The sequence below is a fragment of the Triplophysa dalaica genome, chromosome 5 (genome assembly GCF_015846415.1).
Source record: "Triplophysa dalaica isolate WHDGS20190420 chromosome 5, ASM1584641v1, whole genome shotgun sequence".
Lineage (NCBI taxonomy): Eukaryota > Metazoa > Chordata > Actinopteri > Cypriniformes > Nemacheilidae > Triplophysa > Triplophysa dalaica.
The window spans coordinates 4,165,311-4,223,684 of NC_079546.1; the positions used below are offsets into that span (position 1 = coordinate 4,165,311).

The window sequence follows — 58,374 nt, forward strand, 5'->3', positions numbered from 1 at the left end:
AAATTATAATGGGTTTAATTCGTTCCGTCTCTTTTCTGTTGCATAAAATCATGCAAACCATGTATTGTTGTGAATGCATTTAATTGGAAGATATATATCCTGTAAATATCTTTCCCAGTGTTATTCACACACAAAACTTGAATTGTGAAATTGCTCGTTTCTTCCAAAACACACACACGCGCGCGCGCACACACACTCCTCTTTCAGGGCAAAGCCTGAAGTGACAAATCCTCCCAATGCGCACTCCGTCTCCACCAGACTCTGACCAATGAGCGCATGATTGAAGGTAAGACTGGACAGCACGGGACCGTTTAAGGTACGCACACTCGCTGAGGATGTGTGATTAATAACTGAAGGAGATTTAGAGATGACAGATGACTACAAAAGTACAAACTGAAAGAAAAGAAACGAATAGTATAGAATCTTCGAGAATAAACGGTAAATGCACAATAATCCTGAGATATAAACGCAATCGATGGAAAGATAACAAAATTGAAAAATCTTGGTTTTGGAACCACAAGTTGTTGTGTGTTGCCTGTGTCCTTGTGGTCTTAAACGCGCTTTTTACGCTTGGGTATGTTCTACATTTTTTAGCGATTTTCAGGGATTAATGATTGTATTTGATTTTGTCTTTCAGTTTGTGATACCGTGGCTTATAAAGTTTTGCTGCATTTCAATTTACAGCGCCCTGTGAGGCCTGCGCGTGGACCCTGCAGTATTTCACCATGCTCGCGAGGGACGCGTCAGATGTGTGACCCGCTCCTCTCTGTCCACACCTGTCGGAGCGCGTGCGTCCTCTCCTTTCACTCTGTGTGAATCTACTGACATGTTAAAGGATTTATAACAGAGTCACAGGCACGATGAAGGAGAAATCAAAGACGGCAGCGAGGACTCGACGGGAAAAAGAAAACAGCGAGTTTTACGAGCTCGCCAAAATGTTGCCGTTACCGTCGGCCATCACGTCTCAGCTGGACAAAGCGTCAATCATTCGACTGACCAGCAGCTACCTGAAGATGCGCCTGGTGTTCCCGCAAGGTCTGGTCGCAACATTAGCACTCTTTTAACAATTAAACTGTCTGATGCATGAGCTGAACATTTTATTTTGTGATTCTGTCAAATTTGCGTGCCTCTCGTGGCAGTAGGCCAATAGATGTATGTATATATAGAGTTATATAGATATATATTTAGATAGATAGCATATGGCATTTTTGAGAGGAACGTGCGCGAGATCGTGTTGCTCTCAGGGCCGTTTTGTCCCGGTCACGGACGTGACTGCGCACTCGCCGCGCTCATTACACCGGGAGCGCGTGCAGAACGGCTGTCTGGACCCCATAAGAAAGAGTCGTTTAAGATAACATGAATTTCTAATTGATGCTCGAGCTGTTCGGTGAGTGGATATTCATAAATTTAATCATTGTTTTGAACAAGTTGAACAATCGGCATTCTGGAGAACTAAATTCTTAAGTAATGAAGCGGCTTAATTACAGACCAATCTGAAAAACCAGCGAACGTGAAATATAATTAAAGAAAATTACATTTTTAGTAGAAACGAAAACAATTTCAGGCATGATTTTAAATAACTCATAATATTATGATGTTTACATTTGTGAAAACGCATTTGATAAAAGACGCACAAAATAGTTGTAAATAGTTTAAATTAAATTACAACAACCTGCACTCGAAATTTTATTTGAGCTTTTCCTGCGATTTTCACGCATCTCATTTTCTTTATCCGAAGTCTCAAAATAAAGTGTTTTATTTAAATGTTTTCTAGAGTTATTTTATAATCATGTATTTATTGAACGTTTGAATATTGAATATTAAATAATTATAATACATTTAGTAGGCTAAGTAGCCTCTACAATATTTTACTAATAACTGAAATGCAATTTAATCGTATTTTTTCACACAGTGTTCATATTTAGGGCCTATATTAATTAACAATACAATGACAATAATAATAATAATTCTAATAATACGATAATGTATAATTTTATAATAAATTCTGTACACGTGCGAATAAAATTAGGTTGCTTAAATTCGATCCATATGAACCCAATCGCCATCTCAATGTGTGAACAATTTGACTAATAGATCAATTCATTCCGGGCGCGAGTCCAGACTTAATGTGTCTGATGTACATGTGCGCGTGCGTGTGTTTGATGTTACTGCACATGTGGATTCATATTCAGTATGTAAAACGCTTCAACATTAAAGCACTTTACTCACACAAATCTCTCATTCATCCGTCAAACACAGAGTACAAGATGTCAAACATTACTGATTTATGACTCGCATCTCATTCAAGTTTGGATTGAGGAGACAAAATTTTATTTAAAAAAAGTTTAGCTTAAAAGATGTGCGCTGATCGGAATAAAGAGAGCTTTTATTATGCAAATAAAAAAAGAAATAAAACTGTTGTGTAGTAGGCTATGAGAACAATATTAATGTTTATATAAGAGATGAAGATGAGTCTGTATCTGTTCGCTCTGCTCTGTTTGTAATTGATTTATTTGACTCGTCTTTTTATTAAAATGTCGGTCACGCATGATCCACGCGTGTTTGCTGTGGCTGATGTCCCTGATTTGCTTTTTCGACGGCGCTGTTTGTTCACGAGCTTAGATTCACTAGCAAACCATCGATATGATCACACACGAGCGCGCGCGCGGATTACCGTGTGTGTTGACTCGTGTTAACAGTGTTTAGACAAGCCAATACCTGGTAGAACAACGTTTAGAATATGAAGTAAATAATACGGTTTATAATCAATATATAAATCAATCACTGTTATAAACATCTATAAGGTCACAAAATATAGCATTAAATAAAGGCAATGATATGTGACATTATAAATGTTTATAACAGTGACTGATTTATTATAAACGTATTATTAAAGTTTGGATATACTCATATAGCTACGATTTATATTGTTCAGTTAATTATTATTATTTTGCATATTTATTATTAGCACAGAAAGCATTTAATAATCTATTTCCAAATGTTCCAAGTCGTCATGAAGATGTTTGTTGTTTCTGTAGGTTTGGGGGAGGGCTGGGGCCACACAGCACGAGGCAGATCTTTAGATAATAATACAACTCGTGAACTTGGATCTCATTTACTTCAGGTAATAATCAGCAAGATGCTCCAGGTAATATTACGATTTTATTATCTATTTAATTATTTATTTCAAATGTTTTACAAGTGATTTAAATAAGGAGATAGTACTGTTTTAAGCTTGTGCTGAAATAATTGTTCAAAGGTTTTAATAACTGTTTAATTCATTGCAGATTTGTGTTCTTTCTGTGCATTATTATTTGTTTGATATTGTGTTGCTCTGCAGACGTTGGATGGGTTTATCTTCGTGGTTGCAGCAGATGGAAAGATTATGTATATCTCTGAAACTGCATCAGTTCATCTGGGTCTATCACAGGTACACAACATACGAACATCTGCAGAGGCCGATTCATGCTGTCTTCCGTGATCTGTTTTAATGTCAATTGTTAAACACAGGTAGAGTTAACTGGAAACAGTATTTATGAATACGTTCATCCGGCCGACCATGATGAGATGGCTGCCGTCCTCACACCTCAACCCTCATATCACTCACACTTCATCCAAGGTGAGACATCCAAAAAAAATCAATCTTTATAATTATTATTTAACTATACTCATTTATCTTTATTTCTCCTTTTATATTATTGGTACAATAGGCTACAACTTTCGAAAGCTTCCAAAAAAATACTCAAATCAAAATTAATATTTGTCTACTCAAATTGATGTTTATTTCAGAGTATGAGATGGAGCGGTCGTTCTTCCTCAGAATGAAATGTGTGTTGGCGAAACGGAACGCAGGTCTGACAAGCGGAGGATATAAGGTCAATATTTTATAGTTGTGATGATAATGAAACATGTTCAAATAAACATGTTCAACACAAAGACACATGTGTTGATTGATAACTAAAGATGACATCATATCAGACATTGACAGTCATGTTGTTGACAGGTGATTCACTGCAGCGGTTACCTGAAGGTCAGACAGTTCACTCTGGACTCCACGCCATTTGATGGATGTTATCAGAACGTGGGTCTGGTGGCGGTGGGACACACGCTGCCCCCCAGCGCCGTCACTGAGATTAAACTGCACAGTAACATGTTCATGTTCCGGGCCAGCCTCGATATGAAGCTCATTTTCCTGGACTCGAGGTGAGCTCCTCGACGTGACCTCCTGATGAGAGAACAGAACACACACTTGAGTTGAGAGTGAAAATATCACACAAGCACACGCTCACACACACGCACGCTTATACACAAACAAACAAACAAAATCACTTTATTAATTAAAGAAATGCATGTATAAATATTTCAAACATTTGCTGAGGTGGTTGTTGGGTAACTGTTATGTGTGTTTGTCAGGGTTTCAGAGCTGACAGGATATGAACCACAGGACCTGATTGAGAAGACCCTGTATCATCATGTGCACAGCTGTGACAGCTTCCACCTGCGCTGTGCTCACCACCTGTGTGAGTCTACCTTAGATCACTACACAGACAGCACTACACATAGAGCACTATAAAGACAGCACTATACAGACAGCACAACATATAGAGCACTACACAGACTGACACAAAGGCTGTTGCTGTCTATGTAGTGTGTTTCTGATCAGTCAGTTTCTGATCAGTCAGCAGTTTGGAATCAACATCATACGATTTTCAATTAGGAAGAGTGTGATGTGCAGTATGGAAACTTGTTTTATTCTCTCTGTCTCTCTCTCTGTGTGTTCAGTGCTTGTTAAAGGTCAAGTGACCACTAAGTATTATCGTTTTTTGTCTAAACGTGGTGGATGGGTTTGGGTTCAGAGTTACGCTACGATCGTGCACAACAGCCGCTCATCAAGACCACACTGTATCGTCAGTGTCAACTACGTCCTCACGTGAGTCTCACACCTCCATTCAGAATAATAAATCATTCAGGGGTGAGATGGAGGAAAAATAAATAAAAAAGTTGTAATATATTTCTATCAGAATTGTGCAAAGATATTGAAATCATGCAATGTGACATTTTGTTTATTTATTCACTTTGTATTTTCTTTCGTTGGTTGTATTTGTTGTTCCAAATGTTCCTTTCATGGTATTTAAAGGAAGTCAGATCTAATGTTTTCCAGTCTTAACACTTTCTTGTTGACGTATATGATGTCTAAAGACCGGTCAAAAGAGATTATATTATGACCGGTGTTAAGAGCGAGATGTGTTCTGACAGACTAAAGACTGTTTTCAGACCTGTGAGATGTTTCTGATAAGAGCAGAATGAGGCTGTTTGCTCTGTGTCTCAGTGAAGGTTCAGTAGTTCAGCCGGAGGACAGACGTCTCATGAGTTAAAGGTCTAGAACACAAAACCGCAGGTGTGAAATCAATGTGAAACATTTCACAAGTGCTTCCTTTACGCTTTAGGATTCATGTTTAGGGTTCAAGGGTGAGCCATCGCTATCCAGGCTGTAAGAATGTTTGCTTATGTTTGATCACCCGTAGAAACTGATTAACTCAGCAGAAACCTTACCGTCATCTTAACGCACGTCTGTCTGTGTGTGTGTTTTCAGGGACACAGAATATAAGGGAATGGTGCTGTCTCTGGACCAGTTACATCCCAGTAAACCAGCATTCCTGTACGGTAACCAAAGTGACAGAGACGATAAACGAATGGACAAAACTACAGAGTCAAACACACAGAGTAAAATCCTGATTTCTCCTTATACACAGGTATCACAAGATATCTCTCTCCATTCTCACTACACACAAACACACTCAACAAAATCTATGAATACAGCTATTGTCTCGTGGTTTTTAGTTCTATAACTCAATTCATGTTCTGCATTTCCTCAGCAGTTCGCGGCGTTCCCCCCTGATCGCTCTGAATCCGATCACGACAGCCAATGGGGTAGCAGCCCGCTGACAGACTCCACCTCTCCACAGCGACTGGATCAGGGCGAGACGCCAGAAACTGCCTGTGCTTACAGACGCTTCGGTGAAAGCGGCTCGCTATGTTACAGTCTGTCTCAGGGTGACATGATGCACACCTGTCACACACACACACCTCCTCAAACGCTGTGTGACCCGTCTCCAGCCCGCTGTCAGGCCGGCCGTTACGTGTTGGGTGTGAGAGATCAGATCGGGCGAGAGAGCTGGTGGGAAAACACGCGTTCTGTGCCGTCACTTACAAAAGCAGCTCGACACAACGGAGGAGAGTTTGAGTGCAGAACGCTCCATCATCATTCTCACGGTGAGATGAAGAACATCTGTAACACAAAACTCACTGAGAACGAGAGAAAACAATCACAGCTTTCATACAAACATTAGTGTGAATGCTGCGATGTTTTCAAACACAAAGCTCATGTAGAAATACTTCAAGCAGACCACAAGACAATTCAAATAAAAAATAAATAAAGGAAAATTATGTGGAGGAAGAATTTCCCTACTGAACGATTATTTTAGATCAAAATGTCTTCAGACGTGTGACTGCTTTTGGTTAAATACTTCATATGATGTGAAGTACACATCATTATTTAATTTTTATGTTTAGGTTTCTTGTAGTTATTTAAAAATAACTTATGTAGATCTACTATAATTTTTATTTTTTTATGTGTTTTAGTTTCATTTTAGCTTAGTTTTTATTAATCTTCAGCTAATAATTTTAGTACCTCAACCTTCATTTGTTGTTCAAAAAATATTTGGCCTAAAAACTAGAATAAAAAAATAATAATAATATGTGCAACGACCTAAAAAAAAAAAAAAAAGATATGCACATACAATAAATCTAAAATTAACTTTAGCACCCAGCATTTACAACAAACAGAGATCAGATTGTGAGGTTTATTCTTACACACAAGGAATTTGTTGTGCTTTCAGTACTTTAGTACAAGACAGAATTGAAAATACATTTGTAAGTAATGTACATCAGAGAGTCATGATTCAAACACACGTGCATGTGTAATATTCTATAGTGACATGTGTCTCACCCTCAGCTCACTGGGACGATGAGCATATGGGCAGTTCTCCAGGAGGAGGGTCATCGGGAGATTCTGGAGACAGTTGCCATGACAACAGGCCATTTCACTCCAGCCCGCAGGAAACCGCCATCAGAGGAAAAGAGGAGTTGATTAAGGTGGAGGACAGTGAGATGGCCGGTTATTCCTCTGTTCTCTTCTCCCCTGTGCCTGGTGTGGTGAGGCGCACACCGGGGACCCTCATCCTGTGTCGAGATGCCTTGGTAACAGGTTCCCATGACGACAAGGATGGGAGTCCCGCGTCTCTCTCTGGACTGAGCAGCCCGGGTTCGGACAGACTGTCTCACCCCGCGAACGACTACCGCCAACCACCGTCCGTCTCACCTCACACAGGCATTCAGGGCAGCCCACTACTCTATCTCAGCCAGGACAGAGACACCGTCAGCGGGCATGGACGCTCGGCCTATCCCCTCACTGGAGGAGGTCTGGAGGCGTTGAGTAGAGCGGAAGGTTTGAGAGGTTTTCCAGCACATTACGACGTGAACTCACACGTACACTTACAAACAAACGGCACACACACACACAACAGCACATCAGTTATCATCACACACAGCAGCTGACCGCTGTTTCTACACACACACAGACTCAAACTCTAAACACTGGACTTATTTATGATGTGTTTGCTGTTGTGTTTTAAATCCGCAGCACCATGAAACCCGTCACTAATATTCAGCATGAATAAATAAAGCCTTTTTATGCAGTGCGACAACATTTTCTTTACAGTTTTGAGAATCTAAGTACATTCATCATTAAAAATCACAGATGTTGCACAGTAAAAAATAATAAAGAAAAAGTAAAAGATTATTCAGAGCGAGTCCTTTTCTTATTTACCTCATGCACGTCTCGATTTCTTCCCTGAATACCAGAATTACTTTCATGTTTGTATTAAATGTGTACAACTTCGTGTATGAGGATTTATCTCTGAGGTCTTGAACAGGATGATCTCATGCTAATGTGTCTCTACAGTTTACAACATTACTGCTGATGTCACATCCAGATGTTCAACATATTGAGGAATGACTGATGTGTGTGTGTGTGGGTGTGTGTGTGTGTATGTGTGCTGGCCTCCTGCCACAAATACCCCAGAGGCATTTACATGGTTTACAGATGCCAACAACAACTTCAAACCTTCACACACACACACACACACACAATCTCTTTATAAACTGGGCTTACAGGAACAGATTGTTTGTTTGTGAAACAGAGGGCTAAGAATATCAAAGAGACAAAGAGATCAGTAAGCACCCTAACAACCACATAGCATTACAACAACATTCTAGCATCATTGTGGCAGGTTTAGCACCAACAAAAACACAACTGTAATTTACCGTTGAACATTCTGAATAACGTCACAATTAACATCCAATCGGATAGCATCATCCCCTCTAAGCTCCACCCCTCAACATCCCCCCCCCGCCGTCTGACCCCCTGTGGGTTTCCCATATCTTCTGTTCTGGTGTTGTGTCAGTAAGTGTGATAATGTATTCTAGCTCAGGTCTGTCTCATGGGAAGATTAATAACTAATTACTACAGGTCACTCAACCAGATGGGCCTTCAGTGTGTGTGTGTGTGTGTGCGGCTTGGACGCGCCTCCTTAAACTCATGAATTCAGGAGTCTCAACTGAAATGTTTCACCAGTTCCAAAAATCTGTAGATCAACACACACACAGGGAGAGAGAGAGAGGGAGAGAGGGGGAGAGAGAGAGAGAGAGAGAGAGAGAGAGATGGATGGATGGATTGATTGATATTAGGGCTCTTTATCAAAAGCTATTCTGTTAAACACATAGGTAAAATCCAAGAATGAGATGTGTTTATTTACTCATTGCACACTTGCAGAACTGTAAAAGTAAGCAGGAGAAAAAACAAAGAACCATAACACTCTGATATATACCATAATACAAACAAACTGCATTTTTATAAAGGCCTCTCAGAAATACTTAATTCTGGGATATCAAACATGGTAACTTTGGCAAAACTAAAATTAAGATTATAAAAAATATCTTAAAAAGATTAAATCCTGCTAATCACACTGACATCTTTAAAACACAACTTTCTCATTATATAAAAATGCAATTATATATAATTTCTATAAGAACCAGATTAAAGCACTGACACTTTCCCTCATTACACATGCGCGCATACACACACACACACACACACACACACACACACACACACTGTGGAGACATAATAGAGACATTCCATGAGTGCGGAGCAGAACGGAGCTCAAACTGATGAACATTAACTTGATTAAACACACATCTAAAATCTGACCTGGTTCTCTCATCTCACCTTAACAGATACACAGGTGTGTGTATGAATGTTCCTTTGGCCTGTTTGATTTATGAGTGTTCAGAGTTCTGGAAGCCTTGACCTACAGCTGCAACTCAGATGTGCAAGAAATGCATGTAACACACAAAAAACTCATGCATTAGCTTATCTAACCCTAAACCACAGAGAGGGAGAGAGAGAGAGGTAGAGAGAGAGACTGACTGATTTACACCGATCTGAATATTTGAGAAAACAGCTAAAAAGCAACCATATCATGAATCATTGTTAGATCCCTGTTCTTTAAAAAAAATTGTGTGTGTGGGGGTTCCCATATGTTTTGTTTTTTGATGTTTCAGGCTTTGCATCCATTCAACTGTATTTAGAGGCAATTTATCCATCACAAGCTGCCAAACTACATGCCAACATGAAGATCAAGAGAAAACACAAGCAGATTGAACGCACACACACAAAGATTTACTGGCCTGTGCAGTCTATGGTGATATTTCATAATGAATTTGGTTTATTTGCGCAAATTTAGGTTTTGCATGTGGACACCATTTGATGCCCTCCATAAACCAAAGCAAAATCAGATCATATCCCAGAAATCTTTTCAACATCATCAATACAAGACAAAAACGAAGAATGTAAATAATGTAATGATGTTTTCATTCAAGGATTAGATTTCATCTTTCATTCAAGGATTAGAGTTCATCTTAAATTATTATAATTAAATTGACACCACAACAAAAGAAAGAACATCGTCAGGGCTCAATGAGATCAGAACCGATCAGAAATTAAACCTGAACTGTGTCTACGAACACACACACACACACACACACAGCAGAGTCGTTGTGATAATAAATGCAAATCTAATGTGAATACGATAAAATCCATTTTTAAGGCTTTTATCCAAAGAAACTAACATAGATTTAGATCATTATGTTTTTTTTCTTGAAAATCAAACCAACAGCCTTTGTGTTGATCTACAGGAATAAATAAAACACATACAAACAAACACATGCACGCACGCACGCACGCACGCACGCACACACACACACACACACACAGTCTGTTGAATAAGAACTAATAGCAATAAGAATCTGTCTGGACCGTGTTTGCGAGGAAAGAGCCCTTCTCTAACAAATAACAGACAGCGTTCATATTTTCCAGAACTACATCACAGCCGCTGATTTACAGTAAACCCCACAGCGGATGAAATAGTAACGGTACCAGCTATAAAATAAGTTATTTTTTATTATTTTTACCATCATCTTACTCTTAGTAAATATTCACAATAGTACCATGTATTTCATAATTTTCCTGTTTTATGATTATTTTTTTCTGTATTTATATACTATTTGCTTCTTGGCTCTATTCTTTCTTCTACAAGGTATTTCCTGAAAATACCTTAGCAATGATGAGACGTTGTAAAAAGTGCTATAATATAAAATTTGAATGGAATTGGTATTTTTATAAGTTATATGAATCATAAGCATAACTAGCCTGCCCTTAGATGGCAACAGCAGTACATTTGAACTATCAGTCATTTACTCTCATTACTATAAGTGTGAATGATTTGCAGGTTTCACAGATACAGAATCACCCAGACTGACAAAATACTTCTTTAAAACCAACTAATGTGAGAATAAAGAATCATCTGTGTGGAGTCACAGCGCCCCCTGCTGCTCAATGAACACTATAACACATGCGCGCTCGTGGGATGTAAATATCACTCCCTCCCTCTCTCTCTCTCTCTCTCTCTCTCTCTCTCTCAAGTTTAAACTCTACACTTAAGTAAAATGATATTCGTTAATACTCAATGCGACAGAAAACATGAACTAATAATGTCAATTATAGCATTTATTGATATGTGTTCCTGTTAGTTATTAGCAATATTGTTTTTAATGTTTGTTTACTGAGTATAAACTAAAGTTTGGAGGCACAACTTTTGATTGAAATGTATATTTATGAGTAAATTTATGAGTAATTAGTACATGCTTCACGAACAAGCATTAAAAAATGTAAAAGTGTTGGATGGACACAAATGGAACAAATGGAACATTATAGTGTTGAGTCAGTTAAATAAATAAATGACTTATGTCATATATCTTTAACATTACATGCGTTTAAATGTGCTCTTTATGCTCCTTAGCAGATTAATAACTCTACTTTACACACTCTCTCTCTCCCTATCCTTTTATGATATTATCCAACAAGTCACACTTCTCACACATTCTGTTGACACACACACTCACACTTTACCGTGGGAATGTGCTCAGTCAGTTTTACTACATTAAGACACAGTGGTCAGAGAACACATTCCACAACACAACACCAGTACAGCTTCACACACATAACACCCTGAGTCAACCTCACACCTTCTGACACACACACAGGTTTTATTCTGTGATATAGACGCACACAAAAAGTTATTTTTGTGTTTAACAAGCTTCCCTTTCTTCTACAGGTTCCCAAATACTCACACATAACATAAACACGTACCTCAAAGATAGACAGACAGACATTTATGAATTATGAACAGACACGTTCATATGAGTCCCATATGAAGCAGATCTTGAAGTGAACTAAAGTTCAGCGTGTGAGAATCAGGTTGGACTGTCTATACACACACACAAACACACTGACACAGAGTTCCCACATTCACACAACTTATAGTGTGAGATCAGACACTCTCTCCAGACACATACAAACATACAACATGTTGCACCTTCCACGAGAGACTAACCAAACAGAGTAAATAAAGGCTGTACCAGTGTTTATTAATATGTCATAATCTTCATTCTAATCAGATTTTACTGATCTATCATCAGTAAAAAATATGGTCTGATCTCTCAGAGCATCTGACTCTCTTTCTCTCTCTCTCTGAACTACAGCAAATCTATTCTTACTTTTACTATGAGATTACAGAGCCGTTCACACGTCTCCACATGAGTGCATGACCTGGTCAAAGTGTGAATCTGAACAGATTCTTAATGGACACAATCACAGCTCCAAATAACACCCTCACACACACCTCAACATGCACAGAGAGCTTTCCCACGATCACACATATCCATAAAAAAACATCAAACACAAGATTAAACAATAACTGCTCAATTTTGATGCAATTTGCACAGGATGAATGTGTACAGTTTAAAAATAAAATATTTGCATTGGTTTATTTCATACAGCGAGGTCCAAAACTCTGAGAGCACTAGGGAATATTTGAACATCAACCTCTCTTGACAGTAAACTAAAATCTGTTAGAAGTCACAGGGCTGGATTAAACCAAGTAAAGCAGTAAAATATGGATTTTACACATTCAGATGATGGGACACAACCCTGAATATCACATCTCCGCTAATATATTCACACAAAACATTCATTCTGGAACATTTAGGAAAAAATGTGTAGTAATGCAATGCAAGTCACTTTGGATAAAAGCGTGTGCCAAATGCATAAATGTAAATGTAAACAAATCCTAGAAAAAGATTAAAGGATAATAATTTTTGGGGGATTCTAGTATAATATTTAAAATAGAAATATATTCATTTGTACTGTATTTTAGTGTAGGATTGAATATATTACTGTGCCCATCACAATCCAATCACCGTAGTAAAAATTATTTATATTTTAATGTCTATACAACTGCAATTTTATATTTTGTTTATTAATCATGTTTGCAAAGTGACTGATTCATACATAACACCATATTTCAAATAAATACCAAAACCAGGACTTAATTTTCAATTATTTATTTCAAGGCAATAAGTTACAGTAAAAATAATTTATCATAAATACTAGACATAATTTACATTGAATTCGAATGTCTTTTATACATTTATATACACAACTATTTACACAAAACTGGTCAAAAGTGGTAGCAAGTTTTGGAGTCTATAAATAAAGTGTGTGGAGTAATGATGATGATGATCAGTTGAGTTCTTTCTCATCTTCTTCATCACTAACAAGATCTTCTTCATCTTCGCTGTCTGAATCCTCATACAGACAGATTGTGGCCTGAACTGGATAGTTCTGGAGGAGAATTTCTGCATCCCGGTACAAATAATCGAAACACTGAGATTTGGGCCAAAATAACCTGCAGAGACAAGAGTTAAAGTCAGGTTAAAGACTGCAGAAAAAATACATACAATATTACCTTTAATAAAATAACAAATATAAACCAAGATTTAAAAAAAGGACTAAAGGTCTACTTACTTCACAGGGTGTGTCATCACAGAGATGTTACAGTGTTTATCTGTTGAAGTTGGTTTTTCATACGGCTGTTGAGGAAAGAAAATATGTCAATATTAGATATTATATTATTACATTCTTAAATAGATAACGGTGTCAGAATATCCATTAAAAACATTTATTTGAGTTCTAAACGTACCGAAAGAGTTGCCGTTTTGCGTCCTTGGCGCGCTTGACGCGTCCAGGGTCTCCAGGGCTCCGTCGCGTCCTGTGCGTTTGCTATATAGTTTAATCCGCTCGGGAAAGTGATTCGCTCCATAGTGTCTGTCAAATGATCAAGTTGAGCCGAAGAAGTAAAAATCCGTGTTCGTGTTTCTGATCGAGTGATGCTCAGACTGAAGCATCCAGCCTTTATATACGCGCACGAGCGCGCTCGTGCCAAACGGCGTCTGACACGCGTGTGATAGTGGAGGTGCGAGGTCACACTGCCTCAAACAACAGATGGTGAGCTGACACATTTCACTTCAACTCTGTTGAACTGGGTGGAGTGGTTCGTGTTCAGTCTTTCCACATGAACACGATGTAGCATTCCCAGCCGAACTGATGGACTTTATTCAAGGACTAATGTTTATGAATGTTTTTTTTCTTCAAAAAACACCACAAGAGCCGAATAAAACAAACAAACACATGCACTAATATATACACATTTGCAGTCCAAACCTTACCGTTATACCATAGAGTGTGACAATAAAACCTTGTAAGTCTTTGCTTACAGGCCAATTTAAAACACTTTCCATTATGTTCACTAAAAAGCCAGAATGTTTTTTAGAAAAGACAATAAACACCTTTAATACCAATTAAACGTCTACTACAAATAAGTTTTAAACAATCTGCAAAGCAACATTAACAACTGAAATGGCCATTAGTGGTATTCCAAACCTGCATATATGCTAATGTTCAACTTTAGCTAACAACTTCAAAATACATCAATACAATACACTTCAAAGGTTCCTTAAAATTTTGCAAACATAATATCATTAAAAACGGTACCTTGTACTTTTCATCAGCCAGGAGCTAAAAGTACTACGGAAAGAAACATTTACAGATGTCAGCATCTACAAAACAGGGAAGAACCTCATACGTCTCCCCAGGTGTCATTAATTAGAAGTGATGCATTATAACGAAAGCGCACAATTGGACGTACACAGTGCCACTACACTTTCTCAGATTGCAAAATAAAAGAGTGTACGAGTTGGTGAGAAACTCAAACACTCTTATAAATAAACAAATACAATGCCCACTTTACGTATTAATGGAAATCGTATTTCAACCAGAACATAATGCAATAGTTATTTTATCACATTTTGTTCAAGTTTAGTGAAATTCTTTTCTCAATTAGCCTATTCAATGGCAACACCGTCCTCTTTGGCTGAAGGTGGAGGTACAGGCCCATTTCCGCTTTTAGGGGATTTAAAGGCCATTTACACACAAAATGCGCAATTTACTTTTATTGTTGATAACATTTTACAAATATTTTATATAATCAAATGATTAGGTTATTTTATTATCTATCATTATCAGAGGATGCGGGTTTTATTATTGAATATGTAAATTCAATATTCAAAGTTAGGGTTAGTTGCATATTTATAAATAGCAAACCTCTTACGATGTTTAATATCAAAGTCTATAAACAGCAAGAAAAAAAAAACAGCTGGACCCTCTTCTTTTATCCATCTCTCTCCATATAGGCTAAATGTTATGTTATGAAGCATGTGTATTATGAATATACTTCTTGTTGAAAATTAAGGTATATATATATACTTATTGCAAAATCCAAGTTATTTACAAATATTACATTACAAATTAAAATACATACTTTTTATAGAATAATCGTTAATTCTTTATTACTATTCATAATTTAATGTTGGTTTGTACATCTAAATCAATACCTTAATGTTACAGAAGATATAAAAACATAGCCTTCATAAGCCCACTTATGAATATTTATAACATTCCCAGATAAATTCACATAGCCTATGTTTGCACAACATCCCTTATGCATATGGTATTTGACCAATACAATAAATAGCCTATAAAATGATACAACACATTTGGTGTGTGTTTAATTGCTTTGTCTATCTTTTTGTGAAAAACGTGTATTTGTGTGCACGTATTTGCCACTTAAATATAAGCAGATAAAACATGAATTGGTCAGAAAATGTTGTGACGTGAGCAGCACTGATCCAGAGGTGCAAACCAGCAACCATTTGTTTCCAAACACAAACACAAACCTGACGCGTGCCGATTTGTGAGCCTCGCGCTCCTGCTGTGACGCGTGTCGTGCCGAATGACCCGAAAGTTTAAAGTTCAGAGTCCTGCGGGGGAAGTAAAACACCCAAATAATAAAGCTGTGTGTGTTAGATTTGATAAGATGCGGCTCAGGCAGATAAGCGTTTAAGTCACACTAAGATGATGATGTCATACACAGATCGCTCTGCGCAGCCCAGCTGATGTCTGCCTTCTGGAGCTTAATAAATAATTCACCACGTTCACTAATATCCAAATATCCAAATACATCATATCTTTATATTTCACTGTATTGCTTTACTGTCATTCATTATGTGATTTTTTTTGTGTTTTTTCAATATTGCCCCTGAACATTCGGGCCTGCCAATCATATAAGAAGCTCGCAGTAACTGTTCTAAAGGGTAAGAACTCGTTTTTATTAATAATAATATTTTTTAATTGACATGTCATAAGTAGGTGAAACGTCCTCGTAAATAGAAAACAGGCCTATTTAGTATTAATGTCAGCATTCAACCACTAGAGGTCACTGTGCAGATGGTATTGTTTAGTTTTCACCAATAAACAAAATCTATTATGCATTTTTCCTCACCAAAATTTGATATGGCATTTATTCTCATTGTGTGTGAAGCATGTTGCTGGTTAAATTCAAGAGCGCTGTGTTGTTTGCACAGAAACACATCAAAGCATATTTAGAAATCAACATGATGTTCTCAGCTGAGCCCTCGCCATCGTCCTCTCTAACACACACTCACATAATCTGCTCATAATTAGAGCGAGAGAGAGATGGTGAAGAATGAAATACTAGCAGACAAAGAGCCCCTAGAGCAAAAAGAAATCATGAATAATTTCTAAATAAACTCAAACAGCAGAACAAACTGAGAAATGAACTTGACAGCTTGACACTGTATACTGTCATGAAGAAACATGGTCATGTGTTCTCTCTCTCTCTCTCTCTCTCTCTCTCTCTCCAGGATGGTGGGTGTTTGTGATTTCGTGACTTACGTGCAGCAATGAGAGAGAGAGAGAGAGAGAAAGAGCACAAAGACACAAACACTATTAGCCGTCAGATGCTACAGGTTTCTTGTTGGTTCTCCAAACTCTCAGGAGCTTCATCAACTTCAGGATCTGCACTGATGAAGGGAAAATGCTCTTCTGAGATTCCTCCCGACATGATGCTTTAATGAAACATGACGGCACATGTGAATCACTCGACCGGTGATTATGAATGGCGTTATGAGTATTATGATGATGAAGAGTCTGTGTTCTTCGAGGGCCTGAAAGCAAACAGATGTGAGTATGTGTTGATTTTCCTCTTCTGTATGTGACCTGGATGTCATAAAGAATAAAAACACTTTAAATCAGTGTCATTTTACAACACATCACACATTCTAAATCATGATTCTTTCATCAGACTCTGTAGTGATCGGTTTCTGGGTCGGTCTGGCGGTGTTTGTCATCTTCATGTTCTTCGTCTTGACTCTTCTGACAAAAACAGGGGCACCACATCTAGAGTGAGTAAACAAACACACACCTTTTAATGTCGTTTCTTTTAATTCTTTATTTGTCAAATGAATAAATTGCAAATAAAATGAGACACAAATTAATTAATTGATAACAAACAGTTTTGTTCTGTATGCATGTGATACAACATACTGTTTGTGTTCTTCAAAGATGTGTCTCCATAGAAACAGGAAGCCTTCACCAATCAATGAGTGATGTGAATTGGTTTGTAATCTCATTTTCAAATGAGGAAATTACATTAAATTATGCCAGATCAACATACATTATTGTTTAATATTCAAACACAACCCCGTCCCAAATTTATTCACACATAGTCACATAGAGGGATTTAAACAAGGACTTGAAGACAGAAATGTGTCTTGAACACATAAGAAAGAAAATATAACAAAAATATTTCTCTAAGACAGCAATGAGATTCAGTAGAGAACAAATTCGTGTCAAAGTTTCACACTGATCCTCCATCTTTTTTTAACAAAACAAATAGAATCTTCATGTTTCTCATCAGAATTCCTGATCCCGGTGAAAAGCATCATGGTCCAGATGACAGTGTGCTGGAAGATGGCTGTCCACAGACGTTCCTTCTTTCTCCACTGCTCGAAGAATCACCTTCCCTCTTTCATTTTTACATTCACGAAGAGGACCAAACCACAGAGGACACTGCGATTGGCAGAGAGAGGTGTGGTGGGCGGGACACCACTGAATGTATAGGACTCATAACAGAGGGTCAGAGTGGAAACAGAGATGACCACTTCCTCTCCAACTTCAACTTTCCAAGCTTTGTCCAATCCGAGCACAGCTCCAGCCTGGACAACGATGGCCTGCTGCTGTGTGACCTGCCAGTCATTACAGACAGCCAATCACCTGTCATTAACAGTTAGCGTGTCATCAGTTCTAGATAAAGTGAACATGAGCTGTAAACTGTTTCTCATTTTAAATTGTGTAGATTGAGAAGAATCTCATATTGTAAAATTGCTTGCATGTGAGATTAAATATTTTCTTCAGGTGTGTGTTCAAAGGACTTTTTGATATCAAATATGTCTATGATCTAAATCTAGGAACTACATTTTATAAAGATCCATGGTTATTATGTCAATAAATCTTGCAACACAATATAGTAAGATCTTCAATCTTTATTTGATTATGCTCTTTCATTGTACATTAAATGTAATTGTCAGCTAATAAAAGGGTCATGTTAAACCTAACAACACAGGTACTCTGTTTATTTGTTCAGTGAAGTACAGTCAACTCTAAATCTGATGTTGAGATTGTTAACATGCCATACAGTAAAAAAACCTGCAGGCATCACAGCTGGTTCTTCAATCTTTCTGTTAGTGACAAAAGGAAACTCTGCCATCAACTCCGCTAATAATTAAGAAAAAACATGCACTGGCTTCTGTGCAAAGCATTGTGGGTAAGCAAACTCAGGAGTTTTCCACAAGGCCAATTTGAATCTAATGACTCAGGCAGTAAGAGCACATTATACTTCTAAACAGAAGACGGAGGGGAATGGTTGTCATGGAGAGCGAGTGTACAAAACGTTATTCTAGAAAAGAACAGTGAAGCAAATTGCATGTGTACTACTTTAAATAGCTGACACCATTTATCACTATTACACTCTTATATATAGATGTAGGCTATTCATTCAACATCTAAAACATCTTCCAAACATTTTTATTAAAAGTGAACCAACCATCGCTTTATCGATTACCATTTGATATAACCACAGTTTTACTATTAATACATTGGATAATACGATTAATGTAGCAAAACCCTAGTTATTTTCTGATTACCATGTCTTTTCTAAATTGTAGCACTGTAAAACCATGGTTTATTTTCATGTGTGAAGTTTTAGCAATTATTATAAAACTCTACTTAATACATGTATATCCATGTACTGTTAACTGTAAAATAATAATTTAATTTATTGTAAAAATATAGATAGCTTTCACTTTTACGAGCTGACTGGGCATCTTGCCCGGCCCTACCAATATGGCAGCACCCTGGCTGTTGTGGTGCATTGTGGGATTTATTTATCGAAACTTTAGCGCATTAGAAAGATTTTGCAAATGAGAGAATGCAGGTAAAACAGGGTTAGTATAGACAAATATTTTACATGTTAAAATGACGCGTGTATCTTGTAATTTATCAAACACACCGTGACACACAACACCAGCATACTTAATATATATTGGCTACATATAAATGTATGGCACATAACATTACATAAATGAAGCCTAAATTAGATTAGATTAGATTAGATTCAACTTTATTGTCAGTACACATATACAAGTACAGTGTAACGAAATGTAGTTTAGGTCTAAACAGAAGTGCAATTAGCAAGTGCAGGATATACAGTGAGAATAAATACAGAATACAATATTAGGAAAATACTATACAATGGCCATGTACTATGAAAATATGACAGTCAGTAGGTACTATGAACAATATAAACAGAAGGCTATATACTGTGAACATTAATGTACAGGTGGTTATGAACAGATAACAACATAGACTATACAATAGTGCAAGTGACTTGAGTGTGCATTAGTTACAGACATTAGCTATTAAAGGTACTGTGCAGTACATGAGTTAATGCAGTTATTGAAGTTATAGTGCAATACATGAGTAGATGCAGTTATACGTAAATAAAGGTTAAAGTTGTTATAAAAACAAACATACATGCAAACAAAGTGAAAAGTGCTTATAAAAAAATACGTTTTATATGTGTTATATAATACTAACTTAATAACAACGTGTAATAGGCTATAAAGAAATAAACACTTGTTCTTCAACAGAAGTGACGTGGTTTGGCCAGCAGGTGGAGTCTATGTAGTTTTCGCAAAACTCAAAACAGTTTCTCATCTGAAACCCAAAATAACTTAAATGACTCCTTCAACACATATGATCCAACAACTATTAAACAACAAACCGCACTGTACACTTTTAATTACAGAAGCAGAGTTCCTAACTTTAATACACACTTGTTTAGTAACTAGTCAAACAGCAAGAAATCATGTCGGATGAAGGCAGTCACGTGGAAGAGTGTGTTGGTGATGATTTGAGCTGTAGAATGATGTTGGCACATGAGGGGTTCTGCCCCTGCCATCTGGATTCCATTTCAGAAACTGAATCTGTGCGGTTAAACTGAGTCATGGGAGACATTATAAAACACTGCAGAAGCATACTGCCTCAAAATACAGCAAACTCAAACCCCGCAACACAGAAACTCAATATATGTGCATGTGTTACATGTGACTGTACACATATTATTTCACATTTACACTGATTCTGCATCTGACTCTATGTGTGTCTTTATGTTGATCCATCACTTTTACAGCATGGGACGCAGATGTGAAGCATACATAGAAGTTTAGTTTATATCCACTGCCGCCATAGCGACCGTTACATCACAGTCAGTGGCCAGAGGAAAATTTTCTGCTCTGTTCTTTTGTAACTGATTAACTTGTAAATACACACAAATATTATCAAATGCATGTTAGACATTATGCAGAATAAATAAAAACAAAAGTGGAGCATCTTCATACTTTAATTTGATTCACAAACTTATTTAACAGCTCTTTGAATGTTAAAGTTCAATTTCAAACCTCTTTATTATCACTTGGTTTCATTAATGTACATCTCATTGAAAAGCTGCAATAATATCACAAGTATTCTCCTACATTTTATTTTTCTCTTATGTATTTTTTTGTAGTGGAAAATCGTTGAAAAGCGTTGGATAAATAAATGTTATTGTTGTGGTAAGACGTTAGGGCCTTTAGTGAGTAAACAACTGCATACGTGGCCTTCAAGGTTTTTAACTGTCAAACTTCAGCAATCTTCCGAGGAAGATTCCCAAATATGCTGTTGATGGACTTTAGGTGAAGAAACCTGTTGGACAAACCTTTTCAACTAATAACATGGCTCCAGAGCTCACAGAGAATATTTTTTTATGCATGCGGTTTACACATGCAAATGCCTCTGGTGAAATAACATAATACATTCCCAAACACATTAAGTTCCCTTGAAGTCCAACCTGTCTAGTAAAACATCGAGCCATAGCATGTTCTCTCACACACGTGACACAGCTCTGTGTGTTGTTGAAAGTCTAACTGTGGGTGTGACAAGTACCATGCATCAATAATTTACTCTCTCTCTGTCAGTTTTTGTGCGTGTGTGTGTGTGTTTGTGTGTGTGTGTGTGTGTGTTTGTTTGTGTGTGTGTGTGTCACACAGCAGACACTACACAGTTCTGTGCTCGCTGTCTGTCCACCTGTCCATTCACAAAAGAATGAGATACAAAAACTGACCTGCACAGGTAACATTAAGACGAATATCTTTACATGTTTCTTTGGAATGAATGTGTGTGTTTTTCTAAACATGTTTTTTGTGTGTCTCTCACAGATTCAGCTGACCTCAGAACAGCGTGTCCAACACTGATGTCCTTTCATTTATTAAGCTCTGCATCTCTGGATCATGGTAAGCAGGCATATTTGAAATGCTTCATTAGCCAGAATCAGGTCATACAACAGTCTGAACAGGTCTGAACGTGAACATTAATGATGTGGGTGTGATGTTTGAAGTAAAGCGGGAGAATAATTAGTGCAGAAGCATTTGAACCTTCACTTTCCATTTACGAGGACACAAGCGTGTGCTTGACATGATCCAGTGACTGTGAGTCTCTTTTTGCTTTTGTTTTTTAGACAAATAACTACTAATGCATGTGAAATACTAACAATTTTCATTCAGTCTTTAAAGTAAAGTGGAGGATTTAATCTCAAAATAACCATAAAGCAACTCATGAAGTGTTTTTAAGCAAATGTAGTCTCTGATATGAGAAGTTTCTTTGCTCAACTAAAGACGATTGTGTTTCAATATAAATGTTTTTACAAATAAAAAGTGCTCAAATGTATAACCACACACAAAAATGCTTGGGACAAACATGGGTACATTGGCTTTTTATTAAAACCAACATATGGGTTTGTCCATCTTTTTCTCTGCAACCCAACATTTTAAAGTGTTTTTTTATACATTTTATAACGTTCTTTAATTTATTATGTGTGATAAACAATAGTAAAAGTATATGGTGTTCAGAGGGAAGCAGCACCGTTCCTGTTTTTGCAGTAAATTCACTGTTGGATGTCGGAGACGCGTTTGGTTCAGTTCTGGTTCTGAATGTTCTCTTGTTCATTGTTCTGCTGGATTCGGTTCATCTGATCTGACCATACTGAGAAACTCAATCCTCTTTATAAGCGACGCTTCTCAGTGCGTCACAGACGGCGCGTTTCTGCTCTCTAGCGCCTCAGAAATAATTCACGCTCGGGGCGCGCGTGTCAGATCTCTTTCGTTGATCTGGATTATCACTGATCTGGATTTTTATTAATCTGGAGTTTCGTTGTGAGGGTCGATCTGGATCCCTTAAAGTCTCTCGCTGTCGGAACTAAAGACGCGTTTCTCTGGGCGTTGAGCGCGTCGCCGCAGGTACAAAAGTTTCTCGTGAAGACCCTCGAAACTCTATTAAGATGTAAATAGAACCACTTTAAATGAATTAATCTGTGTTTCTGGAACTCTTTCAAAACGTTCGGGCTTAATGTTTATGTTAATATGCTGGAAGTGAAATAAGAGAAGTGAAGATCAAGAGAGAGTGAATAGAGATGCAGAAGCGAATGTTTCAGTTTATTGACGCATGTAACGTCATCCTTCATATTTATGTTATGAAACACCTATTATGACTAGTTTTTAAATTGTAGCTCTGATGACTTCACAGTAAAAAATAACAAATAATAAAATTATGAAAAAAATACATCAGTGTGGTAAGATAAAATGTTTGTGCAAACTTTTGACTGCTGTGATGTGTCTTTCTGCATTCTTGACAATGATTTATATAGGTGTATGAAATAATAGTCTGTGGAAAAGATTTATCAGCAAAATAATTTGAGAATTGAGGAGAAACGTTCATAGATTTGATGTGTCTTTGGCACGGGAAACTGGTATGAACAAAACCTAAAAGCAGCAAACACATTGCATCTGAAATCAGTTTTATCGTTTTTTTCAAGTAATGCAATTGAATGAAGTTTAAAGAATGAGAAATAATAAAAAAATAATATGTGAGCATATTAGCTGTTTGTACACTGACATTTTCGTCTCTCCGTTGTTCAGAAAGCATTGTGTATGATTCATTGCTAAACCATGCTGGTGTGTATGAATCATCAGGATCTCCAGCTCAAGGAAACTGGAAAACTCTCAAACGGAAACAGATTCTCTGTTAAACATCACTCACTTCATTATTATTGAAACATTGGCATTAGCACAAACATTGTTTTGCATTCTCACAAGTGGTCCTTGGATCCCACAGTGTTTAATAAACATGAGCTGTGTGTGTTTGTAGGCGGAGAGCCCACAGGAACGGAGTCCAGGGGTCTTCAGTCGCATTGGGAGCTGGCTGTCGTGGGGTTGGGGCAGCCCACCGCCCAGTGGAGATGAACCCTCGCCCGAGACACAGCAGCACAGCCGAGAGGAGGACTGCAGTGAAACAGAGAGCGAGTGTTCAGCTGTAAAGGTCACAGATCACACCCCTGTCCAAGCAGAGAGAAGCTCCTCCCTGAGCCGGAATGCCAAACATTTGAGTTCTGCTGCGGGGAGAGGCTCGAGGGGTCTCACCTCTCACGTGTACCTGGAGGAAGACAGCGATTCTGATTTATATACTAGCACAGAACCACACGTCACTTTCTCACCTCAGGTGACCTCTGACCTCACTAACCAACAGGAGTCGGACCAAATGGGGCGGAGAAGATCAGGAAAAAAAAGGAGGAGCTCTCAAGGAGATGGGGGCGGGACTAAGACCAAGTCACCAACCACAAGTCAGCCCAGCAGCCCTGCAATAACCAGTTTGGCAAGAAGCCCAGAGCCGGCATGGGCTGAGTCAGCGTTTGAGGAGGCGCCAAAACCCGTTCCTGAATTCCCCCGAGGAGAACTGCCAAACTCACCTGAAGCAGGTAGAGACGACGATATTACAGAATGGACAGAAGCACACATTAATGACACCTCCGGACCTTTGAGCTCACAGGACGCCCACGCTGTCACAGATTCAGACATGGATGAAGAAACGGTCGTCAGACTCACAGAAACTCCGGAATCCAAACGCAGAAGTCTCAAAGTGTCTCACAGTGAGAAGTTTTTCGCTAAGAGGGTTGTGGTTACGTCTAAACCCCACACAGAGGAACAACATGAAAGGTTTAATGAAGCCGAAGACACGACGGACCATGAACAGACAAACGTTGAAGACAGGGCAAGGTAAATCTACCAGTTTAACCTGTTTATAGCACATGCTTAAGCAAACGTTTCAGAGACTTTCTTTCAAGTGTGCTTTGGTTTAAACTCAAATCCATCAAATGAGGTTACATGTGCTTTACTGAAACTAAGAGATAAGATGAAATCAGTGTTGTGAAATCTGAACTCTAGGTTCTAGGTCACGATCACATAGTTAACATTCCTCTGAGCTGTAAAGTCATACGGGAAAAGACATGAATGTCCCTGAGCTGGTTTCAATAGTCTTTTCATCAAAGCTTTACAGTGTTTACAGAGATACGGCAGTTCTCATCATGTCAGTCTCCTGTAATGCTTGGAAAAGACTGAAAACCTGTAAAAACATAACTCAATTCTTACACAAAAGTATAATCGAAATGATTACCTAGAAGTCTCTCTTTAAAAGCTCACAAGTCTTAATGCACAGTATTAACTGAAAACTTTGCTTCAGATCATTATCATACTAAACCAAAAGGCCCCGCGAAACAGCTTGGTTACAGTGCATTTTATAACAGCTAAAGGGGTTGTGTAACGATGCTAAGCGGAGCTAAGCTATAATGAAATGTACTTGTAACACACTGCTTCGTGGGGCTTGTTGATTTTATAAAACGGTCATTCCATATGCTTAGCAAGGTATCATAAAATAAAGTAAATAAAGCGATATTTAGGCAATTTAATGCGCTCAGTCGGGGTTATTTTATAAGGATTTAGAACTCGGCTAAACCAATCAGAATCAAGGATTTATAAAATGAAAATACAAAAGGCATAATGTTAAAGTTCTAAGATGAGCCGTGATAAATTGTCCTTGGAAGCATTTGATGAGAAATTTAAGATGTTTAAGTTTGAGATGTTTGATTGTTTAAGTTGATTTTTTGCACAATTTGAGACAATTTTTAATTTTTGGGTGTAAATATAATTAGTTTTTCTAACTGATATGAATAGATATGTATAGTGATTGCTCTGCTAAAGTCACTTGTGTTTGTTGTTTCCCAGCTATGTAGATAACTGGTCAGATGGCCAAAGGAAAGTGAAAAGCACTCCTCGTGTAGGCGGAATCTCGGACAAGATCAGTTTGTTTGAAAGCCAAGCGAGCAACCCGTTTAAGAGTAACTTCACAAACCTGAGACGTGGGGATATTTCTCCAGCTCAAAATGTGTCGAGACAAAGACAGTTTACAGAACCTACCAGCTCCAAATCCGATTCCGTTCCTTCAAACCTGTCGGTTAAAGACCGTGCTGTGAATTTCAGTGCGGACCGGAGAAGAGACATGACGTTTACAGTACCGTCGACCACAGCGGGAATATCTGCTCAAACGTGGAACGGTGGACAATTAAAAACAGCTGGTCATACTGAAACATCTCTGTCTACGAAAACGTTTGACAAATCTGCAGCAAAGGCAGGTACCAGCGGAGAGAAACCTGAGGTTAAACCCAATCCTCCATTAAACACAGATCAAACAGACTCCAAATCCCACAATGCAACAGAGAACGCGTCAAATGATGAGATTAAAGAGGTTTTATCACTGGCTGATCGGAGCCAGCAGACAAAATCACCCACCCGGACGGCTTCAAGATCTAAAAAACGATTAAACAAAGAAGTGGCTCAACCGCTCAGCCCCACCAGCAAGAACAAACGGGAAGTTGGTCAAGATAAACATGAAGTGAGACACACAGAAAGAAGTTCAGTGCCTGATATGCCCTCAAAACATCTTACAGGTACAAAAACCACAGATCAATATTCTGATAAATTACCAACTAACAGCTCTCGTATTCCAAAAGAAAAACCAGAAGACTTGGTAAGAGCAAAAACTCGAACGGTCGCAAATCGTTACAAAGAGATGGATGAGAAGGTTGTGAGCCCCACATCTGAAACATCACAACCTTCACCTGCTTCTGCATACCAAACCACGATCAGCTCCAATGAGGACCAGACAGAACCAAAACACTCAGAAAAAGAAGAGAGGAGAACAAACGAGAGCTCAGAAAGAGAGAGTCTGAAGAACAGAGACACGATTGTGAAACCAGATCCATCTGTGACAAATGAAGAGAAACCACCAGCCCCAGAGGACCTGAAGGAGGCCAGCCCTAAATACCCCTTTGAGCCGGCGAATAGCAGCTCTGGGAAGGATGTTGTGCGGAACGGAAACAACAAGACGGATTTTAAAGTGTTACCTGAGAAAGACACAGCTACAGCAAGAGAAACCTCTGTATGTGTCCCAAAATCAGATGAAAGTAAAGACAACCTGACAGAAACACTCAAAAACAATAACACATCTAAGCCAGAAATGAAAACAAAGATGATCAAACTAAAGAACACCTCATCCATCTCAACCAGGCAGAGTAAAAGAACAGAAACAACAGAAAATTACATTTCTATTGAACTGACCAATGAGAGCAGTGAAAACACATTTCCCCCAATAAAATCTAATAATGAGAATCTTTCTTTGAGTTCAGCCAATGAGAAGGTCACTCCATCATCTCACAGAGCCAGTAAATTCTCCACAGAGCTGACTGATGAGACCACCAAGAAACCAACATCAACAGATGAGACAACATCAAGTTTACCAACATCAGCACATGAAAAGAGCGCGCTTCCTCCAGCCTCAACAGAAGAAACGAGCACACCAACACCCCCATTAACTGACAATCAGACCACACCCCCGCCAGCATCAACAGAAAAGAAGACCACACCTCCACCAGAATCATCTATTGAAAAGACCACAGCTCAACCAACATCATCCTCAGACACAACTGTCACATCTTCACTGGGCTCCTCTAATAAAAAAAACACATCTCCAACAGCATTGTCAGTAGAAAAGATCACACCTCTTCCAACATTGTCAGAAGAAAAGACCACAACCCCACCAGAATCATTTAATGAAAAGACCACACCCCCAGCATCAACAGACAAAACCGCCACAACTCCACCATCATTAACTGTTGAAAAGACCACTCCCCCAGCAGCAGTATCAACAAGGAAGACCACATTTCCACCAAAACCAACTGTTGAGATAACCACACCTTCACCAGCAGCGGAAGTAAAGAAGACCGCATCTCCAGCATCATCATCAAATGAAAAGACCACGCCCCCACCAGCATCATCTGAAAAGAAGACCACAATTCCACCAGCATCAACTGTTGAGAAGACTACTACCCCACTAACATCATCTGAAAAGAAGATCACGCCCCCACTAACATTATCTGAAAAGAAGACCACACATCCACCAGCATCTTCAAATGAAAAGACCACACCTCCAGCAGCATCATCAATTGAAAGGACCTCGTCCCCACCAATATCATCTAATGAAAAGACCACGCCCCCACCAGCATTCATTCTTGAGAAGACCACTCCCCCAGCATCATCATCTAATGAAATCACTACGCCTCCAGCAACATCATCAATTGAAAAGAACACACACCCACCAGAATCAACTGTTCAGAAGACCACTCCCCCAGTAGCATCATCTAATGAAAAGACCACACCTCCAGCAGCATCCTCAAATGTAAAGACAACACATCCAGCAGCAGCATCAAATGAAAAGACCACGCCCCCTCCAGCATTAACTTTTGAGATAACCACACCTCCACCAACATCATCAGAAAAGACCACACCAGCATCAACTGTTGAGAAGACCACGCCCCCAGCAGCATCATCTAATGAACAGACCACATCTCTATTATCATCAACTGTTGGGAAGACCACACGCACAGCATCAACAGCAGCCTCAACTGAAAAGAAGTCCACACCTCCAACAGTCTTGTCAGATGAAAAGACCATACCTCCTCAGAAATCCTTGTCTCCCGTCAATGTAATGAATCCTCAATCTTCAGGTCCGGCCACCAGAAAGAAGGAGTTTCTACGGAAGCCGATGTTCCTCCCTCAGATCCCGTCATCACCCCACCGTGACTCTCTCAACAGAGACTCTTTGTCCAGCTGGCTGGATGTAGAACGTCCTGTCAGGAAAAAACAGCTCACTCCAGACCCCAAACCCAAGCTGAGCTCCTCCGCCAGTGAATCCAGTCTGCTGGAAGCTTCCAGAGATTTCGATCCCAATGACTTTATCTCTAAAGTGAAGAGACAAGCGATGCCCTTCACTCTCCCTCAGCGCAGACACAAAAAGCATCGTCTGCACACCCCTCCATTCGCCATGCCTCCCATCAGAGAGGACCGCAACGAAAAACCCTTTGACGTCGAAGAGTTCCAGCATGGCCTTAGGAGACGGAGAGAGTTCACACTGGGTCTGATCCCAAGCAAAACCTCAGAGGAGGACAAATCCAAAAGAGTTAACCCAGAGAGAGAGAGCATCCTGACCAGATCCGTCCTCTTCAGGAGAGCAAAGATGGAGGAGATGGAGGAAGAAAAAGAGAACGAATCAGACAAGAGTAAACCTGAAGCGGGTATGGTGAGGTCTCGCCTGGAGAGGTGCTCTATTCTCACCAGTCTAAGCCACCCCACAAAAACACGACGGAGGGATTTTTTGAGCCCGACTGAAAGTCCCACAGATGTGTTGTTATCTACCAGTGATGCTCCTGAATCTCCTTCAACAACTCTAGAGTCACCCAAACCGGACACAAGCTGTACCCAAACCGATAATGGGATTCATTTAAAACCCACTGACCCGACACCAAACCTCAAACTCTCTTCAGCTGACCCGATCATCACCATAGCAACCAAACCTCCCATCAGCCTGCAGACTGGTTTCCAGCTTAATCTACAATCAGATAATTATGGACCTGCCATTACACCTGACCCCAGAATGACCTCAGCGGATGCTGCCGTCACCATAGCAACCAAACCACCGCCTCCCAACAGTGTGCCGACCTGTTCCCAGCTTAATCTACAATCAGATAATAGTGGACCTGCCATTACACATGACCCCAGAATGACCACAGCGGATGGTGCCGTCACCATAGCAACCAAACCACCCCCTCCCACTAGCGTGCCGACTGGTTTCCAGCTTAATCTACAATCAGATAATAATGGACCTGCTGTTACACATGACCCCAGAATGTCCTCAGCGGATGCTGCCGTCACCATAGCGACCAAACCCCCACCTCCCAGCAGCGTGCCCACTGGTTTCCAGCTTAATCTACAATCAGATAATAATGGACCTGCCGTTACACATGACCCCAGAATCACCTCAGCGGATGCTGCCGTCACCATAGCAACCAAACCACCACCTCCCAGCAGCGTGCCCACTGGTTTCCAGCATAATCTACAATCAGATAATAAGGAATCTGACGTTACACATGACCCCAGAATCACCTCAGCGGATGCTGCCATCAACATAGCAACCAAACCACCACCTCCCAGCATGCAGGCCGGTTTCCAGGTAAAACTACAACCTGCCGTGAAACCGGAACCCACTGTTGCCATGGGAACGGAGGACTCCCCTCCACCGTTTCCTTCCTTTGATGACATCAGGTTTCCTGGCTACCTGGAGAAGATTCTGCCAAAGGGGCCTGAAGCATCGGTGAGATGTTCATCATTCATATACATCGAACTGATTCTCAACCGCAGACATGTTTACTGATCGTGTGTGTGTGTACGTGTGTGTGTGTGGTTAGGTACCTAGAGAAAGTGCATCTGGTCCGGTTGGTTTGAACAAGGCTGTCGACGTTCAGATGAGTGACAACAGTGTTCCTGTGGCACCTCCTGCAGACGTACGTGTGTGTCTGTGTGATGTTCGAGCACGTCTGTTTGTGTAGGAGAAAGTAACCCTAAACATTGACGAACACTCACCTGTGTTATGATGATGATGATCCGCTTTTATTTCTCTCTCAGATTCCAGAAGCTCGTGGTTTCCATCGACGCCCTGGAAAGGTTAGCAAACATTTCAGAGTCACATGACCCAATGACGAAAGAGTTTTTTTGTCTTTTGTCGGCTTTAAACATGTGGGCAGACTGAATTTGTGTGACTGAAAGTGTGAATGTGTTTTTGTGTTGTTCAGATTGTGATATATCAGCAGCATCAGTTCAGCGGTCAGAGCTTTGACTTCTACAGAGATGAAGAGGATGTTACACACCTACAGCTCTCCAGTGTCATATCACTGAAAGTGCTCAGAGGCTGGTAAGACACACACCAAAGTGAGCGCACCTACACACACACACACACACACACACACACTGGTTATGTGTCATGTGTGTTTGTGGTGTTTTTAGTTGGATACTGTATGAGAAAGCAGGATTTGTGGGGCGGTGCATCGCTCTTGAGGAGGAAGAGATTGTGGAATTACCCAATGAATGGGGAGAAGAGGCAGGACGAACATCTGTTCCGTTTGTCATTGGCTCACTTCGACTGGCTCTCAGAGTAAATGCTTCTGCTCATTCTTCAACTCTACATGCTGTTAATGAATTCAGACATGTGCAGCTGACGTGTGTGTGTATCTGTGTACACGTGTGTTTGTGTAGGACTACACTCCACCCCGGATCGAGTTGTTCTCTGAGGCTGATGGTCGGGGCAGAAGCTCAGAGTTCATGGATGACACAAATGAACTGGGAGCATTCGGTCTGCCACAGAACACCGGCTCCATCAAAGTCCACAGTGGACTGTGAGTACACACAAACAGAGCACAGTCACGTGTGTGTGTGTGTGTCCACTCACATATTCTGTGAAACACATGTGATGTGATGAAAAGTTTCATTGTTTTGGAGGGTCAGTGTGAAAACATGACCGATCAGAGATGATGATGATTCATGTGCGTGTGATTCAGAGCCATGAGTCGCACACACACACACACACACACACACACACACGCACACACACACCCACACACACACACACACACACTGACAAACACACACACACACAGTTCTGCGTTATATGGTTCAAAGTCCTTGAAAAGGGTCCGAACATTTCAATGTCACTTCAATTTGTCTGATGGTCATTGTGTTAAATATAAAAATATGAAAGTGAGATAGCAGATGAATACTGTTAAAGATTTTCTTGTTTTGATATTTTCTAATCTGATCATATTCAGACATGTTTGCATGAGATTAAAGTGTCCATAGGCTGAATTCACAAAACATGTGTGACTCAGAAATATTTTGTATTTCTGAAAAAGAAAATCTTATTTATTATTTATTAAAGAAAAAAACAGTTTTGTCAAACAGAACATTTGTCTTAAGAACACTTTTGTGAAATGGGCCTCAGATACTTGTCAAGACAGAATCACTGGATTAAAGCAGCAGAATTATTTCTGAAGGATGAGTGTGATCCGAAAGACAAAACTGAAAGACTTTGACGTTCCAGAATACACAGAACTGAAAAACAATAACACAGGATATTTATTTTTAAAGCTGTTTTGATGACAGTCTCTGTGTGTGTGTGTGTGTGTAGATGGCAGGTGTTCAGTGATGCTGGGTTCCAGGGTTTTATGGCGGTGTTGGAGAGCGGAGAGTATCCGTGTCCAGAGTCCTGGGGTTTCACGGTGCCGGCGGTGGGTTCTCTGAGAGCTCTGCGTATGGTGAGAGATGACATCACACTTCAACATCATTCATCATAAAAACACGTGTTTACCTGTGATGTGTGTTCATGTTGTGTTTCAGGGGACCGTGAAGGTCCAACACCCAAACGCTGTGAAGGTACAACATCACGGATTTACTAAAACATAAACAAATGCTTCATGACATTCATCACTTAAATGAATGCTCTTTGTGTGTGTGTCTTAGGCTGTGTTGTATGAGAAAGCGGGTCTGCAGGGTGGTTGTGTGGAGGTTCAGGGAGACGTGTTTTCATTCAGAGGGACAGACGGAGAGCCGGAAGGTCACGGATTGAGCTCTGTGGCGTCTCTGAAGATCCTCAGAGGCCTGTGAGACACAAACTCTCCTCTGATGACACAAAATAAAACCACTCAATCAGATCAGAGCGTGTCAATGTGACAATGATGTTGATGTTTTCAGATGGGTGGGATATGATGAGGCCGGGTTTGAGGGGCAGCAGTTTGTCCTGGAGGAGGGAGAATATTTGGACTGGAGGGACTGGGGCGGTATGGGTCAGAATCTTCGGTCTCTGCGGCCCGTTCTTACGGTGAGTCTTCACGAAACCTCTGGTGTACTTCAGTCAGTTTTTATGTTCTGTGATGTGACAATAGCAGGAAATAGCTGCATCAGAACCAGTGCCAGAAGCTTTGCCAAAATCTACAAAAGCTTTCTAATTTAAGACTGTACACGAGGTGATGGAAATGTTCATGTGGTGTTTTTGCAGGATTTCTTGTCTCCTCACATGAAGATGTTCAGGGATTTGGATTTCTTTGAGCGAGGTGCTAATGTTGATGTGATGGAGCTGCTGGATAACACAGCAAACACAGAATACGGCCCACAGACACAATCCATCGATGTTCTGTCTGGAGCGTACGTCTGCATTTTCTTTATAGAGAACAAACATCAAATCAAAATATCTCTTTCTCTGTGTGTGTGTGTGTGTGTGTGTGTTTGACAGTTCAGTATTGGGTGTTTGTCTAAAGATTAATTCCATTCTGTTGGTGGATCCAAACAAATAATTATAGTCACACCTTCATACCTGTCAGCAATTAATTAACTGTTGCTCTGGTCATGTTACACACGCATGCGCGAACGGCGTGTCTACACCGGACGCAACAGGCGTGACACAACATGACCAAAGATATTAGAAACGCATCAGAACCCATTTTAATTTAAGATTTTGTCCACATTGGATGCAGTGCGATGCAACAAACCCATTAGAACATACCGTGTGTCGTGTCCCGCTGCGTCCGGGGTAGACACACATGCATAATCACAAGTGTGTGTCCTGCCATTACAAAGAACAATCATCCAGTGTGTGTGTGTGTGTGTTTGTGTGCTCATGTGTGTTTTATGAATTCTTCAAAATTTAATCATAAACAGGCCTGTATCTGTTTAGGCGGTGCCCACAACACACTCACGCACACAAAATTCCACACAAGGAATAACAAGGAACCACATGAAAGAAAAATGATTGAATTGTCAGTTATAAATGAAACGTTTGTATGTGCCCATTATATATTTGATTCTACGTCAGGTCAGATGTTGTTTTTGCTTGATCGAATCGACCTGACGTCTGATTTTAATATTTGAATTCTACAAATTTCCTTGTTCTGAACAACTGCCCGAGGGGTCTGTGTGTGTGTGACAGGTTTGTACATGTGTGTGAGCAGCTGTAGTTCTGTGAGTTGTAATTATTTTGCCGTTTTGAATGTGATGTTGGTGGAATGTGAATGAAACATTCATGAGCTCAGAACTGAAGCATTCATTCTTCTGACAGTGTTTACATGATCGTGTTACACAAAAACAATTAATTATTTCATCATCTCTTTTCAATGTTTTCATCAGTGAGATTAAAGGCACAGTTAGAGTGTAGAGTTCAGCATGTGTGTGTTTGTGTGTGTGGTAGATGGATTGTGTTTGACGAGCCTGGGTTCTGCGGTCGACACTATGTTCTGGAGAAAGGTCTGTACAGCAGCCCGGAGGACTGGGGCTCATCCAACAGCAGAATTCTCTCTGTCATACCCATCATGCTGGTGGGAAACACTTTCTGCTCTAACTTGAGTTTGAATAAACATGAAAAGATGTTTCAGTCAGCTGTGATGTGTTGACTTTGATCTTGTGTTGTGTTACAGGAAAATCAGAATTCCTCTCACTTTAAGGTGTGTGAAAGAAATCTTTCATTTTATTTTCATAGTGACTAATAGGAGAACTGCAAAAGTGATGCTGAAGGCTGTGATGATGTACTTTCTCAGTTAATTTACAGAAAATGTATTTTCATAGTCCAAGGTCATCATGATGATGTGTTAATTTGTGTGTGTGTGCGTGTTCAGATTCAGTTGTTTTCAGAGCCTGAGTTCAGTGGTACGTCGGTATTGGTGGAGGACACATTACCCACAATGCCTCAGGGCTTCATCATGTCCTCCTGTAGAGTTCACGCTGGAAGGTTCACTCATTTACTCCTGCTCTGTCTCTGAGCTCTCTGTATTTTATATTCTTATATATTTAATGTATTGTGTGTGTGTGTTGTAGCTGGCTGGCTTTCGGGTGTGAGAGTTTTTCCGGGTCACAGTGTGTTCTAGAGGATGGTGATTATCCGGATCTGAGGATGATGGGATTCACACAACCTAAAACATCAGTTCTGTCTCTCCAACCTGTTGGACATGTGAGTCTTTACCAGTTCACCTGATGAAAACACATGATATGCCTTCATTCTTACATAAATCTGTGTGTGTGTGTGTGTGTGTGTGTCTCTCTCATCCTGCAGGAGTTTTCTCTGCCGTCTGTAGTTCTGTTTGAGCGTTCTGGATTCAGAGGCAGAAGACTTGTGCTGAAGTCCAGCTCAGTAAATCTTCAGCTCACAGAGAGCTGCACCAGAGTCTCATCTATACTGGTGGAGGGTGGCATGTAAGACACACACACACAAACACACACACAAACACACACACACTAGAGTAAATAGTCAGAATGATGGAGATTTACAGTTCTGGGTCACAGTTCAGTTTAATTATGAACATGCTGCGTCCCAGTTTGCCTACTTTTACTATGCACAATTTTTTGTTATTGAAAAGTATATACATCTTAGTGTATAGCAAAACAATATGCCGCACTGGGACATACTAATAGGAAACGGAAGTGGCCGTTGTTGCCTAGACAACTCACTTCAAAATACAGCTCTTCTTTCTATTGAAGTATTTATTCATTCATTGTTTCAAATGGAATGTTAGCTCTATAGTTATATTTAATAATTTAGTGGCGCATCAGTTGTTTAATTTCATTAATGCAGTGGAGCGTCACTAAACTCCGCACACTCGCGGTGAGTTGTGGGTAATATCGGCCGTTAGAGTGTGCATCATTCTGCACTTCCAATTCCTACCGGAAGTAGTAGACCTTCCGGGAATCTTTGGAATACTCTTTTCAACTTAATACGATTGGGACATCCTCGTTTTATTTTCGAATACTATTTAGGACGGATAGTATGTGAATTGGGAGTGTGCTGGTCCATGGCAACATTGACTCTATTGTTTACACACATACACACGCAGAGTCAGCAGGTTTATTCACCGAGTGGAAATATTTTAGTGGAGTGTTACATTCATCACAGTCGTGTGAAATGTTCTGTTCCACGTGAGCTGCTTAGCTGGATAGAGCTTCAGACATCATACCCAGAATGCACTGCAACATGCTCAGTGACAAGTTAAGTGGTGTAGACATGAGGGCGGCTCATGAGGTCTGGAGCACAGCTTCTCTCTGAACACACAGTTTTTCCATAAGCAGCACAGTCTTTCCATAAAGGAGCATCTGGCTGGAGAAAGCGGTTTAATTTAGTCTGCGGTGACCACAAACTCTAAACATACCGGCAGGACTGAATAAATACAGTTTGTGAGCGTCTACAGAGTGGAGATACACAACTTGATCCAATTTCAAACGTGTGTAACCCGTTTGAATAATGTGTGTGTTGATTGACAGCTGGGTTCTGTATGAGTCAAACAACTTCAGAGGTTCTCAGTTCCTGCTGAAGCCGGGCGAGGTTCCTGAGTGGCAAAAAATGTCCAACTGGTCAAGAATTGGATCACTCCGGCCGCTTATTCAGGTAAGATCCAGCCACTGCAGGGCATCAAAGATAAAGAGTAATATTTACCATAAACACAGTTTCTCACAGTATGTGTGTGTTTGTGTGTCACACGTGTAGAAACAAGCCCACTTCCGTTTACGGAACAAGGAGGCGGGGTTAATGATGTCTTTGGTCGGGTCACTGGGAGAATTGATGCGTATCCAGGCAACAGAGGAGATGGGCGGTGTGGAGCAGGTCTGGATGTATCAGGATGGACACTTGCAATCCAAAGTAAATATTCATCCTGTATCTGATTCATTTGTAAAATAGTGTTGTGTAACCAGGCATGCTGCTGAATGGCGCCATCGCATGGTTAAACTTAATCGGATCTTTCTGTGTGTTAGTTGTTGGCCGGTTGTTTTGTGGATGCGAGTTCTAATATGCTGATGGCTGGCAGCAGAGCGGTTCCATCTTCAGATCCAGATAAACCTCATCAGCTGTGGAACATCAATTCTGACGGACTCATCCGGAACAACGCAGCACCAAACCTCGTCCTAGAGGTCAAAGGTCAGAGAGTCCTAAACACATTTCACTTAGACGTCAAAGTAATTTTGTGTGCTAAATGACTTTATATTGTATGTCATCCTTAATATTTCTTTAACAGTCATCTGTATGGCTAAATCACTGTAAAATATATTATAAATTATACTATACACTGAAATATATTATATTCAATATTCTTCTGGTGAAGGGATGATTTATGACTTGTTTGTTTGCAGGCAGGACAGTTATTGAACTATCCTGAAATAATAAGAGAACTATCTACTGCCATCTAGTGGAATTACATTAAACACACACTTAAATCTTCAAAATAATAATATAGCACCATAATAAAAAAATACATAATATTTTTTTAAGTACAAGAATATATCATTATATTATGCAGATTTTTGATACAAGGAATGAATGTAGCACAACGTACCTAACATGACCTTATTGTTTAATAACACTTAACTTTACCATGACATATACATATAAAATAAATACATATATAAAATGATTAACTATTTATAAAGATTAATTTTGTTTTGGATTATTATATTATCACCCACTAAGAAACAACTAACAAAGTACAACAGCTTTACCCATCTTAAAGTCCCGGTGAAATTAAAAATGACAATGCCTATTTTTGCATTAAATATTGCAGTGTTTATTATAAATAGCTTACCAATGTTGGTCATTCTCTTTTTAAAATTCATGTGGCCTCATAATCTTCAATTAAAACCGGGAAATGCACTTCCGTCCTGTAATGACTGTCCATCTTCAAAGAGGTATGTTAGATTGCTTGGGCGGAGCATCCTTTAACTCCTCCCCTTCAACTGTCACTCTGCTAATATATCCAATTCAAAATGCCACAGATGCTTTTATGCATCAAATCGTAGAGAAAGGCGAAAGCCACGCCCACTATTCTCTCATTAGAAATTTCACTCGGAAATGCCTCAAAGTACAGAAGTAAAAACGACCGCAACTTCCGGTTAACAGGGACTTTAACATAGAGATTAAGCAAATAATGCGTTCTGTCTCTGTTTTTGCAGGAGGTCAACAGTTTGACAGAAACCAGATTATCATCAACGAATTCCATCCAAACAAACTGAATCAAAGATGGTCCCTGGAGCTTCTCTGAGCTCTGGTGCGGAGCTGCGCCCGAGGGACTATGAACTGTGTTTATTATGGAACTCTTATTCTCCAGAGATGTAAAAAAACACAACAGCATTAAGATGATATTCCACCGGACATCTGTGCGTTTATACAGTCCAAGCTGCCTCAAACCAGATATTACAGAACCAAATACTTGAACAGTCTTTCTTTATTTACTTTTTGTTTTGTATCCATACAATTCATAAACACTCCTGTATGGTATCTGACGTGTTTTCCTTATCTGTATAAAGTGTTTGTCAAAAGTATAAAGTGAAATGTCTCAGAGTTCATTACTCAAATCAGTGACTCGCGTGATCACGCCTCTACTGATTGGTCAGTGGGGATTCAGTGTTTGCTGATTGGCTGTCTGGGGAAATCATGTGTTCTTTGTCCACTGACAGTGAAATGTGGACGCTTGCGTGTTTTGGGTGTCTGTATATTTAATGTGAGACAGTTTCTCAGAAGCGAGCACTAACACACAGTGACCATTAAATAGATACAGTACAGTTGATCAGAATTACAAATATAAATGTTTCATTAAAAATAATATTAATAATCCTTATTGATTGACTGTCACACAAATATTCATAATTTACTCAACCCAAACTCACGTGACCTTCTATCCTCTGTGAAACACATGTTTATAACGACTCCCAAACGTTCTTCTGATTTTAAAGCAAACACTGATGTTTTATATTTTCTTCCAAAGGGTCAGCATCATACACCATAGACAAAGTGAAAAAAAAATACGTTTAGACACTTGTCAAATTGACAACTTCTTAAACCAAATATTGATACACAGAACGTCACATATAAATTGAAAACGAACCCTAAAATAAACATACAAACATAATAAACATACCGTGTGCATCATCCACTCAGAAATTCAGGAGACATTAGTTCTTAATCTAAAGAGAAAAGCATGGATTTAATAAAGTCAAAAGGTCTCAACACGTGACATTAAATTCGCTGACCTGTAGGTGTGACTTTTACCAAAATTATTATGGCTTAACACTACATCACCAAACACATGTTTCGGAATATATATTACAAAATACATTCACCACAAAATTCTTTCGTAAAGTAACTGAAATTTCAACACAGAAAACTTTTATTCAGTTACAGCTACATTGTTGTTAAGTGTTTCATAATAGATGAAGTGCGTTCATATGTCTGTGAGTTTTGACATGAGAGCGATTAAATGTGGAGGAACTGATAAAATTATTTTAATGCACGACGTGGAGGGCAAGAACCACTATGCCTCTGGGTGCCTCTGCGAAGTGCATTAAAATCCATTAAAATCCTTTAAGGCACGGCTAGCCGTTGATTATGTCGTTTACACCATGGTCATTTGCAAACTAAATAATATGTTAAAGCTGTGGTTGATGACTGAGCTGTGGTTTGATCAGACAGGTGAAAATGGCAGGTAATTTCGCCAGTTAATTTCATACACTGATCAAACTGACTGGAACCATAGATATTAAAAGATGCCTCATTCAAGCGCTTCAGGCACGTAGACGCGTCCGCCATCTTGGATCGGTCGATTCACAGTTTACTAGAATGAAACATTTTAATCCCCGAAAATTGGGATAGCCAAGAATAACACACATTAAACAATATTACCCACACACTTAGTTTAAAACATTTTAAACGTTGAAATTGTATTAATTATTTCGGTATGTATTACACGAATTTAAGGCGCCGGCCCTGAATCAGCTTGCTCTTGGGGGTTAACGGACCGACTTGGCTGGGTTGCCAGATTTGAGAAACACAACCCTTTATCATGAGCCTAACATCCCTGTTCCCACTCCTAATAACAGTATTTAACATTCATTAATCGTAAAATTTACCAAATCCGTCCACTCCTAAGCAGTGGATAAAACAAACCGCAGCAACAGTTACAAAGTAACACAATTCCACGGGAAAACTACAGCTCGCACTATTCCAATATGGCGGACAACCTACATATAGCGGCCTATAGAAACGGATGCTAATGCGGCATCTGACCACCTGCTCATTATACGGTTTAAGGCACTCCTTCCAGCCAATCAGAATCGAGTATTCAAAAAGACCATGGTTCAATTTTGTTTGAATTGATATTTTCTCATCACTTTTCTCCTCATCTGTAGCTTTATTACTTATCTGCAGTAGGCTAATTGTATTATTTAGTGTGTAAATCCCACATTGTAGGGACTCATAGTTATCTAGTTAAATCGGAGCTAATATCATGAATGAACACACACACAGAAAGAGAGAGGCTTAATGTGAGTGTTTGTGTGGAGTGTGAAAGTGCTGATGTAGGAACACGAGAGTCAAATGCAGACGAGTCAGTCAGCGTCTGCTGCTGTCAGCCATCAATGCATCAACTTCCTGTCACTGTGGTAACCATCCGGCCGCCTGGGCACATGGGCAAATGCCGATCAGGGCCGCAGTAAAGCTTCTAGACAATGTGCAGAGGGATTAGACACAACGAGAGGCTTCGCTGGATTTATCCACACAGACGTGAATCATTACAGAAACCAGAGGATTGTCTCTTTTTCTCTCTCTCCCTGTGTGTGCTTTTACAGTAAAACTCATGTTCCTCAAACACCCCTGCTTCCCCAATGCAATAAAGCAACTTCATGTTAAATATTTAAAATAATGATAATAGCGACACATTATAAAAAAGTTAGAAGTTAAATGTCTTTGTTACATCAAAAAGGTGAACAGATGTGCTTCATAACTTCCCACAGTTCTCACATCTGATCCAACAAAACGTCACACCTGTGAAGAGTGCTGAGTGTGTTTCTTTCCGTCTGTCTGTGTTCATCACATCACATGAGAAGCCCTCTGACACCCCTCACTCGGACCACATCCACAACACGTCTATCTTTTACAGTAATTCCACCCCAGAATGCATGGCATTCAAGATTCCAAGAAATGTTGTTTACGGTATAAAGTATGCTGTATGTTGTAGAGTATGCCTTAGAATAATGCTTATTTATGCACCGGTCTCCATAGCAACCAGGTGATGAGTCACACCACAGGTACAAACACACTCAAACTGCTGCTTCATAATCAAACTGTTGGCCAGCTGCTCTGAATCATGGGAGGAGGTGGTGGTCACATCAGCCAAACACAGAAACATAACCGCTGCCTTTAATGTGTAGTATTTAAATGCTGATGATCGGTCGATATGTTGAGATATAACGTACATCAAGCCTATAATTAACACAAAATAAATCCTGTTAGGTTGATCAGAACCCCAAATGTACAGACACACCTCTGTTGTCATTTACTCTTTCAGTGATGTCCAAACTGAGCCTGCTTGACATCATTTAGGACATTTTCTCCTCATTTCTCCTTGTAACTTAAAAATTGGATTCTTTGTGTCCCTAAGACATTTTTTGTTTTGATCAGAATTATTTTTTATTTGTTTAAATATGTATAGGCTCAAAACACTTAATCATAACCTTCTCATGAATGTTTTAAACATTTTCTTTATTTTATTCTTCTTTAAATGATTTTGAAAAAAAGAAAAAACATGATTTTAATGCGAATTTAAGATTATTTATGATTTATCAGTTACTGGTCCAATAAAAAAATCCCCCTGAACGCTTCTCTAATGTCAAACTATATTCTTGAAGATGTGGTGATTCTTCAGGGTGTTTGCGATCTGCTATTAGGTTGCAATACTAGCTTTTATGATTTCAGTAAAGCATTCCATTACCAAAAACACAAATCATAATTTACAACATTTATATTTCATACTGTGCAACGCCTAGCAGTTTATGAAGTTTTTGATACACAAAATGACCTTTAAATGTGTCTCTTTTATACACAGGTCTGATTTCAGACATTTAAATCCATTTATAGAGTAACCATGTTACAATGTCCTTAAAATGACATTTCATGCAGTGTGTAATGTTGCTCTGTGTAAAAAGAAAGCAGTCTGCCAAATTGTAAAGCCGAAATTGAATAATTATTGGTTTGGGAAAAAAGGAGACGATTCTGAATCACGCGAACGAGTCGTCTGTCCTTCGAGTTTCAATTACCGGTCGGATTTGCGTCACTACGTGTAATGCCCGCCTACATCCCATTTACGACAAAGGCGGCAGAGCCATCACAGCAGACTAAACCATCTGACCAATCAGATCAGAGTAGGCTGAGACAGCGGAAGGGATTAGACAGATGAATCGCCAAACTAATCATTTGAAAGTCAGTCAAGAAGTAAGGTTATACTAGTCATAATAATTCTAACATAAATAAGAATTAAAATTTCATAAACCAAAGTAGGACCTTAAAACCCACACAATATTCATTTCTATCTAGACGTTTCATTAAAATGATATGCAGGACAAAAGATGAACAATGTGAGTTATGTTCAAATGTACACCCCAGTGAATTAACTGTGTGTTTAATTGATGGTTGAATTTAAAGATGGTACAGTTTACTGTGCGGAGTGCATCAGACTGATTCTCTCAGTTCACAATCATCAATATTTTATTATTTAACAATACAACAACAACAACAACAACAACAACAACAAATGCTGAATGTCAGATATTCTCTAAAAGCACTCTGTTTTAGTCGTTTTGTGGTCAGAAACACATGTTTTTTCCTCTGCTGATGGAGTTTGGCTCTGATTCTGTCAGATCCACCCACATGGGAAGCTTCAATCATTCACACAATTAATGAGGACATATTTTGATTAATAAAAATAATATAAACCATTTAAATGATGTGTTTAATGGTTACTCAGTGTTCAATGAGAAAGACCCGAGAGTTTGGACATCTGCTTCATGTGGAAACAACAGCAGAGGAAGAGTGACAGGAAGTTTCAAACATTTCATCACCTGTAATGTGTGTGTGTGCGTGCTTGCCTGCGTGCGTGTGTGAGAGAGAGAGAGAAAGAGATTGATTGCCATTGTATTACTGAAAAGCTTGTAGAAACAAAAGGCTCTTTATCGGTTACTCTGTATTGTCTGTGTTCAGATCTGTTGTTCACTATTTGTTGAGTGTTTGTTTGTGGATTAAATTCGGATCATCCTCTCTGTGATAATCTGAATGACAAAAAACACAGATAAAGCTCCCAACACAACTCTGTCAGTTTATATTTGATACTGTATATATATATATATTTAACCACATCTGATATGTAAAACATGTGTAGATTTTGAATAAACAAATTTGGATTAATAAAAATTTAGCTTTTTTGTGACCATTTATATATTGGTAAAATAAAAGGAGATCAGTGTATAGTGGTGGGAGTTGTTGATAAATAATTGTAGTCACATAAGACACAATAAAAAACTCAAAATGGCTATAAAACTGACCTAATTTTCTTTGTACAACAGATATCCGATTTCATTTTTTTGGTCACTGTAAAGACTCGCTGGACACACACACACACATTAGAGGCTTTGTTTGTGTAGCAACCAGACATGTTTGTGAGACAGAAACTCATCTCTCATCAGATAACAGACACAAGAACCCTTTTCCAGGTTCATACAATAGCTGCCTCGCTTTCTCGCACACACACAATAGGTGCTCAGTTTAAGAGTGTTCAGAAGATCTCGGTCACAATGATGCATCTGTGCTTTAATCACTTCTGTAAACTTACATATCATATAGAACAGCTTGTTTATGCTCGGGTGTGTGGGTTGCATTGTGCCGTTGTCCTGTAACTGTACCTACAGCCCCAACCTGAATAATTAAAATAATCAATCATTTAACACTTCTGCTTTGTCAACAGGTGAGAGAGAATTTGATAAGTTTAACGTTAGTGAAAACATTTACTTCCCTAGAGTTCATCAGTAAACATTTCTAAAAACAAAACTTTTTGGTAGCTCTTATCAAAAAACCGCTTGCTCTGCCTCTTAAATAGCTTTCTGCTTCTGATGACATAAAACCAAACCCTATTAACCATTTCACTTATGTCTAGACTCGTTACATTAAAGTTAATAGTAATTTGACATTTTCATACATCCAGGTGGAAAAGTCTGTTCTAAAACTATACTCCGTGACTTAAATTTCTATACAGAATTTTATGGAATAGAGTTAGTCATTAAACAGTTGAGGTCCATAAGCAACAGCTTGTTTTGTATGATGGACAGAAATAGAGCAGTGTTAGTCATGCGTTTACACTAGTGTTCTTATGCAGGAGAACAGGCTTTAATCTCACAAATCTCTCCAAACAGATTAATTAACTACATTTATTCTTGTTTTACATTTTACAAACATTAAAACATTTCAATTTGTACAAAATAGAGAAACATTATTATACGATGTCCATCTTATGTCAGTGAATGATTAACATTTGTATGCATAACTGAAGAGGGGCAAAGAAATTAAACATCCACCAGCAACGTGAACAAAAGCGTCAAGTGACAAAAGTGAATTAAGGACAGTGTTGATTAAAAGAGGTGAGCTTTACTTTGGATATATTTGCATGTATCTTGCACCACCCGGCCATGAACTTTAAATCAAACTATTTCCATATAACCATGTGTCAGCAGACGTGCGCTGTGAAAGAATGCTCAGTCCAGGGCGAGAGTCATCATATGGCTCTACAGCCTCATCAGAAATGCATAAAGGGTAATATCAGGAAATTGAAAAGGGTCTGCAAGGTATTCTCTAATCCACCCCCTAAAATGGAGGAAGACTTCCACCACAGCGATATGAGGTGAAGTACTCCAGTGATCTCAATCCAAACAGGAGCTTTGGTGCAGTAGGAAGGAACTATGATATTTTGGTACATTGAAGAACATGTTAAGATGTAGTTATGACATAAGCATGGCTCAGCACCAGTGATGTAGGAGAACGGTTGTCATGGCTACCGCGAAGAGCAGGGAGAACGTGTTGGCCTGCGTCTGGACACCGGCTCCGGTTGGAGCTGTGGTGGCGTTACCCGGACCGCCGGACACAGCTGTTGCAACGGTTATGTTCCCGTTAGTGGTCTGATTCATCGACTGAGTGGTGTTATTTGGAGAGAGGGTGCTCTGGGACAAAACCTGTGGAACATTAAAAAAGAAAGTTAATTATCACACGAGTCTATGCAAACGACTGCAGATTAAGCCCGTGAGTCAACAAAGACGCGCATTGAAAGGCGCAAAGAACTGTGATGCAAATAGCCAGAAGGTATCAATTCCCTCACCCTCCCCACGACATTTGTATTACCGCATCTCAGTTGGGTTCATCATTGTACTTGACCCACATTACCACAATTCACATGTAATGATCTACCACTTCCATATGGTCTTTCAAAGTGCGTGCGCAAAAGTTGTGCGCGTTTGCCGTGTGTTCGCTCTGTGCCAAATAAACATTTCGCACTTTCTATACTGATAAACCCATAAAAAAACATGTAGAATTAGAAATACATGTAGTATTTTTAGATTACTTAAAGCACAGGACACACGAATCAAATCGTAAGCTCTAAAGCCAAATGCGTAAACATCCCATAGCTCAATTAACGGTTTCTAGAACATTTTTTGTTCCAACGATTCACAACAGTGTTTCCGATAGAATTATTAAATATGTCACCTAAAATTCGCGTCTCCCACGATCCAAACAAAGACTCGCCGGTGTTTCGGGTTCTCACGCAGGAAAGGACACAAGGGTTCCCCGTATCGCATTTCTGCGACTCAGAACAATGTAAAGAAACTCAAGCCTCCGGACGGACATTGATACACTTTAAATTATTCATTCTCCAAAGCCACTAACATGGTAGCCGAGATGTTGTCCAAATCGGAATATATGGGCAAATGTCCTCCGAATACGAATGAGAAACTCTTGTTGTACATATTTAATTAACATGACTGGCATAAATTCACATTTATTTTAGGCGTGCGCACAAGGGATGCTGGCAGGCAGCCCAGAGGCTAACCAGCCAATCGGACAACCCTGTTTACCCCGGCTTGTCCAATCATATTTTAGTACGATTACTCATCTGAACTGCATTATTGGCAATCAGAGGTGCATACCATCATCATGAATACTTATGAAATACAGACAACGACGAAAACTTGAAACATTTTTAACTTTTAGTTAGTTTCCTTTATTTTTATTTAATGTAATGCCTCTTTTAAACTTTGCCATAAATGGTAATGTGTAACCGAGGGGGCACAATTAAAAAATTTAAGGGTGCAATGCCCCAATTCGTGGAGCGCAGTGATGTTTTGGCAAAAGCTCAGGTCGGTTTAAAATTACCATGACGTAAGCTTCTCTTAAATGTAAAATCTAATTTGTACTTTTCAGTCAAGTGCATTTAATGTCCATTACCATGATTCCACCCTAAAATGATTTCACAAATTTCACAGGTAGCCTAAATAACCCAACGCACTTTAACATCGCACCTTTAAATCAAGTTAATCTGAATACCCCAACTGCACGAAAAAAACGATGAAATACGACACAGAATACATCTTAAAGTTTAAACATCTTGTTTTGAAGTAGGCCCACCTGAGTAATGAAGCAGAAAGCGCAGAGAATCACCGCGAGCTGAATTGGACTGATCTGAGCCATGATCCCGATGAAGATGACTGTGGTGGTGACGAATGAAGAAGATGATGTTGATGATGACAAGAGACGGTTTAATTCATTTGAAGAGAGCCGATGACTGCTGATCCACCTTTTATACTGGGGTGTGAATGACGTCACATGCCCCGCCCCTTGCCTTTAAGAGTCCACATTTTAAGACTCTTTTGTGGAAATCAAGCTTCAAAATCAGAAGGGAAAACATGGTATTGTAAAGAATTATTGACGAATGACAACATTAGTGGAATCAAAAACATAAAGGAAGACATTTATATTCAAAAGAAAGTTGGGAGTAGTTAGGAACAGGAAAGAAGAAACAGTTATGACCAGGTTAAGAAAAGTACACAGTAAACTGAACAGTACGATGCATATTATAGGAAAGCATTCAACAGGACGACGTTAGCATTGCCAGGTACCAGAGGTACCAGAAAGGACAGAGATGATAAATTATTTGGTAAAAGCGGGTTTAGTGGGACAATAATTTAGGGACATATCGGCCTACTGGAATGTGGTGGAAGTGTAAAAGGCAGACAATACATATTCTGGTCCCTAGCAAAACCCGGATTTAAATGGCAAGAATATCACTTGACTACATAGAGAAGATGATGATCACCAGGAGATGGCAGTAGTGCACCACAATCGATACAAGCTGCCGATGAAAACAAAGAGGAAGAATCATTTTCTGAAAGTTTTTGGAGATAAGTGTTTGGAGAGCAATTGTAGATAGGCTAGATTGTAGATAGGCTAATTAGAAAATACAATCATCACATGTGGCTATTATTTATAATCTGTAAAGCTTTATTTACTCGTATGCATGTCAGTTGTTGTTTAATTAAGAAAGAAAACTTAAAGTTCGAAATAATTTTCAGCTCCTGCGCTGTCTCCAGATTTGAATTGAGCGACATCTAGTGGACGAGTGTGGTAACTATGATCTAATCTGGACCCCGCGACAGACATTACTGTTCTCATTTCGAGTCATAATAACGTTATGAAAAATAGTAGTCATTCAGAGTAAGCTGAAATATAATCTGATACTCATGCAGTGCCATGGAATCTGTATCACTGGAGTTTCTAGTATTAGAGACTGCTCCATCTCCCTCTAGTGGTCAAAATAAACACGTCATCTATTGTATTGCGTCAGTGAAAATGAATGAATATATCTTGTTATTTTAATCAACAGCAACCTCGTGTTAGTAAAGAAAGTTTTTTTATATGCAGAAACATTCGTTTTAAAGTGTTTTAGATCTACAGAGCAAAGAAGAAACAATTCACAGGTGCGCGAGCGGAGGTGACTTTCGTTGTACCACCAGATGTGTTGAGAGAGGGAGGGAGGGGGTCTTTCAGGGCCGCTGTGCTTTTGCCAGCGGGTATCAGGTGACCCCCGCAGGGCACGAAATCTGAACTGTGCGTCCCTGAACTCGAGTTCTCGGCTTACACGAGCGCGCAGCGCGTTTATTCTTCGAAACACTGAAGTCAGTGTGTGTACTATATGTGTTCGTCTATAGAGAATAGACGAGAGGAGATTTTTATTTCCTTACATATGAAACATGTACCTGTAGATGATCCCTATAATAATAATAAATTATAGAAACAATAGCTGGCAGTTATATTTTTACCCTCTTTAAGGCCGAGCCATAAAAAAACTAACTCACATGCATTCTAACCAGCACTTAAGATTCCTCAAAGTCTCATTTTTGCATTCTCACATCAGAAGATGACACGCGCATATCAGATCACCCCGCGCTCTGTTAAGCCTCGGTACTCGCATTCCAGCCGAAATGGACCCGGGTCAGCCTGTGGGAGGAGGAGGTGTTGAGTTTCACCTCCTCCCCTGGATCTCCTCCGCACTCACTTCTGCGCGCTCATTGTTCCAGCGCCGCGTCGACCGCTCGCTCGGGATGGGCGTCAGATTCCCGTGACAGGCGCGTCTGACAGCAGCCGCTTCACCCGAATCATGCCCGAGATGGAAAAAGGGCGAGCGCCCGAAAACAAGCGCAGCAGGAAACCTGCGCATCCAGTCAAGAGAGACGTCAACAACGACATGAAGGTAAGATCGTATTTTAAGAGCTTTTTACGTTCGGGCTGGGTTTACAAATCTAGTGAGTTGACTACATAGACACCACGTTTAACTAGATTGAAATGTGTTTGGTGGTTAGTGTTGGCCTGGTACTGGTCTAACTGGTGGACCAGGAAATCACTGCAAACGTAACAAGTGAAATTATTGATCTCGTCTTGGCTGGTTAAGAATGGGAGCTCGTTAATCTGATTGATGCCATGCTGTCTAGTTATGCGCAGACATGTTAAATATACTATAAAAGAATGAAATAGTTTTATATTCATTTCCAAAATGTAGTTTAGAATTTACTAGGCCTATATGACAAAAGTACATGTTCAGATTGGACATTTCCATTATTTACACTGTGCTGTCTAAAATAAATCACAGTATCTTATTTGCAAATAGTATTTTGGTTATTCTGATCACTCTTACGAAAATCAACCATGAATTTACTACAAGTAAGAGAATATCAACATGGTTAATACCCTTGTGTAAAATTGTGTTTGGTGATCAGCCACAGAACATTACTTCTACTATAAGAAAACAATTCGCATTTGGACACAACCAGGTCTTCGGAGCTCTCTGCGCGCCCGCGCACTAAATGTGATATACGCATGCTGTACTGTATCTCTCCACAGACAGATTGACCTTATTAAATCTCTGGCGTTTATACAAGCTGACAGACTAAGGCCTATTTCACAAGGTCTCTTTTTGATATTCGATATGGAAATGTGATATGTTTATAAATGGCTGCCCATGTTGACATCCAATATTCCGTTTATAGATTCTCTCTCCAGAGCGCAGAGGAGCTCGGAGGGGTTTCTCTCACTTTTCCCTCTCTATTCCGGCTCGTTTTGTGGGAGCGATTCTGGATCTCAGCAAATGATATCCATCGGGGGGTGTAGAGTTACAATTTAACTAATTTGAATCCAAACACATGAAATCGTAGCCGGGCCTGATGCAAGCGGGCCGGGGCTGAAGAAGGGGTCGCGGCGGGTTTGTTGCCTTTGGCTGCCGCACGCTCGCTGCGGTTTGGGACTGACCTGTCACTTTCGCTGAACAGATGTTTGCCTGAACTGCCAAGAAGAAACAAAAACAACATTGTTGAACGGGAGAGAGGAAGGTAAAGGACCGTCTGCTGCTAATGAGAAACCAGCGCAATCCATCTGATGGGAACGAGAGAGGCGCGCGGGCGCTGATGTCATTCGTTTTTAGGGCGATCGCTCGCTCGCTCCGTGATTCTGGGAATCTGTGACTGCGCACTGGTGTTGGGTGTCCTGTGATTTCGGCTAACTGCAGATCGTGTAACAGCAGGTCCTGATCTCATGGAGACACCAGAGAGCTCTTTAGCGTCTTGATTTGAGAAATACGCTGGGAAAGTTTTCATCAGATCCGTTTACAGAATAACAGTCTGATTGCTACAAACTCTTGAAATCGAGACGTAGATTATGACAGATGAGTTTAACCGTCATGTTTATACAATGTTCCCCCTATAACTGACTCGGGGGATATTCTTTCAAAGCTCAGGAGATGCGATTTGAGTAGTTCTCGGTTGTGTTTTTATTTCATTGTATACGTTTGAGACTTCAAATATTCAATGAAGAGTATATGGAGGTGTGAAATAAATAGACTGTAGAGGTAAATTTGAATAGAAATGTTTGAGTTCTTATTGAGATCTTCAATAATATTGACTATTTGTTTGTGTGTTTTAGAACTTTGCTGAGAACACCATGAATGAGCTGCTGGGCTGGTACGGCTACGATCATGTGGACCTGCGACACTCTGATGCGCCTGACACCCGCCAACGATCAAAACACAACCAAATATCTGTAGTTAAAGGTATCATCAAACATGCACACACGCAAACACACACACATGTTCTTTTCCTGTGTATGTGTCAATCAACACAGAAAATTGTTTTTTGCAGAGAACTCATTGCCAAAGGCAAATGCTGAGGAGAGGAACGTGCCATTATCTTCATCAGAGCCTGTGAGGAATAGTGAGAGGGAGCCGGTGGTCACGCCCATCTCATCATCATCATCATCTGTCTCTCCACGAATCAGAGAGCAACACAACATGAATGTCGTTGTGCCATTAATCAAACCTTCTGCTGGTGTGTACCACACACACATTCAAACACCTTTAAACACTTTAAAGCGGGCGTTACACACAGGGTTTCTGCCAATCTCATATTAATCTTGAGTTCCTATAGAGTATTATTGCATACTTCGTATCTTCGAAGAGTATTTAGTTTGATCACATTTATAAAAGATTGATACAGCTTTGCAATTGTTTCCGAAGACATACGGCACGGAGGGAGGCTGAACCAAAGCACGTGCGCACCCATTGCTTTTATTCACAGCATGTCTGGCATCTTTAAGTGCTGGGAGGGCTCCATATATCAGTTTCAAACGATCTCCAAATCCAGCGTTATATCCACAGTTTATATAACATTCATCACCCAACAAACAGTGAACAAACAAACACGTGAAGTTCGCGAACATATATGCTCTCTCTCTATCCTGAACACAAGTGAAGTCTGCACATGCTCCTTCTCCTGCTCTCCTGTGGCCGTGCCGTGTGCTTTTCCGGGAGCATTGTCCAATAAGGGACTAAGAAAAGTTGTTACAAAATAGTTTTAAATGTTCGAAAAAAAACTTTCCGAAACCTGTACGACTGCTGGGGAAATGTATCGAGCACAGAAATACTACGTAATACTTTTTTTCACAAGTTGACCATGTTAAGCAAGAGAAGACTGCACGTTTAACAATGTAAAGAAGTCAGAATGCATGAAACACTGTTGAACGGCCCCTTTAAGATGCTGTATTTAATTTGATGAATGTGTTGAAATGTTTTTGTCTGATAGTGGAAGATGTACAGAATGTTCAGATCGTGTGTGTGTGGTGTCAGAAGGAGGGAATGAAGCGTTATTCTCTGCTCATGGGTTCAGAACTCAAGAGTTTCTGCAGTGAGAAATGTTTCGCTGCCTGTCGCCGGGCGTACTTCAAACGCAACAAGGTAAAATCCACAACTACTCATATCCAACATGATCAAATGTTTACTTCAGTGACAGAAAAAATATATGTGATCAACCGAACATTTTACGAGTTCCTATGAGGTTTCTCTTTCACAGCTCAGGAGATCTTAGTTCGCAGTTGGTCTTCTTTCTTGAAATTGCTTAAAAGACAATTGAATGAGAGCATAATTGTTGAAACACATGAAGAGTCTGGAGGTGTAAACTGAATGTAGAAATAATCTGGATTTGATGAGAAATGTTTGAGTTGATATTGAGATCTTCAATAATATTAACTTTTGTTTGTAGAGTTGACAAATATGAGCTCAGTTTGACACATTTTTAAACCTCTTCTGAAAATAAGGAGAAATATCAGAGACACACTTTAGACTTAAACAAAAGTTTCCATTTGCTCTCTATTTTATGTCATTGATCAATAATTTTATTAGTAATTGAGTTATTAAAGAGATCTCATCTGTGATCTTTATAGGAATTGAATTTGTTCAGGTTACAGATTCACATGTGTACCAAGAAAAAGTGCTCTATAAATATCCTTCACCTTTGTAGTTTACCTCCAGGTGTAAATTACCTTTTGAATCTTGGATTGTAAATATGGTTTTAGTGGACCCACTGTCAGTGAAAATCACAAAATCAATTGATCGTTTTCACCTCAGCATCTTGTCTACATTTATCCGTGTGTTCTACACACACACACACACACACACACACACACACACACACACAAACACAAATGAATGGTGATGGACAGATCAGTTTTCAGGCCGCTCTGTTTATGTTGAGTGAGCCGCACATTCCCACAACAGAGAGAACGAGTGAAGTTTGAAACACAGAGGATAGTTTATCCGGCTGAGAGCGAGTGAGAGCCGCAGACGAGTTTTAGCCTGTCTGAGAGGAAGAGAGACTGCTTTCATTTCACACTGCATACTTTACCTACCCAGGAATCCTCTTACACACACAAACACACACATTTGGAATTATTAGTTTACTTACAAATGTGTAAATGTCTGAAGACAGTAAACAAACTATCACACTTGTCAGTGTGATAGCTGTCAAACAAACACTTGCTTTATTTTGATGTTTGTAAACATGACTCTTGAACAAATGTAAACAATTTTAAACTTGCAGATGGAGTTGACATACATTTCTGTGTGTTTGTGTTCCCTTAAGGCTCGAGATGAAGATCGCCATGGCGACCAGTCACCGCCTCCCGGCCAGACCCTGGACACGCCCTCAAGACTTCTGCTGAAGATGAACAACAACACTCGGGTAAACACACACAAACACACACACACACATACGTGTTATATTGTGAGTCGTATCTATCCAGTGATGTCACAGTGTGTTTGTGTGTTGGTTGTGTTCAGGTGTGTGATTGGTGTAAACACATCCGTCACACTACGGAATATCTGGACTTTGGTTCTGGAGAGGAGCGACTGCAGTTCTGCAGCACAAAATGTCTGAATCAGTACAAAATGGACGTGTTTTACAAGGAAGCGCGCGCAGCTCTCAACGGTTCTGCTTCTGCTTCCAGCGGGGCTTATGACGACGAGGAGAACCATCAGAAAGCTGGAGGAGGAGAGAACCAGAAACTTCTGACCCCAGAGTCCTGGGAGAGCTCTCCGCCCAAAACGCCCACATCAGTGTCTGTGCTAAACACTCCGTCTTCAACGTCTTCATCACTGAGAACGCCCGTCTCCACGAGCCAGTCCCGGGAGCGGTCGTGTGTCCAGACAAACACGTCACCCTCCGTCGCTTTGGACCAGCCACGCCCACCTCCTATTACCCTCCCTTTTGTCCGGCCACCCCTGCATGCCCGGGTTGTGCGGAGCCCAATCCCTCATCCACCCCGTAACCTGCCACGCCCCGCCAGCCCCATCCAGCGACCTCCTCACCCGGCTTCTTTTGCTCCGCTCCACCCGCCCCCTCTGCTTCAGTCCTTCCCCGGCCAGTACGTGCCCTTCCACCCCGCCTACCCTCCCCACCTGCCCCCGCCGTGGCCGCAGCCCATGATGCTGGTTCCCTACCCCGTCATCGTGCCAATCCCGGTGCCAATTCCCATTCCCATCCCGTTACCTCGCTCGGGTCACGTTGGTGTCATACGAAGCCCGCAGGGGCGAGAAGAGAAAGATTGGGGTGACCGCACGCCCGATCCGGGTCACTCCAGCTCTGAGGAGTCAGAGGTTCAGCACAGAATAAAGACTGAACAAACTCCTTCCCCTCTTGCCCTCTCCTTACCCTCGACGTCTATCGGGTCGTCGGAGCGGCAGGTAATTCAGTGTCTTCACAGACACCCGGTCAAAGAGGAGCTTCAGAACGGCACCACCTTACCTGACACGCCCGAAACCCGGGCGCTCACCACACACATCTCACACGTTCTACGCAAAGCACTTAAACATAGTGCCGGCAACGCGCCACCGGTGGTCACACCCTCAGCCTCATTGGACAATAAAACCGTCACTCCGGCATCTCTGTATTCGTTGGCCCATTCCACCGCCATTCAGATCACCTCCGTTTCGTTGGACAGTACGCACAGAATTGGCCCGGCCTCTGATGGGACAGCAGGCTCCGCCCAGATTCCCTCACCTCTGTCTGATTCAGAGGATGTGAAGGAGAACAGTTATTTAGGTGGCTCAACCAATCCCTGGTCAGCGGTGAGGACAGACTCCCGAAGCGACCAATCTAAAGAGAGCATGGGGGCAGAGGATGCTTCTCAAGATGTCGAGCACACGTACGCTCGATCTGTACCTCCCAAACTACGAGAGAAAAATGCTCACGTGAATGCTCAGACGAGCACACAAACGCACCTACACACACAGACATACAACTTGCTTCCTCAGAGCTCAGAGACCAGCGGAAGAGACGATCCAGAACCTGCCGTCAAGAGGAGATGTTTGAGAATCAGAGATCAGAATAAATGAACCTGGTACGACATGCACACACACACACACACTTCATAGATGGGTTTGTGTAGAAAGATTTTGGATCAAATGAGATTTTCATGTGTCTCAGATAAATACCTTCAGTTCTTTCACACTATACAACTTATTCTGGATGTCTCTCTCAGTGTTGTGTGTGTCTTAGTGTGTTTTTGGGTTATCCCACAGAATGGCGCCAGAGGGAAACTCAATCTCTGTCGCAGCTCTAAAGTTGCACGAGCAGTAAAAGAGCAGAATGGTTTATACTGCAGAAACCAGAGACGCTCGCAAAAAAACACACAATCCTGCCTGTGTGTGTGTTTGTGTGTGTGAGCACCTGCATGTGTGTGTGTGTACTGGTCCAGATGTTGTTTCTGGAGGGTCCGCTGTGTCTCATGTTTCAGTCAAAACGATGAGGTTTTAATAGATACGAGCTCAAACTGTGAAGATCTGAAGATGTGTGTGTTCAAAACATCCGGTTTCATATATTTGTCTAGTTTGGGTGTGTGTCATAAATCTACAACCCTTATTGTTTTAAGTTCTGCCCTTTCATAAGATTTGTCGATTTTACTGAAAGATGTTTTGTACTTCACGTGAAAGATTGAGAGGATCTCACGATGACTGAACAGCACTGAGGTTGAATGGAGAAGAAACGGAGATTGATCGTTCGTGTCTTTTTCTGTCGTGTGCTAAACATCTGAGCCAAAGCTGATGAATGAAAAAGTGCTGATGAGGAATAATCACAAACGCTTGTGGATGGAAAGCTTCTTTGTTTTTAAAGGCAATAATAGCAGATCTTTCAGCTCAATTAGAAGGTGACTGATCCAGGATCAGATGTCCATTATGCACACGCTGATCTCGGACACAAATAGGTCCAGAATTCCTCTTTTGACGCATTTTGATTATCATTTCAGAACAAACATCTGTTGTATCACTTCAGAGTTTGCAGTAGGTGAATGTGTTAATATCGTGTGTTATTCTAGAGGTTTTATTGCTGTAAAGTGATCTGAGCACTCAGGGATTTACTGAACGTTTGAAACTCAAACTCTCACTGGAGACGGAGCCAGACCTCACATCCTCTTCAATCTCTCTCTGCTGTTCATCAACGTTTCTTTCCTCTTGCTTTATTCCTGAAGGTTTATTCTTATATTTATGGGTGAAGCTGTCAGCATCATGTCCAGGTCATGTGTTACTGTTACACTTTCAGAAGACCTTCAGTGTTTGTCAGGTTTAGTTCTGGTGAAAAATTACCTGCTGTCTCTCTGTTTTAGGTTTCAGAGTTTATGGGTTGAAAATCTAGCGTGTGAACGTGCAAAGGACACATACAGCCTCAAACATCGCCCTCTGGTGACCCTGTGCCAGCAGACGTACAGAAGGTCACATCCAGCGTTGAGCGGCAGGGCTCAACTCCAGAACGTCATGAGGACCATCAGTAGACACGCTGAGATCAGACGTGTGTGATCCGGTTACACTCTGACTGTGTGTGTGTGTTTTGCCGAGCTTCTACAAAGCCAGCCATTGTTCACCACTGCCAGCCCATCCTTACCGCCTGTGTGCATGTGTGTGTGAGTTCAGCTGCGGTGTTCGGTTACCTGACACACTGGCGCTTTGGCCACAGGGCATTTTTAGATTTCATCTGAAGAGTGCCAAAAGTGCAGAAACACACACGTACACGGTACACACACACACACACACAGATTATTCTGCTATATCAGGTCCTCTGAGAGCTGAGACACAGAGAGAGAGAGAGAGAGAGAGAGTATTAGTGTTTGTGGCCCACACCGAACAACCTCTGAATTTTTATCTGCTATAGTTTTTCTGACACAGTGCTCAGAATCTCATATTTTTACCCCAAAATACTACAGAATATCATGCTATTACCATTATGGTTGTGTCAAAAATCCCATTCTGTAACCGCACTAAAAACTGTACTTAAAGCACTTCGAATGGAGTCGCAAAATATCAGATATAATGAAATTCCACACATTTGTATCAGTATTATAAAGACCAAAGAACACTTGTGTTAATGTCCAGCAGAGAGCATCATTGACATGCAAACATATCACTTGAGCTGTGAGGGATTTCAAAGGCTCACACTTTAACTTTTTCGTTTAAATGCCTTAATATTTCACATCCATGGATACAGCCACTGGATACGTCAATGCATTATAAAGAATGCCAAAACAATGACAATACAGTAATTGTTATGTCTTCATAACACGTTTATATGCTTTTATGTTGCCAGTAAAGCAGTTTCAGTGAACGTTTTATGTATATTTTTATGGTGTCTATTGTGACTTTTACACGTGATGTAAAACATGTTGGCAAGTGTGCTATAGATTCACTTAATTGTGTTTGCTTTGACGTCAGAATGTGACGTAAGCACTCAGAATAACCTGTTCACTGACTGTCTATGTGATTTTGTCAATCTTTATTAGATTTCTTCATAATAAAAACTTCATATAATACAAATTTGAAAACCTGACCTTATGTGATGTGCTTTTGTAATTATATTAAATTATTCATTATACATTTTTCTAGCACTTTATTTTCAGTTACTTTTATTGCCTCGAGGTTAACATATTTCACTTTGTCGTTAAAACGCAACATTTTTCATTTAGTTTAAGATTACATGTGATTGGCTAATATTTGCGCTGTTAGCTGTATCTCATTGGTTCACACGTCTGTCTTTTAACTCGCGCGTCACAGTCGCGGGAGCGCGTGCGGCGCGCACAGTGGCAGCTGTCATCGGTGCGCAAGAAGAACGGGAGAAAAAACATCAAAAGTCTTGAGAAACGGTACGTGTCGCTTATTCTCTGAATAAACTTTTTTCTGTCTCTAATGTTTGTTCAGATAAATCATTGAGCGAAATGATTATGTTTACTATATTTAATATTTTTTCGTGAAAATTATTTTGATAGCATTAAATATTCTGATAAACATGATGTTTGAAGATAAGCATTAAAACTAAATAGTGTTGACAAATGGGATCAGATATTAAACAAGAGAATGAGAGAAAAGGAGATATTGTGTTGCGGAGAGAGACATAAACACACACATAAACAGACACACCACCATCAGACATATACCACATTATCATCATTGTGTGTTTATGGTGTTGTGTCTATTTTAATGTTTTAAAAGAAGTTTGTTTGTGTGTCATACACAAGCATGATACATGTGACAATGAAGATTCAATGCTGTTGTGCATAGATGTAATGATTTCTACCTAAATAAACATTCTCACATGCAGGTAAAGAGACACTGTGACTGTCAGATTAAAGATCATCTATGATGTGTTCAGTCTCTCATCACAGTAGATGACACACACACACCTATCTGACAGAAATGCTTTCCTCTCGTCTCACATCACACAGGCACGCACCACACATATAGTGTAGCTCTGTGTGTCTGTGTGTGTGTGTGTGTGTCATCTGCTGTGATGGAGAGACTGAACACATCATAGTTGATCTTCAATGTGACAGTCACAAGTCATTAACTTGGATTTTTTGAATTTCTAAATGAGTTTATGAGTGGCATTTTCACTACACAGTTCCATCAGAGGATGCCTGTTTATTTATAGCTGTTTATTTATTTAATAATCTCATGTTGATTGTTCCACTTAACAAATGAGTCAAAAGATGTCACTGCTGGTTTTTGCATTTATCTGAATTGAAAAATAATCACATGACTTTTTTTTTTTTACTCGGATAAAGTATACAAGTAAAGTAACAGAAACTTTTGAGAGCAATGAGAAAAGAATGAATGGGATAGTTCACCTAAAAATGAAAATTCTGTTATAATTTACTCTTTCTCAAGTTGTTCCAAGTCTGTATAAACGTCTTTGCTGTGATGAACACAGAGAAAGATATTTGGAAGAATGTTAGCAACTGTCACTTCTGGGCCATCATCCACTTCCAAAGTAGGACAATTTTAAATGGTAATCAAAGGTGCCCCCAAAACTGTTCGC

The 58,374-nt window shown here is 40.0% G+C and overlaps 5 protein-coding genes across 9 annotated transcripts; 4 read left to right on the forward strand and 1 right to left on the reverse strand.

Annotated features, from left to right (window-relative positions):
* The first annotated feature begins 360 nt into the window (after positions 1-360).
* sim1b (SIM bHLH transcription factor 1b) lies at positions 361-7,711 on the forward strand. 3 transcript variants are annotated; one of them, XM_056748679.1, is made up of 12 exons: positions 361-438; positions 685-1,035; positions 3,039-3,148; positions 3,341-3,430; positions 3,511-3,619; positions 3,790-3,875; positions 4,004-4,203; positions 4,414-4,520; positions 4,783-4,930; positions 5,594-5,753; positions 5,877-6,273; positions 7,016-7,711. In XM_056748679.1, exons 2-12 carry the CDS (start codon positions 861-863, stop codon positions 7,615-7,617), a joined length of 2,184 nt encoding a protein of 727 aa, XP_056604657.1. In that variant the 5' UTR covers positions 361-438; positions 685-860; the 3' UTR covers positions 7,618-7,711. The 3 variants fall into 3 exon arrangements, with proteins under 3 accessions (XP_056604657.1, XP_056604656.1, XP_056604658.1); XM_056748678.1 differs by having other exon boundaries at positions 393-574; XM_056748680.1 differs by having other exon boundaries at positions 393-574; positions 5,880-6,273.
* Positions 7,712-13,232: 5,521 nt separating this feature from the next.
* On the reverse strand, positions 13,233-13,995 carry ripply2 (ripply transcriptional repressor 2). Its single transcript, XM_056749089.1, has 3 exons — positions 13,722-13,995; positions 13,547-13,611; positions 13,233-13,427 (listed from the first exon to the last, which is right to left on the reverse strand). Exons 1-3 carry the CDS (start codon positions 13,839-13,841, stop codon positions 13,262-13,264), a joined length of 351 nt encoding a protein of 116 aa, XP_056605067.1. The 5' UTR covers positions 13,842-13,995; the 3' UTR covers positions 13,233-13,261.
* A 2,891-nt stretch (positions 13,996-16,886) lies between these two features.
* mrap2b (melanocortin 2 receptor accessory protein 2b) lies at positions 16,887-18,474 on the forward strand. The gene is made up of 3 exons (XM_056748958.1): positions 16,887-17,119; positions 17,241-17,340; positions 17,856-18,474. Exons 1-3 carry the CDS (start codon positions 17,017-17,019, stop codon positions 18,226-18,228), a joined length of 576 nt encoding a protein of 191 aa, XP_056604936.1. The 5' UTR covers positions 16,887-17,016; the 3' UTR covers positions 18,229-18,474.
* A 3,333-nt stretch (positions 18,475-21,807) lies between these two features.
* Positions 21,808-38,190, forward strand: crybg1b (crystallin beta-gamma domain containing 1b). Its single transcript, XM_056748949.1, has 22 exons — positions 21,808-21,825; positions 23,735-24,639; positions 25,645-30,124; positions 30,219-30,314; positions 30,436-30,474; positions 30,603-30,721; positions 30,814-30,961; positions 31,063-31,202; positions 31,991-32,117; positions 32,200-32,235; positions 32,323-32,462; positions 32,554-32,680; positions 32,858-33,003; positions 34,043-34,169; positions 34,269-34,295; positions 34,467-34,579; positions 34,666-34,798; positions 34,901-35,040; positions 36,103-36,226; positions 36,326-36,478; positions 36,592-36,754; positions 37,783-38,190. Exons 1-22 carry the CDS (start codon positions 21,823-21,825, stop codon positions 37,869-37,871), a joined length of 7,575 nt encoding a protein of 2,524 aa, XP_056604927.1. The 5' UTR covers positions 21,808-21,822; the 3' UTR covers positions 37,872-38,190.
* Positions 38,191-47,097: 8,907 nt separating this feature from the next.
* sobpb (sine oculis binding protein homolog (Drosophila) b) lies at positions 47,098-56,869 on the forward strand. Of its 3 annotated transcripts, none has more exons than XM_056749413.1 (7): positions 47,098-48,446; positions 50,168-50,294; positions 50,383-50,568; positions 51,322-51,473; positions 52,657-52,755; positions 52,854-54,412; positions 55,676-56,869. In XM_056749413.1, exons 1-6 carry the CDS (start codon positions 48,354-48,356, stop codon positions 54,405-54,407), a joined length of 2,211 nt encoding a protein of 736 aa, XP_056605391.1. In that variant the 5' UTR covers positions 47,098-48,353; the 3' UTR covers positions 54,408-54,412; positions 55,676-56,869. The 3 variants fall into 3 exon arrangements, with proteins under 3 accessions (XP_056605391.1, XP_056605392.1, XP_056605393.1); XM_056749414.1 differs by lacking the exon at positions 47,098-48,446 and adding an exon at positions 49,400-49,769; XM_056749415.1 differs by lacking the exon at positions 47,098-48,446 and adding an exon at positions 49,988-50,093.
* Positions 56,870-58,374: the final 1,505 nt, after the last annotated feature.

What these genes read in the sequence shown, in the direction of transcription:
- sim1b (XM_056748679.1), top strand. Translation starts at nt 861, where the DNA reads ATGAAGGAGAAATCAAAGACGGCAGCGAGGACTCGACGGGAAAAAGAA. An exon ending in TTCATCTGGGTCTATCACAG is followed by an intron (nt 3,431 to 3,510) that starts GTACACAACATA and finishes TGTTAAACACAG; the next exon opens with GTAGAGTTAACTGGAAACAG. An exon ending in TGATTTCTCCTTATACACAG is followed by an intron (nt 5,754 to 5,876) that starts GTATCACAAGAT and finishes GCATTTCCTCAG; the next exon opens with CAGTTCGCGGCGTTCCCCCC.
- ripply2 (XM_056749089.1), bottom strand. Translation starts at nt 13,841, where the DNA reads ATGGAGCGAATCACTTTCCCGAGCGGATTAAACTATATAGCAAACGCA. An exon ending in GCAAAACGGCAACTCTTTCG is followed by an intron (nt 13,612 to 13,721) that starts GTACGTTTAGAA and finishes TTTCCTCAACAG; the next exon opens with CCGTATGAAAAACCAACTTC. An exon ending in GTGATGACACACCCTGTGAA is followed by an intron (nt 13,428 to 13,546) that starts GTAAGTAGACCT and finishes TTGTCTCTGCAG; the next exon opens with GTTATTTTGGCCCAAATCTC.
- mrap2b (XM_056748958.1), top strand. Translation starts at nt 17,017, where the DNA reads ATGACGGCACATGTGAATCACTCGACCGGTGATTATGAATGGCGTTAT. An exon ending in GGGCCTGAAAGCAAACAGAT is followed by an intron (nt 17,120 to 17,240) that starts GTGAGTATGTGT and finishes TTCTTTCATCAG; the next exon opens with ACTCTGTAGTGATCGGTTTC. An exon ending in ACAGGGGCACCACATCTAGA is followed by an intron (nt 17,341 to 17,855) that starts GTGAGTAAACAA and finishes GTTTCTCATCAG; the next exon opens with AATTCCTGATCCCGGTGAAA.
- crybg1b (XM_056748949.1), top strand. An exon ending in CTGTGGCACCTCCTGCAGAC is followed by an intron (nt 30,315 to 30,435) that starts GTACGTGTGTGT and finishes TTTCTCTCTCAG; the next exon opens with ATTCCAGAAGCTCGTGGTTT. An exon ending in CTCTGAGAGCTCTGCGTATG is followed by an intron (nt 32,118 to 32,199) that starts GTGAGAGATGAC and finishes GTTGTGTTTCAG; the next exon opens with GGGACCGTGAAGGTCCAACA.
- sobpb (XM_056749413.1), top strand. Translation starts at nt 48,354, where the DNA reads ATGCCCGAGATGGAAAAAGGGCGAGCGCCCGAAAACAAGCGCAGCAGG. An exon ending in ACGTCAACAACGACATGAAG is followed by an intron (nt 48,447 to 50,167) that starts GTAAGATCGTAT and finishes TGTGTGTTTTAG; the next exon opens with AACTTTGCTGAGAACACCAT. An exon ending in CGTACTTCAAACGCAACAAG is followed by an intron (nt 51,474 to 52,656) that starts GTAAAATCCACA and finishes TGTTCCCTTAAG; the next exon opens with GCTCGAGATGAAGATCGCCA.